At 41.0% G+C, this 72,089-nt stretch overlaps 1 protein-coding gene across 6 annotated transcripts; it reads right to left on the reverse strand.

Moving 5' to 3' along the window:
* Positions 1–4,323: 4,323 nt before the first annotated feature.
* hhip (hedgehog interacting protein) lies at positions 4,324–41,971 on the reverse strand. 6 transcript variants are annotated; one of them, XM_085276565.1, is made up of 13 exons: positions 41,167–41,971; positions 37,388–37,580; positions 32,683–32,827; positions 29,789–29,990; positions 22,586–22,737; positions 20,008–20,181; positions 19,746–19,889; positions 18,301–18,419; positions 16,997–17,120; positions 16,097–16,242; positions 14,786–14,867; positions 6,816–6,964; positions 4,324–6,634 (listed from the first exon to the last, which is right to left on the reverse strand). In XM_085276565.1, the coding sequence occupies exons 1-13, from the start codon at positions 41,434–41,436 to the stop codon at positions 6,438–6,440; spliced, it is 2,097 nt and encodes a 698-aa protein (XP_085132691.1). In that variant the 5' UTR covers positions 41,437–41,971; the 3' UTR covers positions 4,324–6,437. The 6 variants fall into 6 exon arrangements, with proteins under 6 accessions (XP_085132691.1, XP_085132693.1, XP_085132696.1 ...); XM_085276567.1 differs by lacking the exon at positions 41,167–41,971 and adding an exon at positions 40,564–40,640; XM_085276570.1 differs by lacking the exon at positions 41,167–41,971 and adding an exon at positions 40,532–40,634.
* Between the last annotated feature and the right edge of the window lie 30,118 nt (positions 41,972–72,089).

A 72,089-nucleotide genomic window follows, 5' to 3' on the forward strand; every position in this document is an offset into this window, starting at 1 on the left:
GACTTGAGGTCGTGTGGACAAAGTCCCATGTGACTGCAAAATCCTTGAACTCTCGAGAGCTGTATTGTGGGCCGTTATCTGAGATAAGCGTCTCTGGTATACCATGTCTGGCGAATATGGCCTTGAGCTTTTTGATGACGGACCCTGCAGTGGTAGAGAATAGCCTTTCGACCTCAAAGTAGCGGCTGTAGTAGTCCACAACTACCAAGTAGTCCTGTCCACGCCATGTGAAGAGATCTGAGGCCACTGCCTGCCATGGCCTCTCAGGGATCTGGTGTGGGATGAGAGGTTCTTTGGGATTCGCCGCGCGCCTCTCCTGACATATGGAACAGTTTTCCACCGTGGCAGCTATGTCCTTGCCCATGCCTGGCCAGAAGAGGGCGTCCCTTGCTCTCTGCTTACTCCTCTCAATCCCCATGTGCCCAGTGTGGATTCTCTCCAGCATGTTGTTTCTTAGGGCTGTTGGCACTATAATTTTGTCACCTTTGAAGATGATGCCATGGGAGTGTGAAATTTCATCTCTGAAAGTCCAGAAGTCCAAAAGGGTTTTGGGGCATTTTTTTCTGTCCTCAGGCCAGCCATCCTGCACAGTTTGCTTCAGCAGGGTGAGCTGCGGGTCGCATCCTGTTGCAGCCTGTATCTCTGAGAGTTTTTTGTCACTTACTGGGAGGCTGTTTATCACCGAGTGGATCTGGTCCTCCATGCCTTCACTCAGCGTGCTGTCTTGGTCGGGCAATGGTTTCCTGGACAGTGTGTCGGCCACAGGTATGTCTTTTCCGGGCCGTATCTCTGCAGCTGTAACAGCATGCGCTGCAGACGAGCAGGGGCTACAGAGATTGGTTTCTTCAGTATGTGCTCCAACGGCTTGTGGTCCGACTCTACGATGAGTCTCCTGCCGTATATGTACGTGTGGAAACGCTTGCATCCAAACAGCACTGCAAAGAGCTCTTTTCGATCTGTGCATAGTTGACTTCTGTTAGGGTCAGTGTCTTTGAAGCATATCCTATTGGATGTCCGTCCTGCATTAACACAGCTCCCAAACCATACTTTGATGCATCTACCTGTAGCCGTAGCTCCTTGGTCGTGTCGTAGTATGCCAGTATGGGGCCTGGTTCTCTGGTTATGAGATCTTTCATTTGCTGGAAGACTCTGTCGTGGGTCTGATCCCAGATGAACTCTGAGTCTTGTTTGAGCAGCTGACGCAGCGGTGCGTTCACCTCTGATAGTCGTGGTGCGAATCTGGACAGGTAGTTCGCCATTCCAAGGATTGTCTCAAGCTCATTCTTATTCTCAGGAGGTGGCATGTCCTTTATGGCCTGCAGTTTCTTTGGGTCTGGCTGGATGCCCTCCCGGGTGAGTTTGTGTCCAAAGTAGCTCACTTCTGTGGCGCCTATGACACATTTCTCTGGATTGAGACGTACTCCTCGCTCCCGTGTGCGCTCAAGCATGGCACGGAGGTTCTCGTCGTGTTCCTCCTTTGTCCTGCCAAACACGAGGATGTCATCCACGATGGCTGCCACTCCATTGAGCCCTTCATACGTCTCATCGATTTTCCTTTGGAAAATGTCCTGTGCTGATATTATCCCAAAAGGAAGGCGCAGAAAACGGTACCTGCCAAAGGTCGTGTTGAAGGTGGTGAGGAGCGATGACTTGGTGGTTAGTTGGATGGCCCAATAGCCTGAGCGAGCATCCATGACACTGAAGTACTGTGCTCCTGCCAGCTTTGGTGTGATGTCATCCAATGTTGGAAGCGGGTAATGAGGTCTTTTGATGGCTTTGTTTAATTCGCGAGGATCGAGGCATACTCTGAGCTTCCCAGTACGCTTCTCTGCGACCACCAGTCCGTTTACCCATTCTGTGGGTTCTTTTACTTTGATGATTATGCCGTTTTTCTCCATGTCATCCAACTCCCGTTTCAGTCGTTCCCGCAGTGTGAAAGGGATCCTCCGGGGGGGGGGCACACAACGGGCATGGCGTCTGGGTCAATGTGTAAGTCGCATTCTCCTGGGAATTTCCCTATGCCCTCGAACACATCGGCAAACTCCTCCATGACATTTGTGATCTGTACTGACATGACCAGCTTGACTAGGTTTAGATCCAGGCATGCTCTCAACCCTAGGATGAGGGGTGCTGCAGTGTCTACTATGTCAAATGTCAGCATCTTGTGAATGCCTTTCCACCTGCACTTCAACTGGCATGTGCCCTTGATGTTGAGTTTTTCTCCTCCATAGCCAGATAGTGTGCGTGTGGGCGGTGCCAAGCTAACCTGCTTAAAACACTTCTTAAACAATCGGGCAGGGATGACGTTAGCAGTGGCTCCTGTGTCAAGCTTAAAACTCACGGTGTGATGCAGTGAGCCTACTTCTACGTCGGCGTAAGCCTGTTCATCGGCCTCCCCTTCGTTGCACTTTGTTATGGAATCTATGAATAGCTCCGCTTCATCGCTTGGAGTGTCAGGGTTAATAGAGTACACTGGGTTGGGTTGGTGTGGTGCTTGTGAACGGCATGCTTTGGCAAAGTGGTTCATTTTATTGCACTTTTTGCACCTCTTCCCTTTTGCAGGACACTCCTCCTTCTGGCTGTGTGCACGTGCACATCTTCCACACACTTTTCCCATCTTATTATAATGAGGTGCCCTCCTATCTTTTTGCTGCGTACTCTGGCGCTTAGCGGATACTGCATGCGCGGGCGCTGCTCCCTGCAGGCTCGTGTGTGGGTCAACCATGGCTTTCAATTGCTCTCGTGCGATCTCATAGGAGCGTGCAATGTCTATGGCTTTTTCTAGAGTCAAATCTGACCCTTGGCTCAGCAGCTTTTCTCTGACTTGTGGTAAACTGGTTGCAAAGACAATCCTGTCTCGGACCATTTCATCACTGTTAACGTAGCCACACTGCTTGACGAGTAACTTTAACTCGGTCACAAAGTGTTCAAATGACTCCCCTTCACCTTGGAGTCTTTCATTAAACTTGTATCTGGCGAAAATGGTGTTCGTTTTCGGCATGAGGTACTGTTCAAACCTGTCGAGATATGTGGTCAGCTTTTTAGCTTCTTCATCAGACAGCTGCCATGTGTTATAAATGTCCCTGCCTCTTTCTCCTACCCACAGAAGAAGATAGCTGCACTGGGTCTCCTCGGGCTTGCCGCTTAGCGGGCCGCTAAACATTAGCTTCACATGTTGCACGAACCTCCGCCAGGCATCGGGAAGATTGGCTGAATCCCAGTCCATCCGTGGTGCAGGAACTCCCGACGAATCCATTTCGCTCTGTCGGTGGGCGTTTAGTTCGATTTACTCTGACACCATGTAATATTCTGTCTCAAACTTATGAATAACGTGTTCATAATCTGCTTCGTGAGCCACCATTATCTTTATTGCCGCTCGTCCATTTCAACATCAAACACACCCACTTTCGTGACAGCAAACACTCCCCGTTGCCACTACGGTGGACCACAAGGGACAGTAAGCACGGAGTGCAAACATTATCAGCAATACAACAATCATTTCTGCTACACTGGCAGGGCTAGGGGCCAGGACTCTACTCTTCGGGTTTTTGGGGGATGTTGCTAACTCCAGGTCCGATAACGGGCACCACACCCGCAGTAGATGTGCCCGGTGTGAGGTCTCGCAGCAAGCTATCAAATACGGCACATTTCTCGGCTTTTAACAAAATGCTATACGTCGCCAGGTTCGTCGAGTTACCTTCTTTGCACAGTATCACCTTATAGCACTTGTTGCAGGCTGCTGAGTTTGCATCTTTTGCTGTGAAGTACAGCCAGAGTTTGACCGCCTCGCCTTGGGCGTTTTTAATCTGTAGCTCTGCTCTAAAAGAACGTACGTACCTGGGCCCGCCTACTATCCTTGGAAACGTAAAATGATTGGCTAGAATCTAAAGTGTATGACATCTCAGGAAAAAAAAGCACAGAAATAAAGCACCAAAATGTGCGCTGCTTTTCGGTCTGGTTACTACCATTTTATATCAGAACCGATACCGGTACCCATCCCTAGTCATCTGTGAAGGTTGCTCCTTTTTCACCAAGCTCTGATTGAATAGGGAACCCTTTAATGGCTGTACCACTCCTTCATAAGTCATTCATGAAATGTTTTCACTCCTAATAGTTACATTTATAGTTATGTTGCTCCAAGTTGGTCAATTTTAACTGTTAAAAATTTTTTATGTTATAGTACACACTATGAACTGATTAGAAAATTTATATAAGAAAATCATTTTAAAAATAGATACTTTTTTAAAAACATCTTAAACAAGAGAGACAAATATTTCAGACATGCTATACATTTTAATAGACATATTGATATTTCTGAAGAGAAACCAAGTTATCCCTACTTTTATTTACAATACAGGAATACAAAATTGTCACATACAGTACAATGGTAAAAACAACATAGAGAATTTAAATAATTATTTTATTTGTGTAACTACTTAAATAATGAAAATGGTTATTCTATTCACACCACGCCGTCTCAGCAGCTACAATGCAACTTTCACATTAAGTGCTAAAAAATTATAATTTTCCATTTTACAGCATGAATTCCTTTTTGATGTTTTAAGACCAGGTACAGTTGTTTTATTTCAGCAAACACAAGGAAAGCAGGAGATGAACAATAAGCACATCATTTATGGCCACTAAACTTCAATTGACTAAACTTTAATTGAAAATCAAGTTATTGAAACTAGATTTTCAAAATAAAAGCTGTGGATAAAGTACAAGGATAAATATTTTCCTTAAAAACTTAAAACAACAGCTGTCAGTTCTGGGAAGACTGGCTTTACGGGTAGTGAAGAAGAAAAGTAAAAAAATTAAATGTTCTTATTAGGATGAGTCTTGGGTTTGAAAGAATGCATCTATATGCATCTATAATAACAAACACATTCTTAAAATTTCTTGCCTTACTCTGGAAATGCTCACAAGAGAATTTGCACTTTCTTCCTCAGGTTAATGCCAGCCCTGTCTCTGAGCTCCTTCCACACTGACTTGGTGGCCTGTCGAGATCTTTGATCATCTTACTACAGAAGCACAATTCTGACGGTCTTGCTGTGGGGGTGGGGGTGGGTGGGTTTTAGATGAGCTTCACCAACTCCTCCGAATGACTATTTGCAGGCACAGACATGCGTTACTTGTACTCTGGGCAAAAAAAGAAAACATCCTCGCGTGTCTTTTATAAAAGCTGCATATGTATAAGTACAACATGAAATGACATGAACTGACGAGCTTAGTGTAAAATTGCTTTCTATAAACACCATATTCTCCCATATATTATTACGCTTAAAAAAATAAACCCTCCTCTATGATAACAATAGTAATGCTATAGATTTTTTTGTAGATTTTTTCTTGTATTACTAAGTAGGTAAGCTCTATTGGAAATATACATCAGCGCGTTTCATCCCTTCCCTTTATAGTTTTGACTTCAGCTTTCTGCTTCAGTGTGTGACGCAATGAAAAGAGTTTGTTAAACCATACCTGTGACAGTGTGCTGTGTGAACGTGTGGAGCTGAAACTACTCTCATTGCGCTTTTAATAAATGTTGAAATTAATTTTGAATAAAAAAGTGAATGAAAGGAAAACGATACAGTGCATGGGATTCGAACACTCCGTTCAAATTGCATGAAACTGGCGCTGACAAAGTACAATGTTCTCAACTCGCTCATTCCTACGTCTGTGTGTAGATCCTCTCTGTACACTGATAGCAAATGAGTGATACGTTCTTTATACTGTAAATTGCTGTTTATGACTATGTACCCACAAACTGAACACAACATAAATGAGTCAACACAGCCTTCCTCTTGTTAGTGCTTTTGGAATAGTAAAGCAAAAAGCACTGCAGGCTCTATGAGACGCATGCCTCGTGCTCACAGTCTGAGTGCGTAGACATTTATTTCTTTGCTAGGTTTTCAACGGACCGTGAACACAAACTGCATCTTGAGCCACCCAATTCTGAATCCTTAATGAACTCCTGAATAATCAACTGTCTCCACTGAAATGCCTCAAACTCCATTTTTCGTAAGGCAGCATAAAAGTCTCGGGGTTTTAACAGTCCGCTCCGGCAGAGTTCCTGTTCCTGTGGAGCCAGTGAAGGCGTTTTTAGAGCAGCAGAGGAAATGTCTTAGTGGAACTCATCAATCAGCTGTCTGCAGGGCTCTCTGAAATGTGAACACGGCTTGGATGCCAGGCCTGGTGTTCAGGAACAAGTAGCTTATAGGTAAGGAGAGGAAAAGCTTGGTATGGTGATGTGGTTTAAAAGCAGTCTGATGGGGTCCTGCATGTGTGTGTGTGTGTGTGTGTGTGTGTGCTTGCCCGTGAGAATGTGAGGGGAAATTAAGGGGCCACATTTAGCAAACCTCTTTAAGAGTCTTTTGAGGGCGAAAGGTAGATGTGTGTAGACTTGAGGATGGATGATGGGGAGCGGCCCCCTCCGCACACCACTATACGACGTACTTGGTCAGGTCTAAGAGGTACGAGGTCATGTCGATGATGTGGTCCACTATCCCGCCATTCTCCTGGTCGTTGGGCATACCCCGCTCGCTCTTCTCACACTGGTTTCCGGAGTAGCCACTCTTACACAGGCACTTGTTGGGCTCCACGCAGACTCCTCCATTGCGGCAGGCTGGTTCACATTTGGCTACAGTCACAGGGTATGAGAGAGTGAAAACACTTTAAACTTTGTTTTATTCAGACGTACTCTGATTTCTGATTAGGGAAACTATGGCAGATATTACTGAACATCTTTTCCACATCTGAAGTGAAAGAACACGTCGATGTTGGTCCATGTTATACGCTGAGGGCGACAGATGCACTCTTACCGACTCGGCAAAATTGTCCTTCCCAGCTGGGGTTGCAGCAGCATTTGCCGGTGGGAGTACAGCGGCCGTTCTTACAGTGTCTGGAACAAGCTGTCATCAGCAGCTCCGGTGGCTCCACCTGATGCTGGCACTCCTTAGGGGTGTAAGGCCTGCAGCAATTGTTAAAAAAACAGAAGAAGACAAAGTAAGTATTCAGCAGACAGAAGCCTCTCAATATGGTGATTAAGCCACAGCGACACAGCGACAATTTATTATAACCAAATAAATAATACAAGACATTTCAAGTTAATAACCGGAGAACATATTTCAACTCTTAATAATAATAATAACACAGAATCAGAATTGTGTTGATTTATGAAGGGAAAATGTGGTTTAAAGGCATGTAGCTTTGGTATAATTCACTGTTTGGATGACTGCATGTCAAGAGATGTGCTATATGTTGTTTAAATTCTACCTATTAATCAGCATCTGCCTCAAATGAATGAACTGCTGTTGTGTCCAAAACAGAAATCAGTCATTCAGCGTCCACGGGTCGTTTAATTGGGCTTACACAAGTCTGTTTAGAGGTTTGAGCCTCGCCCACAAACACATTTAGTTGCCAGATCACAACAGTTTCTACAAAGTTTCACGCAACCTTTAAAAAAAAAAGTCCTGTTAAACAAAAAGCTGAGACTAAACAAAAACAAAACACTCATCCAACTCACACTGGCTGAGCTACACAGTAACACTATACCATGATTTAGGATGGGACTGTAGGAAATGTGTTCTATTTAAGCATCTAACACTTGACTGTGATGTATTGTGGTAGCTATTTATTTACCGCAAAGCTATTTTTGAATGGTACAACAAGACAAATCTGCCATCGCACGCTGCGTCCGTGATCTCAGATTTTCGAGCCTATCAGGTTTTGTTGATATGTAACTTAAGTGGGAAAGCACTTTTGAAGTGAGGGACTTTAAGATGTAAACTTTTAACTTGCCAAGTTAAAAATTTATGTATTTGCTCCTGAAGGAGGCGTGTGTTTCTTTTTCCAGTGACATGCTGTTAAAGTGACGGCGGCTCTTTTTCTACGTATTACCAATTAATAGCAAGTTAATATTTAAGCGTGTAGTTGGGACATGAGCCGCTTCATGTGTGGTTGTTTTTATTTTGAATTCTTATTCGAAGAACGAAACGACATACGGGGTTAAAGCATGGCTCCCACAGATATGAACACGGTTTGGAAAATGCACACAGACACAAACAGAAACATCTCCACACCATATGTGCCAAGTTTGAACACCAGAGAAGCATATTATTCCATATTAAGACAAACATCCAGACACGCACATCAGCAAATGGGCTGAAACACAATTATTTCATATCACGCTCCACAAATCTGGAAATAATACAGTGAGTGCGTAATCAAGTTCGAATGTGAAGCGTCTGTTGGTGCCCACACACACACACACACACACACACACACACACACACACACACACACACACACACACACATTTGCTAGTGTGTACATTTGTGAAAAGGAGAGAGAGGAAGAAAAATAGATGTGTAAACATTCTGCTACAAAACATTGTTGGACATTAAGGCGTGTGCGCATATGTCTGACACACAGGCAGGGTAACTGGACTCTTGTGGACCGGTGCTGGTATGAGAGGCGTGAGCAGTGAGGTCACTGAATGTGTATGTATGTAATTCTCACTCCACGATAGGACGGGCCTCATCAATCATGGCAGGGGAGCAAATAGTCAATCAGCAGGAGAAGCCAAAACTAGATTGAAGACATACAACCAGCAATTTGTATATTAAAGCTCAAATCAGCTATTTTTAGAATACATATTACTTCCATCTGGGTAGCTGTTCCTATGGTAGTCACGTTTTACGTTACAATAACATCTCAGAACTTATCAGAGTCTTACGATTGTGTTCTTTCCTGTTTTACCTGTCTCTAAGAGCGAAGGCTGCCCGCAAATGGCATCAATAAGCTTTTCCTCCATTTCTGAGTGTCGGAGGTGTCATAAGAGTTGCTCTGACAGGTTTTGGTAATGCGGTGTAAATGCCAACCTGGATTTGCATGTAGTAGCCCCACTGAGCAGGTTCTGTGAGTAATGAAGCTCCTCAAAGTGTTTACTTTGTGTTTGTTGTGGAAGCACCACTAGATACTCATTCTATTCTGCTTTGGTGAGGTGCTGATCACCTGTTCCAGCAGTCGGTACTTCGGTATAAATTATTTTCATTTTACTTGCTGTACAGATTTAAATGAAAGATGCAGTTTTATTACAAAAAATACTAACAACTGGGGGATAAATACACTTGATTTTGTGCATACTAATTATATATTTGAAGAATTTCACAAATATATGTTAAATAAAGAAAATCTTAAATGCTGATTTCCTGATTTGAAAAGTGTGCTGCAGGTGTTCTGACAGACACACTGCCTGTGTGTATGTGTTAAAGTTGCTTTAAATTTTGAGGATGGAGTGTCGGTGGGGGTTGATTCCCATGCTCCCATCAGCACCCAACTCCATACTCCATCTCTGCTGGCTTTTGTTGCTGCAGGCTGCATGTAGTTAAAAAAAAAAAAAAAAGAGCAAAAGAGGGGAGAAAACAGAAAGAGAAGGAGAGGGAGAAAGAGTAAGAGTCCCTAGAGAATTGGGGGGGCTGGTCTGTAGCTAACACTGTTAATAGCAGGCAGGGGTCAGCAGTGCTACTAAACAGCCTGTACGACTGCCAGGGTGGCTGTGAAAACAGCACCTGCTGGTAGCACCACTTGACAAAGGCAGCTGGGTCAACAGCCACTGTGGGAATTTATCAACTTTGGGAGGGGTGGCGTATGTGTGAGAGTAAGGGAGTGGGAGAAGGCGATAGTGCTTCCACAAGAGTTACAAGTGGAGAGACAGAAAGAGAACAACTAAAGTCAGAGAGTGGTATGAGACACTGATCATGCCATAACTGAACATAAAACAGAGCAAAAAGTGACAAAGCACGCAAGCACAGCTGCAAAGATAACATACAGAACAGGGCAGATGAATGCAGGATCAGGTTCTTTCTTTGTGTCCTCTCTTCTTCCCTTACGTCAGTTAAACATTAACAGTGACCATCCTTCAAATCTTCCATGTCGAAGGAGTGCGAATGCTCTGCCTCAAACTTGTTATCAGTGTGTATCTGTGTTTAGCTTGTTAGCTCGCAGGGTCTGTTTGATTGACACGAGGTGTATGTGAGAAAAGGGCTATGGAGTGGTGTACACTGTGCACTCTAACAATGGCCTAATCAAACGGCCCAGTGTGGTCTCTTTTGCTGTTTTGTCATCCAACTCCATTGTTTGGGGGCTCCTTTTGTAGCTTCTTTCCTTGTTTTAATTGTGTAAGAAATTTACTGTGTATTGTAGGAGCCAGGGCTATTCAGTGGGACTAGCAAGCAGCTTTGTCAAGGGGAGGACCACAGCGGAGATGTAGGAAGATTTAGGAGGGATAGGAAAATAAAGAAAAGACTTTTTTTTTTCCTGTAGCGTGCTGGGAGCTGGCGTACCACACACGCACACAAGCTCGCATGTGTGTGTGTACCCACCACCCACATGGTTTACATCTATGCACACAACACACAGAAAAGCACACATATAGATAAATATATCCACGAAGGAGCACCCGTGGTCTCCTTCCTCAGCACATCTAGTGATTTGTGACTTCCATGTCTAATGCAGTTCATAAAGGAGGTCCCAGGGCCCTATTTGAAGTTCACTGTGTCTTTTTAAGGGCTCTGCTCACTGTAATTCAATCAGTCTAGCTTGCAGCTGACAAAACCCGAACGTGTGAAAAGTCCTTCTCAATACTGCTTTCCCTGTGACGAGCTGCAACATGAAGAATGGCAAATTGCATTTTGTACCAGAAAGCAGCAGGAGATCTGGCTCTATATGTTAATTAAGCTCCTGCCAAGGACTGACCATAGGAGCAAGGTGGGGGTGCAACGTGGGGATTCTGAATTATGATGTGATAAACACGTAACTTTACTGTATGACCCTCAGAACAGGTAAAAGGACATAAAACAGGTTTGTTCCTGGCACAAATATAATGCTTTCACTGTACAAATAATTGTTATTAAATGCAGACTCAGTGGGACAGAAAAGAAGCAAAACCCAGGCCCTGAATACCTGCAGTATGTTCGAGGCACACTCAGGAGTGCAGAACCAGGGTTACTGATGTATGTTAAAGACAAGCAACAAAGGGTAGAAATTACATTTAATCACTTTGCTGTGGAAAGGTGAAACATTAAACATGCTTCCACAGATACCTATTCTTATCTTCTAAACTCTAAGGTCCTCTCATTGATCGTTAAACCACAACCACATCTTACAGTCACCACACTGAGATACGGTCAGTAAAGATATTAATGATAAATATTAATGCACATTTCTATCCCACTGCAACACCAAAAACAAGCCGCGCCTTTCTACATTCTTGCTTTCTCTCGCGTACAACCTCAGTCACACCACACCCATTCGGCATGTTTCAAAATGCATGGTGGCCTATTTATTATTGGAGGGGTACTCCAACTGACAAACAAATACCTAAAAATGAAGTCATTTGGCCAGGACGTGTTTACACAAACACTGCTGAGGGATTTTATGGTTGATGTTTCCTTGTAAGCCTTTACCGCTCCCCTAACGGTTCCTCTTTTTCCCACTCTATGTTCCCAAACACAGAGTTGATTAAAACACAGCGTGAGATGCTATACCGGGCCACAAAAACCACCACACTCTAAAACAAACCTCTGTCTGAATGGGCTTCAGAGTCCAGATGTCCCTGCAGTAGGGAAGAGAAAAGAAGGGAGGACCACCAGACTTGATAACGTGCTGGGGTCAGACACGTTAGCTACCCTATTCATTTCCCCCCCTTTGCCCCCTCTCTCCATCCTCCCTGTAACAAAATCCTAATAACGAAGCCAGAGTGTATTAGGAGTCAGGACTCTAACACCACAGGGTCCACACAAACTAAACAAGTCCAGTTGATGGTGGAAAGAACTGTTCTCTGGGAGAAATGCGTCCAGCAGCCATGCCAGAAAACATAAATACGAAGCAAGCCATCAGGGCCCCCTTTGAAACATCTGTGCTGTAATTAACTGTGCTAATGCCTGGGTGGCACTGCCGTCACCCAGGAATAATAAGATGTGAATATGTTTCTATTGTGTTCTTTCTCCTCAGTATGCTTATGCTACTTTATTTACTTCTCTTAATCACAAGCCACTCATTCACTTGAACCGGTAGGCCTACAGGATCTTATGCTCTCATCTCCCTGCAAAAGCACTGATTAAAAAGATAAAGCACAATCACTGAGTGGGTTTGGCTTGAGACTGTATATGCAGTTGGTTTGAATTACAAAGTCTTCTTATGTTTGAAGTGATTTCTGTACTGCAAATATTACGGATCAAACTTTTTATACATCCCTCTTGTATTTTTGTGGGTCGAATTCATTCCGTTTTCATATTTCCTCATCTTGAGTGACAAATGTTTTTCACATGTACTTGGCTCTCCAAGCAGAGTTTATAGATCTATCACTATCAGAATGATTTCTAATACTGCGATGCATATGGTAAGGATTATGATATGGTGACATGTACTGACATATAAATGATGAAGCTGCACTTGTGCACATGTTCCCTCCAAAGCTAATTAAGCATTAAACTGGAAAAGAAATGGATTTCACCTCCCAAAGGGAAGTAGACGTGTGCTGGAGGGTTCGAATCCACCACCCAGCTGTGGCCTTCTCTGCCTGCGTGTTTGAGCTTCCTCCCACAGTCCAAAGATACGCATGTTAGGTTAATTAGTGCTTCTAGACTGGATGTAGGTGTGAATGGCTGTCTGTCTCTCTGTGTTAGTCCTACAATAGACTGGCGACCTGTCCAAAGTGTACCCCACCTCTTCCCCTATGACAGCCAAGATAGACTCTAATCCCTCTGTGACCCTGAATTCAATAAGTGGAAGAAAATGAATGGATAGTGTATCTACATGGATATTTTGGCTATACAGAGTTTGTCCATATCACCCTGTTAGTGGTTAATATGTTGAAATGTCGCTACTTGACAACAGGTGTCTTTGTCTTTTCCCTCACACTTACCAAAATATCACTGTTGCATATTTAGCATCTAACCAGTAGACAAAAGTTGAATAAAGCAATAGAATCAGTGCTGCTAGCAGTGTTTTTCTAAGCAAACAATTTGAAAGGCTATTTTTTTTTCTCCAGTAACCACTCAGCATCCATTCTGGGAAGCTGTAATGTGCATAAACAATTCTACTTGCAGGAATGTGTGTAAGCAGTGAGGATGACACTGTTCTTCAATGTGATGATCTGTGAGTAACTAAGATCTCATAATATGCTGTTAGGCTCATCTAAATTTCACAACAAAACAATCACAGCATGAAAATAAAGCTGGTGGTTTACTGTAGTTCTTCCATCTGTAATAGGCAGTCCTGATTAGGGGTGTTAACGGATATGACTTTGCTAACAGTGAAGTATTCACCTGCATTAACACTTATTCACACATTAACACATATTGTAAAAAAATATGTGTGTATATATATATATATATATATATATATATATATATATATATATATATATATATATATATATATATATATATATATATATATATATATATATATATATATATACACACACACACACATACATACATACATATATCTCAATACTAAGAAACTAACTGACAATACAAAATTAATACTGATTAGATCATCTTTAGCAATAGTATTGATATCAGCACACACACACACACACACACACACACACACACACACACACACACACACACACACACACACACACACACACACCATAGATAACTGCACAGAACCTAGCTGTTGTCTACAAGCATTATCCATCTACCGGTAAGTATTAACAGTTACCTTATAGCCACACTAGCTGTCTATTATCATTAAGAAAGAGGCTAGCAGCTATGGCTAATATAAAAAAAATGATAACCTTAATGCTTGAGAAAACCTCCTGCCTGTCTGTAATCCTAATACAATGAGTTCATTTACCATGATATCACAAATATTTGTATCTAGAAAGTATTGTGTTTCTTTTGTTTTTGATCAAAAATAAAAAATATGGTGCCAAGTCACGAAAAGTGCAGTGCGACCTCAGCCAACCTTACATGTTTACCTTACTGTATTTTCTTTATGTCTGGCAACCTAAAAATGCTGTCATCATTGATGTTATTCGTTTTATTGTTCTAAGAGGAAGTGTAATTTTTATCAAAATCAAAAATTCAAAAATTGTATCTAGTATTTAGAATATTTTCCTGGGTATAAGGAAAATCAAGTATCGTGACAACCTTAGTACGTACAGCGTTTGCTGCTTCACCTTTCAGATATCATCCTCCTGAATTATTTTTCCAAACTTTAGCTGTGATTATGAATTCATGATATCGGTTAAACAACTTCACACTGTTGAATTATTTGCTTGTATTTTTTAATTTTTTTAACCTCCTTAACTTTTTAAAGCTGCGTTAATATGCCTAAAACAGTTAACGGTAAGAATTGGCTAATAGGCTAATAACATGCTAAGGTAACAATTATAATTGCTGTCTAAAAAAAATCCCAAATTCTCCAATACTTGGGAACGGCTGTCCTGCTTGAATATACTGAAAATAATCTGTGTTGTTGTTGACAGGAATCACAATCAACACTTAAAGCTACTGAAAATGTTGTTCAGACTAACTCGAACGAATAACTCAATTACAACCTTTGGGGAATGAGTTTATAACTAAACTCAACTCAAGAGAGAGCGATTTACCAGTAGTTTTGTCTCTCATTGTCTTGGTTTGCCCTCTTGTGGACGTAATGCAGGATTTTTTAATGAATAGCTGAATGTCCTCCCCACTAAGAAGGAATCACTTAATCACCGAACAACTAACTACATACCAGCACAAATTACCAAGGGACTTCCTGCTTTTACCTTTTCGGGTCCACCAGCTTGTAGAGTTTCCCACTGTGTGACTGCACCATGCTTTTACTACTTGCAAGTATGTAGACTTCACCTGCAAAAGAAGAACAGTTAAGTGGGAATCCCATCAGCATCATCTGCATGAAATACTTCCAATGTCCGAACAACTATTCAGCAGATCCCAGTGCCTAACTAAAGAAGAGACAAGACAAGACAAGGAAACACAAGAAAATGAAAGGGGAGGACATGAGGGGTTTAGGAAAATGAGTGTATCACAGGCTTCTGCATTTCTGCACTTGCCAATGGATTTTAAAAAAGAGTTTAATGAGACAATTGGATACTCATGACTGGGAACCAGGCAGATGATTTAATGAGGAACAAGCCTGCAAGAAAATTCCATAGGGGGACAAATTGTAAACATCTGTCTGTGGGGCCTCTTTTTTGGGACATAGGCCTGGCCCCCGCTGCAATTCTTGCACCACTTGCAAATCCTGATCGAATACAGAAATCTTTAAATATCTCGTCAAACAATAACTCCAAGACCTGGCAACAACTGTGATCAAAGATTTCTGATGGCTGGGCGAACAATTTACATCATGTGTTCATTTTAATCAGAAACATCAGAGCTCACGGTTTACAATTCTTCGAGTGTGTGGTGGGGATCCAACTTATAAAACTGTCTTGTGTCAGTTCATTTCAGGTTACTCTGCATATATTAACTTAATCTTTAACTTGCCCAGAGAAACACTTAACACATGTCATGGTGGCACAGTGAATTAAGGAGGTTTGGAAGATTATGACTATCCTACAAAAATGACAACTAACTAAGATGTTTGGACTACTTAATGAGAGGCGTGTTGGCTTTATCATCCATCCATCCAGTCGCATCTTTATCAGGGTTGTGGGGGGCCTATCTCAGCTAACATAGGGCGAGAGGCAGGGTACACCCTTGACAGGTCACCAGTCTGATGCAGGGCTAACACATGCACACTCCACACAGAAAGGCCTTGGCCAGACAGTGGTGTTGTGAGGCAACAGTGCTAACCATCACGCCACCATGCTGCCTGTTTTCAGATTTTCAGTGGTGTTTTATGCTGTGGTTATGTGTGTTATGTATGTATGTGCTGTACACACAGACATACACACACAGAGTCAACAAGCCTTCAAGGAGTCATGGATTAAAACCCTTGCTTCAGAAAATATGTCATAACATAGGTCAGGTGTAAATCTAAAGAAAGATCAGTGCAAGAGAGAAAAGAAACAAAGATAAAAGATCTCAGAAGCAATTACATTTTTAGCTTTTTTATTAATTGCCATACTAACCCAGTTCATCCTCTCCAAAACCCAAGATGTGTCCAACAAGCATAGTGCCACAGGAGTCAGCTGAGCCCAGGCACAGAGCTTTTTCCTGCCACTCTTCACCACTTGCTGATGTGGAAGATGTAGACTTCTGAAGGATGCGAAGGTTACTAAAGTGAAAAGTAAAAATACTCATGGTAAGTGACTGCAGACTGGATGATACTGTAAAAGGTTTAGTACTACATTTGTGCACAGGGGAGAAAGCAAAAGAAATCAACTGTAGTAGCATGGTACAGCATGGTTCATGACCCATATTCTTTTTCTACACCATGTCCCACATGGTGTTAGTTAGGAAGTCAGCCTTTAGTTTCAAAACAAACATCATGCCGGAGCCTTCACTTTGCCACAACAAAATGCTCCCAAATTGTAATAAGGCACAGAATTAACTGATCACACATTGTTTTAAACACGGTGCCAGCTTGCGATAATTGGACGGATTGGGGAGGGGACACACTTTACCCCCTTTGTTTACTCAACTGTCAGTGTTTGACATCAGCAAAACAGAGAAAACCAGAGAAACCAGAGAAAAGTGTGAACAGCACAGAGAACAATGTGTAATCTCCACTGACACTCAATGGTCCGCGCTGTCATGGTGACATGGGAGTCTATGTTTTCCTCCCATGTGGATGAACTTGGTGTTTACACTGGCACATGCTAATGCAAAGGAAATAGTTTTTAATATTAGAAGAAAAGTCATGTTGATCTTACTAAGTCATAAATCAACTCTGGGAGGATAAAGATGTTAGAATGACTTTGAAATATAGATTTTTGTCATCATGTAAACACAGTTAATTCTTAAAAACATACAGCTACTTAAATAGTCTGTTTAAATATATTAATCAGTCATTTCTTTATTGTACTTACCCATTTTTATCTCCAAAGACATAACTGCCATAAAGTCTCCTAGACTGACAGCCCCTGTAGATGAAACCCCCCACAGGTGGTGCTCCACCACTGGAATGCAGGTCATAGGCAGAGGGCTCATTTTCTATTGGGACAAGGAGACATAGGTCTTATTTAGGCACTTCCAATAGACTCATAGACCTACTGCCATTCATCTGTAACACCATCACAAACTGTCTGCATGCATGTTTTATCCCAGAGACAATCTCTTCTGTCTCACTGATGTTGCAGGGATTGTAATCTACTTAACTGCTTTTCTTGATTCATGCACTGGTGTTGTTTTGTTTGTTTTGGAATCAAAAACATAGACCACGTTCATCAGACATAATTGCTGTGTTGTTTATATGAGACACAAAAAAGGAGGAAAGAGGGAATTCTAGATTTAAATCGGACGTGTTTTATCAAAACTGGAAAAGAATGTATTGATCTTTTATTCAAAAGCGTGATGGTGAGGCAATGTGGCACATTTACTGGATTACGATTTCTTGGCAAGGAAAAATATGAATGGAGGTTTGCCGCCCTTAAAAATTTATGATCCGAGACGGGGTGTGCTCATTTCCCAACCGTAATCACTTTGGAGTTTGGGTAACTGGCTAAATCGGGCATCAGGCCAAGAGAGAGGTGGTCTGTGGCAAGAAGTGACATTTTCAAATGGAGTGAGAGATCAAAGTTAAGGATTAACTTAGCGCAAGGATAACCTGCCTCATATATTTTGGAACAAAGAGCTGTAATTTTCTTTTTGTGGAAAAAGGAAGGATAAGCAGTGTAAAGTGCTGCTGTTATTGATTATTTTCTAAATGTGAGAAGAGCTAGATTCCTCTCAGCTGTGTTTTCAACAGCGCCAAACCATCATCTAGACAGTTATTATTGTTGACAGCTTTAAATCTTACTTGTGGACACCATCTTACATTCCACTGGCAAATCTACACACCACAAATGGGGAATATTTCTGGATCACATCATTTTTACATTTAACCTTCACTGTTTCTGCACTCAACCTGGTGTGTTTCTGAATCTGTTGCCAAAACACTGTTCTTACAAAATGAAAGACATTCATAAAAACACATGTCACTTTCAGGGAAATAAATGTGAAAGGTTATCCAGGATGTTAATGTATTTTCACTTCTTTCTCAGGATGTAATGCAATCAAACAAAACTCCAGCAAAGACTGTGCACAACTGGGTATATTAAAACTCCTTCCAAACATGCGAAAAAGGTAAATATTGTGAACATTTTTGGAAATTCTCATGGAAATTGTAACTCACCATAATCGCCCCCCTTAGTAATTTCCAGTATTCTTCCTGCTGTTGTGTTTCTGCCACTGGCATCTGTACAGAGGATTACAAGACTCCCATTGTCTGACTGAAGTCGATCTACTGCACACCTACAGAGCACAGCGTGCCAGGAATGAATATAACATAACTAGAAGTAATATCCAAACACCAAACAAATAAAAGGTGGCAATACAACACAAGCACAAAAAGGTAATTTGCATGCAGTTGACTATTTCTTTATTGTAACGATGCATCTTGGTAAGAACTTTTATACCGTTGGAAAGCGTGTTTATTTCCCATTAAAGCTAGTGCTACATTTGAGCACCAGAGTTGAGCATGTGCTGAACAGCTTGTTCTGCTATTGAGTTTTGTTTCGAACTTCTAGTAGCCTAGTTGCTGACAATCAGGTGCCTGACTGGCTAGTGTTTAGCAGCATCTTGAGATGAGCACGGACCGTGGTACACCGGTCAGTTGGTGTATGCCCCAGGCCATGTTTGACTGATCTTTATAGGGCTGTCCCATAGGGCTACTTCCAGCTGATGTTAAGCAAAAACCAAGCTGCTGCATTATTTGGAGGGAGGCCTACTGCCACCTCCAAAGTGAAGTTCCATAAATTGGGCAATGCCAGAGACAGGCTACAAGGTAGGCGTCTCCGTCAGGTTGTTTCCTCACTCTCAGCACTGGTGAATCATAGGCAGTCTTCTACAAAACTACAGTCAAGGTTTGCAAGATGACACGGCCAACAGCTTTCTACCAAGACAACCCTGAACAGTCTGCATACAGCTAGTCTCCAGTCTCACAGGGCTGCCATGACTGCCTTCCACTGCTGGCATCAGCAACATGTGCACAGGAACCTGAACATGTGGAGGAACGTGACATTTAGCAGTAAGTCCAGGTTGATGCCATCACACAGGAGTGTGACCAAGCTGGTGACCAGCTGTTGTGGCTGTGTATAGTTCTATATAGCATCAAATGACAACAGCAGTCACCTCAACATACTTTATACTGACATACTATATACTAAGGTAGAGACCCTACAATAATACAGAGAAAATCCCACCAATCAAATGAGACCTTTTGATCAAGCTCTTGGGAACAGTGGGAAGGAAAAACACTGTTTTAAAAAGGAAGAAGTTTTCATGGGTGCAGATCATATATCAAACTCTGTTGTTCAACCTGTAAATGGATTTTACTTGTGTCACCATATAAGAGGAAATAAACAGGCTTTCCAACTGCATAAGATTTATTGCCGGGAAGCATTGTTAACAACAGAGAAACAATCGACCCAACACAAAATGCCTTACTGTTTGTGCTAAGTTCATATTTTCTACAAGAGCAGTAATGAAAATACCCTATAGTATGAGCAGAATTTCTACATTTGAAAATTGCAAATCAGTCATAGCAAGAATCTTTAAAGAGTGCAGTGTTTCACTTACCTGCCTGGATCATGTAATCCATGTGCAAAGATTTCAGGTGGCTGGTTGGTGCTGTTGAAGTAAGGATTGCTCCGTGGTATGGAATATGGAGAAGCACAACTATCTGTGTCTATGTCGACCCTTAGCACAGACCCCGTGAAATCACTGCAAGCAAAAACAAGAACACGCATTCAAAATTGTACACGGTAGGTCACGATTGAAACATGGAGCACAAAGCAGTATATAAACATCAATAAAATGACCCTTGGACTTTTGATCTTACCTCAGTCCATCCATTTCTTCCATATCATCCAAAGTGATCATGCCATCTCCCAGGATGATGTGCAACAGACCATCAGGACTAAAAAGAAGTTGGCCCCCAAGGTGCTTCCTATGCAGCTCCGCCACTTCCATTAGTACTCGGACTGTCCTTGTGTCTACCTGGTTTGGGTTTTTCCTGAGAAAATCATAAAAAATTGCAAATGCAAAAAATATGTTTGCTAAACGGCATTTATAAGGAGTACCCACAACATTTCTATACCTTGATGCTTTTACGCTGTCTTATAAATAAATAAGGGGACTTTTGTCTGCTCCCTTATTTTTAAAGGGGTCTGGGTTCAAATGTATGATATCTGAAAGTGGACAAATGGCCAAAAAGGTCATTCTGACTGATGTAAAAGCCACAGACATATGGTCATATAGTGTTTTAAAATATACAATAAAAGATAATGCTTTTTGTAAATGAATTTTCTGAACTGTTATCTGCTTTTTTCTTCACTAATTTGGTGCAACTTTATATCACACAGACTGTTAATGGGGAGCTGGCAGGTTAAAGGCCATTCAATTCAGCGTTCATGTTTTCACATGTGAAAAGCTCATGGTGATAGTGCATGTATAACATGCACTATCACCATGGATTGTCTGTTTGCTTCAAATAATGACTCTGTTAATGGGTACAATGACACCAAGGCATGGATAAGATATGCTGACATGACACGCGGAACAAAATCCAACATTAAATTACTTTAAATACTTTGTTTTCTGCAGACATTTAGTCTTAATCTAATGTATCGCCAAAGACAGTGGGTGGAGATGTAAAGACAGGGTGCAAAATGTTGCACAATTTCAAGTGAAGTGCAAAATGAGAATTTAGTTTCACAGTATCAGCAACTAATATGGCAAGTTGCGTTGTTTTGGGTAGTCGTGCAATTTTTAAAAAGCCTAAAGTTAAAAAAAAAAAAAAAAGTATTTTAAGCTACCATTAAGTACTTTAACTACCATTTCTCTATAGGACCCTCAAATTAAGGACTATGTGCTGCAGTTACCAAGACTGCATGCCAAGATTATAATTAAGATTAGATCATTAAGTCAAACATACAACTGTGATTATGAAAATGAAAATGTAACACTTAAACATGTTCGTGAGAAAAGATTGTTTTCTTAATCACAGGTCATTGTGAAGGGAGTGTAAGGTACAGACACAGGAAAAGGCAAAACACTGTTATGATAATGAGAGCGTTGCACATCTTATCAAAACACTTTTCTTGGCGATTTGACCAACTTCCTAAATCCTCAAAAGACAAAAATTATCTGTTTTGATTTCTTTGCATGTCTAGAAGAATCCTCAGTGTGCCTTTGAAGGTTTTGTTACCATGGTTTCTTGCAGAAATTGAGGTTAGCAGGTTGGATTTATTAGTGGTATAATCAAAAGATCCACAATTCAGTAATCAGAAACTTCCATATGAGAAAAGTTTGTCCTTTTTATCCGGTTGTTCAGTCTGACGTCACTAGCCGTGTCTGGACCTAAACTCCGCTGCAGGTCCATATATCAAACGATCACTATGGCATTACTGAGAGTTGAAAAACTGTCTAAAGTCTTTCATCTTTAATAAAAATGATCAGCGTTCTGCTCTACTAGGTGTAACTATTGAGTTTAACATCCAGGCATCCATGAAAACGGAATTTATGACATTTAACGGAGTTAGAAGTTAGAAGCTAGCGAGCTAACGAGCTAACTCCCTGCTATCTAAATACAATATAGCATGTCCTGACTGCGGGGTTTTGGAAACAAATTAAAACGTACAGCTCTGTTATCACTTCCAGCATAAATGAAGACAGAAAACTAAAAAGCAGTGACGTTTGTAGGGTTACTGAAGTTGGGCTAGCTGGTATATAATGATGTGCTACGTGACCGCTAGCGACACAGCTATGTTAGCATAATATAAACAAGCTAACTTTTTTTCCACTCGATAAAAGTTAACGTGAGTGTTCTCGGTGGTCAGGAACAAATGTAATCGCATGGCAGGATGCTGTAAAAGGACCAAACTTCAGCCAGGAGAACAACTGAGATAATCCATCCATAATACGAGGTTAGTCATTCATATACTGCTGCATGGGCTGGGCTGTAGTTACATTCTAAGGTTTTAAAAACTGAGTTTAAATAAATGATTAGCGGTAATAAAAGCCGAGGGAGGTCAACGGTGATCACTGACTGTTTTAGGAGCTTTTTGAGATCAAATAGAAGAAAATACATAACATTAAACATGTTAACAACACAAAAGCCATATTAAACGCAGACTACTTTAGACCCGGAAGTAGGATTCGTCGTGTCATCACTGAACAACCGGATAGTGTTTAGAATTTAAATAAAATTAAAAACAATGGGAAATGGGAATGTTCACCACATTTCATAGGTACAGTACTACAAATCACAGTTGTCTAAAATGAAAACTGTTTTGCATTCATGTGCTAAAGATGTCTTAAAATAAGTTTGCATATCCAGTCTCTATTAACCTCGACCTTTTATGTACCCTTATGGTGTCATTTCAGGCAGTGGTTTGGTGCACTACTTCTCCCATTACCTCGAAACGGTGTATTCAACTACACGGAGAATGTGGTCGTGTGGTCCGATGGCCCAGCGCTCTTGGTTGGTGGTGTAGGAGACGTAGAGCTTGCCATTCTTCTTATAATTGGGGTGGAATGCCAAGCTTAGCAGGCCCCTTTCATCTCCGCCCTGCAGTCAGATGATAAACACAAAAGATCCAGGAGTTAATTATGTCCCTGCTTGGCTTGTGCTTGGCTGTGTGGGGTTGGAATCACCCCCCTTGGTCATCTTCATCATCCCCAACACACAGCCTCTATACATCCATAACCCCCTGCCTGTTTTAGTTCTCCCACTGTCCCCCCCCCCCCCCCCTTTTTTTTTTTTTAAATTTGACGTTCATCTTCCCTTTCACTTCTTTGCTTTTCTCTCACTCTTGCTTCTATTTCACTACACACCTTTAAAACATATACTTTTACCAATCATTAGGAAGCATTTGACTCAGGGTTTAGCAGCATCTCCTCTGCAAATCATAGACTTTGCCAGGTCTTCTGCAGCCTGTTTATGTGCGCCTGTCCCCAGGGTCGGGGGCCCCAGTGACGCCCAGACCCTCCCGGTGGCCTCTATTGTGCGGTGATTTGTGTGTGTAATCTTTGGGGGATATCTGTGAATGCTATGCTGAGTGGCTGAAAGAATTTATTAGCTCACTCACAGTTCATAGAGAGCACAAAAGTGCAGAGTGCTTCAGTCCCTGCTTTTCGCTCCCCATCCCCTCACTCTTCACTGATTTACACAAAATCCATGCAAAATACGAGGCTTGGAAGGTGGTGGTGGTGGTGGTGGTGGTGGGGGGGGCGGGGGGGGGGGGGCGGTAGGGCTAGAGTAGAGTAAAAAAGGAAAAAAAGACAACCTAAACAAGGAAAGAGCTGCCTACTCCCACTGTCTTGGCAACATGTTTAGAAAACATCTAAATTGCTTGTGTAATATGTAAACCTTTGTCTAACCCTGCAGGCAGCTACATCAGTTGTCGCTACCTTGGTGGTCCTCCCGTCATAGTTAGCTGTAGTAATCAGCTATAGCATTTCATTCCCCAGGCAAGGAAAGTCAAGTTGGCTTTTTTTTTATGTTTTACTCTCTCCCTGTATTTCTTCTTGACTACAGAATGAGCAGAATTCTCAGGTGTTAAGAACATTTTTTAAAGTGATCCTTAAGCAAGTATATAACAGCGTTTCATTTACTATCAATAATAGCTTTAAAAAGGTCTGCAGTTACTACAAAAGCACTGATATTGCACTCATATTCCTCAGGTATTCATTCTCAAAACAGTAACAATGAGAAAGAAAATCAGAAAAAATATATACATATAAATATTTGTTTGCACTATAGTGGCACTTTTCTGGATAGGTGTAGTTTATTTAACAGGACAAGAAAAACATAAACTGGTATACTGGATCTAGTAGTTCGGTTCACACTGCACTGGACCCAGTGCAGTCCAAACACAGGCTCCATACACATGTAAAAAGATGACTCTTTGCCAAGGTATTACTCAAAGTACCAATGAGGAAAAACAGAGACCCACAGGATAAGCCACAGGAGGTCTATCAATCTGAATATAAAGTGAAATACTGTGAAGGTTTACAAATAAGTCTCCACCCCAAAAGGCAGGGTTCCTCTGCAAAAATTTATGAGTACTACTAAATGTCAGACCATTGAAGTCAAATAAAAACAAGAGTTATATGGGAGTGGATGCAGCACTCTTTACTTGGAGACACAGTGAGTATCCTGTGTCAAAAAGTTTCTTGATGGGAAGAGAAATTCTCCACCTCACCTTTGGAAATTTTGGATCCATATGTTAGATTGAGAGATGCAGTGACCCACATCCCCAAAATAAACTCACCATAGGGAGTGGGTCAAAAGCTGTGATTCCAAAGAGGCCTAGATCCGGAGCCAAAGGGGGACCACCAAGGTACACAGTGGTAAATGGGCTGAAATATTAGCTCCCTTGCTAATGACTAGCTCCTTCAGCAGCAGGCAGACAGCAGAGCTAGCACCAGAGCCATAAGAAACAAACACTGCATCAGCGAGCCTTTCACTGTAAGCCGGTCCATGGAAATAGCTTGATTAAAAGAAGACAAAGTGCCAAGCTGGGAATCGTGAGCAGTGATCATGTTAAAACTGCTGCCAAAGCTGCAGTAGGTAAGATATTTTTGGCATGGTTCAAAAACTTACAACTATATAAACAACCTCATTTAAAGAATGTACAAACTGCATTTTTGTGCATATTGTTAGGTGTAAAGCCAATTCTGAAGTTTTTAGGGTTCTCTAATGCACCTACATATAAAGATATTCAAGTACATTGACTAGAGTGATACCACGTGTGTAGCTGAATGCAGGAGGAGCTACATGTTTCTGCCATGTTTTTCCATCTATATAAGGGATGATTCTCGTAGTTATAGATGCTGCACCTGTACTTCAAAGCTCCCTGATTGTTGTAGTGACTCTGTCAAATTGTACAAATCACCATGCACATTGTGTCAACTTAAAACACATTTTTTCCATGAATTTCTTTATCTTTTTTATGACTACCATCATTCTTCCAAAGCAAAGTAGGGGGCTTCTGATCTCTCACCAGGTATTATTTCTTCATTTTTCACAAATACCTGTCCCTGCATTTCACTTTTCCCTCAAACACTGTTCTCTGGAGCTCTGGGTTTGGCTCTATGGAACATGTGGCATCATTCCAAATAAACCTGGGAATGTGAGGTGCAGGGATAACAACCAGCTGATATCTCTCAGTGATTATTTTCACAGAATTATGAAGAAAATGTCACAAGAAATGCAGCAATTTCCAATTCTGCAGGGATAGCTGTCACTGAGCATCAGTGACACATGTGTTGGTTCATGCATTATAACCCTGAACCTTTTGATCCTCACTCCACAAAAAGACATTCCATTAGAGTTGATTGGAACAAAAACACCCTCTACACCCTTCACTCAAAGACAACCTGCAGCATGTATGCTCGTACCTCCCTCACAAACAACATACACAGTTTTTTTGCTGTCTCTTTTTTTCTTGTGCAATAAGAATCACACAGTCAAGTTTCCACTGCAATGCCTTCAGCTGGTGATACTTAAATTCTTGGACCATCGAGAAGCCATGCACAAATTCCACTCCAACTAACCAAGAACGAGATATAATCCATCATCAACCACAAAGATGATGATTTTTTTTTAAAGCCAACAATATTTATATGAGCACTGCAGCATTTATGTGCAAAGCTGTTTTTATAGTACTGTGGTGTCCACTTGCATAGCTGTTCAGCTACAGAGAAGGAAGGATTATAGGATCTCGATCAGCGCAGTGGCTACAGAGATACACCTTTGTGCATACTATCACTTGTTTGTAATATGCTGATTGGTTAAAAAGTTTACTTAAACAGGAAAAGGAATAAGCACAAATAGGAAGAAGTGGGAAACAAACCCCAACAAAGATCAAGGATGCATGAATGAGAAATTCATGGCTGCAGTGGACAGTTTAAATTTTCCTTAACACTCGGTTTCACTCCACTACAAACACGTCCTTTATATAGCTCAACTTCTGCCCTCTCCACCATGGGCAAAGCTTAAGGTAGAACTACAACCTGAACAAGAGCAGCCAACACTACATACTGCTTTATTTTACTCCATCATCTCTGATCTTCTGATGCCAAGGACAGCACCAATGCTCTGAATCATTTGGCTGAATAGGGAAATATTTTATGAGAGGCCCACTCACCCACATGCATAGTGATTCATAGGACTACTGTTAGCTCTGGGATGCTGGTCACCCATATCTGTACACTGTTATTATCATGCATTGTACTCTCAAGTAGCATTTCTAAAGTTTTTTAGCACACCGTTTCTGATTGCATCTTCATAGGTTGCTTTGAGAGCAATTCCATACACGTTCAAGGATATTTGTGGTTCCTGACAGGTTTAATAGTGTTCAAATGTATGTTTGTAAAAGCACTATAAAATTTTATGTAATCTTTGTATGCTGCAAGCATTGCTTTCCATAAATCATGAAAAGTACGCAACTGGAAATACACCTGTGGTTCACTGTTACTGGCAAGTAAACAGGCTAACACATAACCATGTTTGCAAAAATAAGCTATATAATCTAAAATAAACTATTAAGTTTGCCGTCTTGATGCATTCTCAATCGAGTGACGAAATGTTTCTCCCACAAAACGCTACACCCAGATGAACACCATCAACTTTTGGAGATATTAAGTTTGCCCCAATAGATACTAATGCTGGGGAATGAAGTTCAAAAGATCAACGATAGCTTGCCAACTCACCAATCAAGGCTATTTTTAGCTCATTTCCAACTGATGCATTAAATAAATATTATTATTATTATTATTATTATGTGATTCATAATAAATTAAATCTGCCTTGCCATAGTTTCATGTCACATCTGGAGGATACTTATAGCAGCTGTTTTGATTTTTAAACTGTAGCGTAATGTGACTTTTTGGTCCACCAAAGTGGGGAGAAAACGGTGATGAGTGAAGGGGAATTAGGTGAGGCATTTTAAACAGAGTGGATGAGTTAGTAGAGCTACAGGTGTAAAAAATTGGAACTGACATTTGAGAAATAAATTCTCAGTGTGTGTGTTTCTCTCTCACCAGTGTGTAATGAGTTTTCTGAATTTAGGCCACACATTGTATTTTAGGGAGTACAGCCCTAATTGGTGCATGTTAACCTCTGCCATCCTTTCCTGGCAGCAATGCTTTGCAATCCAACAGGAGAAAGACAGTATGATTGAACTATGGAGCAAATCGCCCAGCCCTATAGGCTATGTAAAACATAGAGAGGATAAAAATAAATCTTTGTATAATTAACTTAAAACCTATATTCAATTAAAAACAATACAAATGTAACATATTAAAACAATCAAGAATATGCTCATTTGATGCCAGTAACAGATTAAAACAAACAAAAAAAACCCCCAACAAAACAAACTTGGAGCAGCATATGGGGCCATCCTTTTGTCCCAATTTATTGCTTAATATAGTGTCCAGTGTTTCTAATGGTTTACAGGTCTGAACTGCGGGTATGTGAGTTTTTCACCTGGGCTCTGTTATAGTGAATTATTGTTTTAAAATCTGGATGAGGAAAGCTATCATGTAAAAAGGCAAGAGATGTAAACCCAGTATATATTATCTTCACTGATGTGCACCTATGCCACAAACAGTAATATAACCACACACGATCACAGATAATCGCTTTGGAACTGTGCGCTGATAACAAACCCAATGGTCCCTATTCTTTTTAACCTGAAGGATGTGGAATAGATTTAAGAAACAACCCCCAAACCCCGGCAAAAAAAGAAAAAACAACATCAACAGTTACTCAGATTTGACATGCTATATTGTTTCTTTGCAAACAACAAGTCCAAAATAGGGCTTAAATTATTTTAACAATTATAGATTTCTGCAGACAGGATCCCGCTGAGTTACATAATCAACTGAAAGTTTGTGACATGAATATATAAATGGACAGTATGACTTTAAAAGCAAACTGAATTTCTAAGAACACCCACAGCCATGTAGAAGCCCACACCAGAGTGTAGTATTGTTTTTGTGCAGTTCAGCTAAATTGGCACCGAGGGATCCATGGAAGGAGGGGGACAGAAGAGTAAGAGGAAACATAGAACATTACAATCAAAGCATGTGCATGAGGTTGATGATTAACCCGTTATCTGCCTTGTCTCTTGAGAGCATGGGTTCCTCTTTATGTATAAAGGCAGCTCCATCCTGTTGATTCTGCCAGTAAACACCTTAGCCCTCCCTTGGAGTGGATTGCACCGTTATGGCAGCCAACAGTTCAGAATAGGACTCCTGGGGCTTGCAGGGGGATTGAGCCACATCTAATTGTCATAATAGTGACTTTATCCACAACTAGTTTGGAGTAAATTAAGATAAGAGAGCTGAGAAGAGTGGGGTGAGCATCCCAAAGGGTGCAGCTTAATATTCAAATGCTCTGCTCCGTTTGACTCCTTGTAAGCAGAGGACCTTGTCAGTGGAGGAGCAAGAGGCATGCGTGATGGATAAACTTCCTGTCTGGGAGTGTGCCCCCCACAGACATCTAAGCTACCACATCTCCTCATGCAATCTAAACAATTCCTGAACAATTACCAAATTCAAAATCTGTGATTACCCAAGCTCTACGGATATAAAAATAAATCTCAAGAAGATTAAGTGTCTTTGGAAATGATATATCCATAGAGAATTTATAAAAAAAAGAAAGAAGACATTTCAAGAACTAGCAGCGTAGCACGGCACACATACTTTTGAGAATACATCAACTCAAGGACACAGCAAGCCTAACTATTTCCAAAAGAGTGTATCATGTTCAAAAGACATAAACAATAAAATTCATGTGCACTTTTTTTTTTTTATTGCTTTGGCTATGTTTACTTTTCCCACATAGGGCAGATAGCCAAACAAAAGTAGAACATATGTTTACCCTGCCATCCTCCCTCTTCTGGCAAGAGAGATGGTCAGACAGACAAGTTAAATGTTACAGAGGTGCGGCTAGATCCGCCTTTTCAGGTCTACAGGTTTTATTTGTATTAATAACACCCCAATGACTACACTAAGAGTGCAGGACGAGGAAAAAAGATTTCACAGACCTCTAATATGAAGTTATTTGTTTAACTGAACTACAAGCATAAACAAGGTTACAATTTAAACTTAACTGTCATTCCCATTATCACGTGTGGTAGTCATATAAATAAGACCCTATAATATTGGAACCCTTAAAGGAACAATATGGGAGAGATTAAGAAAGCCATTAACCATTCTAATGAGAGGTAGCAGAAATTATCAGTTTGCTTAATGTTTGCACTGTGTACATTTAATTAGCAGGTAATAGCGCAATGCACAATCACAATTAATGAATGACTGCTTGTTTGGTCTAATCATATAATATAATACTAATAGTATGCAAGCAAGACTGCCAAGGGATTTTCCTTGCCTGGAGACATTTCATTACACAGGTGAAAACATTTTGTGTTGGGAAGACATGTGTTGTATTACTTCCTTACTCTAGAAATGTAGCAGAAATATTTTATGTACTCTCAGCCATGTTTCTTTCTTTCTTTCTTTTCCCCTTGTTCTTTACAACTATGATTATCTAGTTCAACATATTACCTCTATAATTCACAGGTAACAGTATGAGGCAAAGTTGGTCCTACCTTCAAGCCGCTCTGCACTATCTTGTGGATGTCCAAGAAAGGCTCCTTAATTAGCTCGAGGTTATGGTTGAGTATCCTGACAATTCCCTCCCTCTCAAGGACAAAGAGCCGCTGGGAACCATCTCCACAGTGCACCACAGCCACCGGCTGCCTTAGACCACTCAACACCTCCTGGGCACAGTAGCAGTTGTGTTTGTGTTTCCTGGGTAACAAGGAAGATACAAAATGTCAATGTTGCCATCAACATGCGTCTTGGGTGATCCGATCATAAACGGACCGTGCTAAGTGCGTCATTTCACACTTGGCATTAGCATACGTATCGAGTGACCACTTTTGACCGGATCTCACTCTCCCACTTTACAGGCAAACAAACAAGTACTCTACATTATTTCCGCTTGCTAAGACCAAATGTTAGAATCCTGCATGGGCTCAAGTTTGCAAACTCAATTCTTCTTGCAACCAGAGAGCAAACGGACTACTAAATTACTGGAACTTACTTGTTACCAACAATTATCTCTAAATTCCAATCCAGAACCACCACCCTGACTGACCAGTTTTGAGCACATGAGCTGAACCATAGCTAAGCAAGGTCAAACACTATAAAGTGTTTTATTTTTCCTTGCACAACAGTATTATTCAAAATAAATGGTTAATGATAGCTGCAGGTAAACAACTCAATTCACTCTGCCAAAGTGCTGTTTTTCACTAGGGAGAGGCAAATCACTAGAGTACTACTAAAAGAACTGATGCCATTTGCTGTGCAGACCACCAGAAATAATGGACTGACTGACTGACTCAATGTGACTGCTTCATGGGTGCATTCAATACTCTACTGTACTATACTATCTCTATACTTAGATTTATTCAGCAGTGAACAAATAATCTAAGACACATTTTAATGCCAGATATGAACAGGAACAGAGAATGACTATGTCAGTAAATCCAGCAATAAGACAGAACAGGAAGACTTTCAGGTAGCAGTACAGATGAAAGATAAAAACAAAATAACCCCCAAAACATACCAGGGTCTTTATAAGATATTTGGCAACCACCTGCCACCTCAACAAGTTCAGTGAATCTTGGCATTGATTCTACAGGAACATTTTTCTCACAAAAAGATATCTTGTCATTTTATCAGAACATAATCTAAAAGAAATGCAAATACCACCAAGAGCTATGGTTCACTGATCCACATCATTTTCATAATCATGACCTATTATGCTCTATAAATGTCTGATCACAGGCCAAAGGTGATCACACTGAACAGATCTGCAGTCACCCTTACCTCTACTGGGACAAACAGACCTGAAAGCAGTGAAACCTCCATAGCTTTACGCCGTAGGCTTCAAATGTTGAGGGTTTTTCCATACATAAACTAAAAGAATAATACACTATATCCGGCAACAGTATACATTACCTGGACAATGATTAAAAACAATTATTGCTGTAGGTATTTAAAAGGTGTCCTAGCTGATAACTACTAAATCCATTTACATGCAAAGCAAAACTAAATCAGCTGCACTGTCATATTTTATTGACTGTCATGATCCTGGGTCTTGGAGCTCTGAGGTTTTTTTTTAAGCTTGGGACTCTTTGTTCTTAGACATTTTATTTGGTTTCTTTGCAAGTTTATGTTCTTAGTTGTCTGATTATAGGTTGAGGGTTTACTCCTGGTTTAACTTTATTTCATTTTATAACCTGTTTACTCTCCTAGTGTGTTTCCCTGTATTTGTTGTGTCTCAGTTCGTGGACTTCATTATTTGATTATTGAACATCACGTCCACCTAATAAAGATAGATTTTCTGTTTAACCTGCCTGCCTCCAGGCATCTGCACTTGAGCACTCTATCTGCAATTCATGACACTCAGAACAATAAAATATTATAAGAAAAATGCCATTGCCCATCTTTATTCAAAACATTGATTTTTCTGGGCAATAATTGTGTGTGTCAGATCTGGTTCTTTGAAAGAAGAAAACCCAGTAAGTTCAACCTCATCCACCTACATTTACCCTCAAATGTGCCAGTGTGAGACGAGGGCAAGAACCCCTGCAGATTTCCAGGCTGTGGACATGACTACTTAGGTTAATCTACATAAGAGAGGTCAATATGAAGTGCTATGGCAAAAATCAGTCTATAATCATCCACACCACCCAGTGACAACATATATGACAATTTTTTTTGCCTATACCATAAAAGTGCACAATTGCCACACTGCATTGTGCAAGGAACACAGGGCATTTAAGCTCTGTGCCTTAAATCACCAAAATGAAGCTCATATTCTCAGTCGATAGCTCGGCTGACTTAATTCTGGCTCTTTCTCCCACTCTTTTAAAGTAATGGAGCCTGTTCACTGTCATTTATGTGCTTACACTTCTCAGAGGATATGAGACAGAAGAGACAATTTAAGCCCTTAACTCAGTAACTGTCGGAAGTTATTTGACGGAAAGTTGGTTGCTGCTGTTCAGGTGCCTAGTCTCTGGCCTTTCTGCCCTAGGGAAAACTGAGATGAAAGGCATCCCCCCCATGGACTAAAGGGCAAAGCTCTCTGTGATGTACAGACCTTTGCAGTGAGGGAGGAAAACAGAATGACGCAGGATAAGCATTTTCATTATGTTAGCAAAGCTGAGCAAAAGCAGTCTGTACAAACTTTAGGATTACAGGAGAAATTGCATGGCATGTCAGTTTGAAAGTATGGACCATGTCAAAATGGACCAGTGAACCCAAAACATGTTCCAAAGCTATGCCTGCTTCTCATAGGTATAGAAAAAAACCCAAGAAGCTAATTTTGTTAGAACACATGGCACTGTCAAAACTTATTTTAAAAATTACTTTAGAGCTTCCATAGTATCACGCAATCAATGCAGTAAAACACTGTAAAAGTCAGACTACATACCTGCTGATTTCTTCTATTTTCTCATCTCCCAAGTAGTTAGAATCCTGATGATGTGATTGCTTTCGTTGAAAATCTGGAAAACACAAACTGGCATCTCTCCTCCCATAGTATTGGCAGAACTCATCCACATCGGCTTGGAACAGTTCTAGAAAACACAACAGATACCGAGATATGGAGTCATACACTCACTAGATACTGCATGGCTTCTTATACTTGGCTCGTCTGGCCTGCTTGCTTTGGTTTGCCTATAATGTATTGTGGCTATTATGCAAGAGAAGATGAGATTGTAAGTGGAGGCAGAAGAAGAGAGATGTGATGAGAAATGATGTGATGTGCTAGTATGTCGGGGAGAGTTGGAGTTTTACTTGACGAGCCAAAACAAATCCTGGCTAGACTGAGCTGAAAAGAACAAGTGAAAGCAAACTGGGCCAAACCAAATGGATCACAGATTAGAAAGGGCTCTACAGTGAACTATACCTCTTCCGGAAAGAAGAATGACTGCATTCTAAATTTTAGTTTACCTTGTCATTATTTTTATTCATGAAATAATGCTCATGCCTTAGTCCTAGTAGAAGAGACTGTCTTTCTATTCAGTTGGTTCAACACCATGCAATAATGAGGTTGCATTTGCTACAGCTGGATGATCCTTTAATTATAACTGCTTTAGATAGTTAAACCCAGTGTGCGCTGTCGATGTACACTAAATGAAAGCTTACTGGAAATGAACAGCAACACATTGCAAGTGGCAGCAAAATTCATCAAGCTTGCTGAGGAAGTACACATCTCAGCCGTTGTACATGAAAAAAATCTGAAATAAACCTAGTACAAGAACTGGCATGATGAGGACTATAATTTTGTCTGTTTGGCACTAAAAATATAATTCTTCAACTGATTCATAGATCATTTGATGGTTGACTAGGTTGTGACATACACAGAAGTGGTCTTAAGAAAGCTATTTCTAGGGGAAAAAAGAAAAAGAAAAAAACCCCACTGCATCCCAACGAAGACTCCACAAAGCTCCACAAGGAGTTCAATCATTTTGAAAAATTGTGAGACACAAAGAAAGCCAAATATATGATTACTAGAATTATTAACTAGGTAAACCCTTGCCAAAAGCATCTGACTCTGTACCAGAAACAATATGTCTCCATCGCAGTGAATTATGGGAACCAAATTAATTTCATGAATCACACATATACCCCCTTGAATATATTCTGAAACACCATAGATACAGAAAAAATAATTTGAAAACAAATGTCAAAAAAGTTACCAAATTACAAAACTCTTCTAAAACTACATTTTTACAACTTTTCCCATCATTATTTCTCAAAATCAACACATTTAACGGTTAACTAATCTGGTGACGCTGGATGGCAGTTTCCAATTTTCAAACTGTGTTCATTCACTTAGCTACAGTAAAAAATGTTATTCCTTCATTTTTCTTGCCAGTCACAGGTATCCTAAAATGTTCTTTGATCAAATAAAAACAAACAAACAAACAAAAAAACCCAACCAAATTACTTGTTTTACTCTTCTGGTCTGGCTGTTTTGCATTACAGAGCTGCACATGGGCATAGCCTGTGAAATGAAAAAGTCCACCTGTTTAATATGGCATGTGACTGAATAAACAAAATTGTTTTCAGGGTGAGAGCTTTTCATCACTTGAATTGCCAAACAAAGACATGATGTTCCGAAATGCTGACTGATTGTATTTCCATAAATTCTGCCCATGAGTTCAAGGTAAAACTGACATCACATCATTCCTTATTTCCCTTTGGCCTGCTAGTTTACCTAAAACGACTTAGTGCCAGAGGAGAGGGTAATCTGCATAAACACAGGAGTCACACAGAGCTGCCCCTCGAGCCAGTGCAGTCACAACATTATTCCCGGCAATAAGCAGAGTGCGCAGTGGGTCTTCGGGGCCCTTAGCGACCTAAAAACAATCTTACCAATATTGTTTCCTTTAGTCAATCCCTCAGAGGACAGAGGAAAGCAAATACACCAGTGGTAAAAACACAAACAGGACTCTCCCTGTCCCTCCTTTCATCTACTCCCTGTGCCCCACACCGCAAGGGTTGACCGCACCAAATACTGGAGGTGATAGGATATCCCCTCAAACATCTAAACATAACATGAAGATCAAACACACGTAGAAACACACACACAGCTCTGACTATACCACCCACACTCTAGTGTCTGCAGTTATCTTAACCATGCTGGTTGGGGACATCGAATGGAGGGTGCGGGGATGAGTGGAGGAGGACATAAGAGAAGTATGGAGAAGGTGGGAGGCCCCCAGGCAGAAGTGAGAGTCAAGGCAGTAAATAGCTTTATGGAGAAAAGGGGTACATGGGCTAATCAAGGACTGGTAGGAAGTTTCATGGGTGCAGAACGACAGTTATGGGTGCAGTAAAGGCTACTGTTTCAATTTAATACCTGTGACTGGTGATTTTGTATTAGCAAAACGGGTGACACTGATAGGCAAGGTTTGTGGTTATGTTCACTTTTGCTGCCTCCCATTACAATATTCAGGTACAATAAAAAAAAGGAATTGCACATTCAAAAATTCCAACTTAATTGTTACCATTTATGCAAATGCCTAAGAAAAGCATTGCTCATATTGTACATCATTCAATCAAATTAATCTGTCTGTAGTTTGGAGATGATTTTCAGGAATCGCCAATACCTCCTTGTATGCTTGACAATGTCTTCTACCTTCATTGCAGGGTGTGCACTAACAAAAGATACTGTAAAAGAGTTAACATTAAAAAAAAAGGCAGGAAACAAATCAAAGGAGAAAAGAAGTGAGAGAACAAGGGAGCGAAGGCAAAGACACACAGAGTGAGAGACAGAACTCTGTCCATATTCCTGGCTCCCCACTGCTAAAGTTATACTTCCATCTGGTTATCTTCCAAGGCAACCTGGGTGGCCCACCCAAAGTACTTGACATCTTGATGCACTTCAGCAGTTTTACATACACACAACCTTTGTAGAAAAATAAATGTGTCATTCGTCACCACATATGCTGATCTGTGGGGGCTGATGGGGGGTGTACAGGGAGGAGCCTACAGTGGGGGGACGGGGTGGGAGTCTTGTCTGGATTCTTCTCTTGAGGTTTTCTGGTTTGACTCTCTGAGCCCATATGTCTATCAGTTCATAAGGAAACAATGTAACTCTGACAATGCCAGACTTCTTCTTCTTTGCCTTTGCTCTGTAGAGTCCGTCTCGCCAACATCAGTTGTAGTTGAATTGTTGTACATGATACTACGGTAGGCCATTAAATGCAGATGAGCAAGGACTCCGATGGAATGTATGTGTTTGATATTTGACTTGAGCTGCAGCGTATCATGTGGGTGGATTGCAGACAAGTGTGTTTGAAACTGTTCTCTGTTTGCAAATCTTAGCAGATCTAATCAGTTTGTGGCGACCGAGACTGGAAGAAGACTTGGCTGTAGGAGAAGAGACAGTCAAGAAGTGTTTGATCTTGTGTGGTGTGCACTCTGAAGGTACCTGTGATCTTCTGAGAAGAAAATGCTTCAGTGATAGAGGCGTCCCATTTAACAGTACATTACACATATAGAAAACTGTTGCATCAATGGCTTTTTTGTTTTTTTGTGTTTCTGCCATCTAATAGTCAGGAACGACAGAGGCCAGTACAGCAACACTTCAGCTATGTTTACAAATCATGTTAACCTACTACCCAAATGAAAACAGTTTAATGGCAGAGCATGAGAGAGTTTTTTTAGTTGACAGTTTATGTCTGAGGAAGGCAAAGCACCCAGCAGTCATGTCTAGACCACAGCTAGGGTGCATATGCATCCCAAATACAGAATCAACTCCAGCAGTTCAGTCTAGCAAGTTGCATCCAGGAACAGGTTATAAAATAGTTCACTTTTCTCCAGTCAGTCAAGTTTTCTGGAACACAGGTCAGGCCGGCTGGATTTTGTCAGTGCATTCATGAAATTTGTTTTCACACCCACCTTTGCATATCTAATATTTTCCATTCACATGTCACGAACTGTCTCAAGTCTGCATATTGTTACTACCTTCAAGGGCTTCAGAAAGTTAATTTATTGCAAATTTCTGCTGATTAAAATAACCCTGCATGATCCCAACAGACCTAACAGAGACGTGAGAACAACAACATCGGCACCTGATGACATAAACACAGCTAGACTCGATACTGTGTCATAAGAAGCACAAAAATCACTCTCCAAATTTGATTACTCAAATGTGCTAGGCCAGCCTGCACACTAATCAGGTGCTGGGTCCGTACAGCCAGAGTGTGGCAAGTGATTTTACTGATGCATTAAGAAACGAGGTAGAAAGCAAGAAAAATGGGTGAGACAAGCAACAGCAAATCGGGGTGAGGTCAGATGAGGTAAGAGCTGAATAAATAAATATCCACAGACCAGACTATTGACGCACCACTTCTTGCATAAGTTCAAAAATCTTCCAGCTGCACATGCATGTGAAAGCTGAGTCTCAATGAGAAGTGTGGCTGGGTTTGATTTTTTTTTTTTAATAAATCAAAATCAACATGTTCGCATCAATTTGAATTTATGAGAATTACAAATGACCAAATATAGCACATGCTTACTTTAACTTAATCTTTTCCACTGTGTATGTTTACTTGGATACCATCAGGTAACCACACTGGCAACATTAAAGTTATAATAATGGCTATTATTATCTGTGTAATTACCTGGTATGTGCCCCCTGCAGGTGTAGTAGAACTCGCGGCAGAAGTTCTGGCAGAGCCGTGGCAGGTCTGGCTCCCTGTGTGGCATCTTATCCATGTCCAAGGAGTGGAACAACACCTGGGCATTGGGGGAGCAGCGAGCACACTTGATCTCCTCCAGGAGACGTCCACATTCTGTATTGTTGGTGGAGAAAATCTGGAGACCACACGCAACAAGGGCATACGCCTGATTAGAACGGCTTGCTGTTTGCTTTTACCTCTCACTTCACACTCACTACGCAAGCAAACATATAGTTTAGGTTTAGCTGGACATTTGGTGATAGCAGCATGATAAATATTACACTATGAAGAAGGGAGAGTTTAGATTGTGAGATTCATTTTCAAATCTTTGTTATAAATTCCTGAATATGACGACACTGAGAATTTAGAAAAACTACGCAAGATGCTTTCAAATGATCTCACTGAGTTCAAATTATATACTTTTATATATTTTTGTATATTTATTTCAGTGTTAGGCTTGTATATATCAGCTCAGTAAATATGTGTATATGATGTCTAACATTATGCTCCCATTTAACTACATGAAATTAGCCAATGTGATATATATAAAGCAAGTACTCACAAGATTTAAAGATAGTTATAAGATATATATGACGTATAATTTGTTCACTACATACATGAAAAGCTTAATGTTAATGCCATGGACTCTGTTAATGTTCTACAGTGGATATGTTTGGGGTGTTTTTATTTAGTTTTAGTTTTTATTTCTTTCAGTTTGAAGTCTTCAACAACTCCACAATTGCATCTGCATCACCCGACTCCACATTTTCAGCAGCAACTAGTGATGTCACTTACCTCCTTGTTCTCCCACTGGAGAATGCATGATCCCATTCATAAAAGTGAATTCTAACAAAGGTCTAAAAGTTGTTTTTGTCTTTTCCTGAAATACTCAACATGCTTAAATTTTCTATACAATTGCAACATTTTTTATTCAGTCGCCTTTTGTACAGACTTGTCAAGCCTACAGTCTGACCTCCCTTTCTGTAAACAGAAATAAACAAAAAGATCATCTCATTCTCTGCCTACTTACCAAGTTCACAAACACTTAAAATCAAATTACGATACCCACGCTTGACAAATTTCAAAGCAAAAAATGAATGAAACCAAATAAGCGCCTCAAAGCCTGACTTGGGGTGATTATGCAAAGGTATACATAGACTTCATCCAAAAGAAATTAGCAGGATTATTTACATAACAAATTAGCTATAATAAAACACAATGTAATCTGTTTTAGGTCAAGTGCTGTTTGCAGGCAGCAGGCTGGTAGTGCTTTGCTCTGTGTGAGGTCCATGTGTAAACACCAATTTAGAGATAGACAGGCACATCATTCCCTCTCTGGTATCAACAAATTAGCAGTCTGTCGAAGTCAATTAGACCAGGGGACCCAAGGCTAACATATGGACACCTTACACTTTACTCTAGTTGCAGAGCGAGTTGAAGCTGCAGAACAGACTTTCTCTTCAGAAGTTGTACAGTGCTGATTTTGCCCATAAGGTGAAATACACTTTCAGACATGCAAATAGGAAATCGCAATTCATAGAAGGCAATGTAATGGACTAAACAAAGACAGAATCATACTGAATGGTATCTTTGTTCTGCAATTTATCTAACCCCTTTCCAAAAGGGAGCTCTGCACTGTATGTACAGTGTGTACCTCTGTCTCGGTATCCTCTACGCTCATGCCCTGTAGTGTTGCGGGCATGCCTGCTCTCCTGCTCTAAATTGCCCATTGATTCTGCGTGCCATAGGCTGGCACAAGGTCCACAGAGAGTAGCATTTGTGTGCTCTCAACCATGCCCTGTGTCCATATGTTACTGGGATGGGCTCCAATGTTGCCATCATCCAAACCAGAACAAGTGAACCTTTGTTTGTTGTCTCTCGCTCAATCTTGGTGAGTACACGCCTCAAAAAAAACAGGGAGAAAACAGCAACAAGGAGGCTCAGCTGTCACACTTTCACAGAGATCAAGAGCAGAGTCACAATCGGGGAAAAAAGTGGAACTACAATGGGGTAAGAAAATTAAATCATGAGTAACTTAACTCCCCTGTCATTTCAGATTTTTACATTGCATTTTTTTATTTATTAAAACTCCCTTCACACCTGCAAAGCTCAGCCTTGTGTGGGAGAACAGCTGCTCCTTCTATGATCGCATCTGCATGACTCAACAGCAAAAATCCACAGAAGAAACACATTAACACATAAAAAAATGAAAATGTAAAATACGATTCAGCTGGAATAAAAAAAATAGAGAAAAAATCTGGACAGTCCTCACACAATCAGGGAGACTGGGATAGGAGAAGGGAGACAAGCACTGAGGTAGGCAACACTAAGCGTTAACAAAACACTTGTCCTCGGGGAATAGGTGTAAGTTTATTGCGGGGGGGGGGGGGGGGGGGATATAGTGAAAGACACGCACCCTCTCAAAGGCATTAACACTTGGACAGGGGCTCATGACTGGGGGGAGAATGATGTTCTCCAGCTTCTCCCATTAGTGAAACCAACAAACACAATGGTGTTGTTGTTATTCTTTTGCCATAATCAGAAAGGGCTCCGTGTGTGGGCAGTGTAGTTGGGAGGAGGAGAAGTCGAGTTCGTCCTATTCAGTTTCGACCCCCCCACCCCTTCTTATTTGCATGACTTGAGCAAATTAAATGATGCAATATGGCTTTTTGTCGCAACACAAAGTGAGATACCACCCAGCCACTGAATGATTCGAGGGGTGGTTTACATGAGAATGGCCCGGTGAGGATCCAAAGGAATCTGCTACAAGTTTGGCCGCATACACTCGCTGTTTTTTTCTCCTTCCTGCATTTCCGAAGAGCGGTTTAATTAACCCCCCCCTCTGAGCTTTGCGCTGCATTACATTTTAACACTTACATTATTACCTCGGTTGGCGCCATAACGGTCAAGAGTGGAAGAGCGCGAGACACTTAAAAGACGTTAGACAAACAAACGTCTGAGCGTTAACTCTGAGAACCAACGGCTGCCAAACAGCCGGCAAGAGGGGAAAAATCCTTATCAGCTTCCAGTTCCAGTAAAAAGGTCGACGGCTGACTTTAAAAAAAAAGGGTACAGCCGAACTCCTACCTTGTCGGGTAAATGGCTCAACAGTTAGTTACCTAGCGCCTCTTTCTGTCACTCTCAGCCGGCGGTTGGAGCTCACTGTGGCCAGCGTAGAAGTAACGTAAATCGGGCGAGTGATTGCCATGGTAACAACGAAGCGGATTGGACACACCGAATTAGAGTTGAACCGTATTATGAGAAGCTGGTAAACATTTTATTGCTGAAAGCAGGATTTTTCTTCACTTTTAAGGCTGCCTCCGATAGAAGCAGATTAAGTTGTTCTCCGAAGATTGTATAAATGCTACAGCGATACTGAAAAGAGGGGGAAATAAATAAATAAAATTAAGCCACGCATATGCTTACAGTTTTATGAATGGGGATTACATCTGAAGCTATTTAAAGGTCGCCTACCACTAAGGCTACAATAGCTTTGCCACAGCAACATAAAAATTAGGACTTCTTCTTGGCAGCATAGCCCAAGGCAACTTCCTCTTGCCATCCTCAAATTCAGCTGTCGGTAGTAAGAAGCAGAATGACAATGCACAAAGGCTGTAAATGCATGTCCTCAGGTGCCTTAGCAATAATAATATATATATATAAAAAAAGCCAGTCCTTTCATTAGAAGAAAATGCTGCGTGTGCGGACGGACTTTAACTTACCCTGGGATCCCTGCGGTGCAGGATCTGATAGGCGGCTCTCCTGGTGGGGCAGCAGGATACGCGAGGATACAGCCTGTGGCAAACTTCTCCTCCGCTGCTGCCGTCAAGCAACAGTTTTCGCTCCCTTTTCTTCAGCCGCTTGGGCAAGCTTCCGTCGTAACATCTTCTTCTCCTGGGGCTCATTTCTCCTCTCTCGCCAAACTTTGCGTCCCCACATTCCCACACGTTGACCGCGATGGCCAGCACAAGCACAAATTGCAAATGCTTCATAGTCTCAAAAGATAATAAAATGCGCTTGCAATAATATTAATTATAATAATAGAAAATAAAACAAAACGCGTCCCTTTAAAAAAAGAGAGAGAGATGTTGACCTGGAGTGCACTATATTTTTATATGTATATATTTCTCCACGCAGGAAAAAAAAAAACAACAGTCAAATTTGTACACGCAGGTGTTCTAAATGTGATTCGTTAGTATGAAAACAGGTGTTTAAAATAAATTAGCCCTACTTTTCCCTTCTGGTTATACAGTATAACTCCGAAAATTAAAATAATATAATAATAACAATATGAAAGCAAAAATAATAACACATTTTATCCTGATGAGCAGAAAAAGCCAAAACCCGCAAAACAGTGGAAGTGGAAAAAATACAAAAAATAAAGCCGTGACGTTCCGTTAAGATGTAATTCCTTTTTGAGCACAGCACGGCAGTTTGGACATGCACAGGTAAAAAAACATATAAGAAAAATAAAAGTTGCCTCTCACTAAAGTCCTCAGAGCGCTCACATGTTTTCCCGTGCTCTTTCCTCCTTCTTTTTAACCAGCGCGCGAGAAGAGGAGCGAGCACAGTGACGTATGACTTCGCGGGAGCGCGCGTGTGGCCACAGTCGCGTCCACGTCGAGGTAAACGGTTACCTGGCAGAGCGGCGGACGGAGACAGGAGGTGGTGGGGGGAGTAAAGTACCGAACGCTCATTCGACGGTAGAGGCGATTAAAACGACTGTTGCTCATTATTCACTGCCTTCCTGTACTTATCACGTCAGTGTAATGACTTATTTTGACAATAGCGAGAGAGAAATGTAATAGACTATTAAACTTCTCCTGAATTCCCTCCCTAAGACGGCGGTCGTTGTTCATAAATATGAAAAACCTTTACAGTTGTACGTCAAGTAAGCATTATTCTTCTGATGTAGTGTGGTGTACCTAAGGTACATTTACTAAAACTGTACCTGCACGGTTCTGGGGAAAGCTAACGCAGGCTTTTAAGAATGGGTAAACTAGCCAGTGACTATTTTAATACGCAGTAATTACTAGCTACGTAAAGACTTGCATATGCTCTTTTAAACTTGTTAAAAACAATCAACCTGTGCCTTTTTATACTACTTTTTTGTCTGCCCCCCCCCCCCATATACAGATTCTCACCGTATTTTAGTTAATGAACAGTCATGTCAAAAATGACTTGCCTCGGTTCTTGAATGGCTTTGCTGTGGCAGCGACTGATATCTCTTAAGAGACTGTAGCATTAGAGAAACGTCACACTGCATATTGTGTCATGGGTTGTTTGACTTCGTTTATGGTCTAAAGGCTTTGCTCTGCAGTACTTTTCTTGTAGGCGGTGGAAAATTGGCTACAATGCGAATCAATCACTAACAATCTGATGCCCAGTGATTTGTTCCTGTACAGTCGTACTTACAGTAAGGCATCTTAATTTGGCTAAAGTCTCCTGATAATACCAAATGTGGGACAAACCCTCTTTCATTCCGCTCTTCAGGAAAGTCACATGATAGCAATCCAAAAGGGACTGTTCAACCCAGAGCAATTACCGGGGAAACATTGGGAAAACCTGAAATCAGTTACATTAGCGGCACCTGTTCTTACTTGGGGGTCTCCAGCACTCACCAAAGCTGCGGCACAGCTTATCTACAGGAATCTGGAGCGGGTGGAATCCAAGAGGGGTTGGTTTGATTGTGGGCAATTATGGAAATGACTCAGTGTGCTATGAAACTGTGGCAGACCCTGCCAGTTCTGACCCCCTACCTTCTACATTCTTCACATTACAGAACTGGAGATTTTTCAGGACCAAAGCGGGGCCGGAGTGCTACTTGCTTAACTCTGGTTTAAGGGCAGATCAGGGCCATAAGAATAGTAGGAATCGTCCACCACCAGCACCACCAGTATCACCACTAACATTAGAGCTCCGAGCAGAAGAGAATATACGTGCATTGTCAAGCAGCGTGAAAACATGTGGGATGCAGCTGTGGAGCAGAAAAGAGTACATCTGCTCGGAGAGATAGACCCAGAGAATCACAGTTAGACAGACCACAATTCTTAGCTGACATAGTGAGGCACAAGCTCAGAGCTGAGGCACATATACATGCATGAGAACAAAAATCAGACGCTGACTCTCTCTTTGCTTGGCCCATTTGGCCCATTCAGATCACATATTCAGAATGCTGACCTAAGTGAAACATCCACATGCAAAGTGCGTGATAATTTCCTGATGTGATACCACCTGCTCCACCCTTTCATTTCTGCGGGGTCAGTGGGGGAAATCATCTTTTCGATCAGCATCTGAACCTCTTTTAAGGATATCCCAAGGGATGGTGGTTAGGTTTGCATGTGACCACATAAGCATCAACAACATGACTCTCATTGCCGCCTCTGCTGTTTCCCCCTAAACTGAAGAAATGCTTACTCTGTTCTCTCAGTCCGTCTGTTATTGCGTTGTTTGTCTCATAGCTCAGCATCGTGATCGTGTGCGTCCACCAACGGAGTAACAACAGGACTCCACTTGTGTATTTTGTTAGTGTTTCCATTCTAGGCAGTCAAAACCGCCACCTCACACCTAACAGTTCATAAGTCTACCTAAAGTTGTCTCTGAGTGTTGTTGGAGGTGGCCAACATTTAACTGCAGGGTCAGCAGGGTTCATCTGCAAAGATGAAAGCACAAATATAATTTTTATTATTACACTGAATAATAATAAAATCTTGAACTTGAACAGAACATAATGTCTTTTCTAAAAATCAGTGGAAAAAAAGAACAAAACAAAACACTGGAATTAGTCAATTTCTATCTCTTGTGTTGTTGGTGTCATTTTTAAATGTCTCTTAATTAGAAATCTTGAAGTACCTCAATGGTAACTGGGTTTCCATGGGCATCAGTACAGCTACAGCACCTCTACAGCTAATACAGCTTTGTGGATGGACTCACAAACAAAGATGGACATAGCTAGAATGACATCACCCATTTGTATCTCCATTTCTGACTATGAAATCTCACACTCATTAGCTACCAACTTGTCAGTCACAAGTCATTATCCAATGAGCATCACCCCAGAAAGCCTTCCTTCCTGAAACTTTAAAAATAAATTTTCATTCAGTATGGTCACAGATTAGTTGCTGAGCCTATAAACTCATTATGAAAGTGCCAACAGAGGTCAAGTCCAGGACTGTTTTTCCACTGATTTCTAATAGGTCCTATTGCAATCAAGGGCATCGCCGCCTAGTGGCTGTTAAAAAGAATGCAGTTTAAAAGCACTGTTCAGGTTTCACCTTTCTTGCAAGCTAGGTCCATCTTTTGTGGTCTTTATGGATAGATCTTTCTGACTTCATATTAAGAAATGCATGTGTGTGCATTTAAACAAAAATTAAGATCAAGGTGCTTTAGATTGGGAGGTAAAGACCCTATAATAGTGCAGAAAACCCCAACAATCAGATGACCTTATGAACAAGCACTTTGGTGACAGTGGGAAGGAAAAACTCACTTCTAATAAGAAAAAAACCTCTGACAGAACCAGGCTCAGGGAGTGGCAGCCATGCGATTATCAGTATTATCTGATTCTAATCTCAACTTTGACAAACATATAAACAAGTTCAGCCAGTCCTGATACTCCCACATGAGGAATAGCTCAGAAACATTATCAATCGTTTTAATAACACTTGGACTATCATTCATGCTTTTATTGCTTCTTGGTTAGACTATTGTAATTGTCTTTCAATAAATATCAATCAGAAGACATTAAACAGCCAGACTTCTTACAAGAGCCAAGAAAAGTTAAGATATTACTCCAGTCTTAATGACTCTATACTGGCTGCCCATTACTTTTTTAAAGGATTTAAATATTTTACTTATTACTTATAAAGCCATTCATTGTCTGGCCCAGATTTTATACCCAAACTGCAGTACTTGCACTAACCATTACACAACCTCTGATCCTAAGGAAGAAACCTGTTAACTGTTCCCACCTCGAACTTAAAAGGCAATCGAGCTTTTCCTGTTAGGACTTCTCAGTTGTGCCTCAAGAAGTTAAGCTTAATTCTTTATAATGCTTCTTCTTTAAAAAAAAAAAAAAAAAAAAAAAAAAAAAAACACTGCTAAAGACTCATTCAAACTTTCTAGCAAACAAGAGTTTGTGAAAAGGAGTATTGTGTATCAAATGCTTTTTTCAGATGGAACAAAATAAAGCTCATGGGAAGGAAAAGGAGGGCAAAAGCAATAAATTGCGAGATGGATTTTTACTAAGCTGTAACCTGAAATTGGAAGGCAGTAGAGGTGATTATTATGCAAATTGTCTAGTGGGGTCTAGAAAGAAGATGACCAAGTAATACAAAATGAGAAAGGTATTGATTTACACATATAAAGGTAAATGTCTTAAATATGTTTTTAAAAGAAACATTAAAAAAATGCTCATAAGATAACACTACTGTGTATATATGGATCGAATGTTGTGTGGGCAGCTGATTGCAGCCATTTTATTATAAAATCCATTTTAATTTGACCTATGTAGTACAATATTATTATTAATTTTTCCAATTTTCCAAGAGGCAGTCTGACTATTTGGAGTGAAAACAATGTTTCCGGCGTAGTTTTGCAGTCATATGGCAACTGTGTTTTGTTTGTGGTGAGAAATGTGTTTGCTTGCTTTAGATCTGGTTGGTTCAAGTAAAAGATCATTTGCTCTGAGTTAAAGGTGCAGTCAGTTGTTTTTGGAAGTTATTTAACATAAGAACAGGATACTGTGCTCATAAATATACATTAATAAGTGTGTAATTACATCTTCTAACAAACTCAGAATTCAACCATTAAAAAGGGTGCACGTTTGTAGAAGCTGTCATGTTGACCCACTGTCTTGTATACAGCTGCTGATATAGACGTCACCATTCTGCCTAATTGTGTTTTATGTTTGTGGCTGGAGACCGGCCAAAGAGGAAGTAGTCGTAGGGGTTTAAGTGCCATGGAGGTAAATTTTTATTTGTGCACATTTTTAAATGTTCTGCATGAATTTAAATGTGACGTAAAAGCATCGTTTACAGGCATCCATATGTGTTGAGTTGCTACTGATGGACCAACTCGTTAGACAGAGCACAACAAAGGACACCTTGTGCATAATTTGGAGACGTGTGCAAGTTTGACAATTTACTAGCGCCAAATCACAATAACAGTTGCTTCAAGGCGTTTTATTTTGCATGATAAAGGCCCTACAAAAATACAAAAAAATAACAATCAGATGACTTCTCATTAAACACTTGGCAAAAGTGGAAAGGAAAAACTCCCTTTTAACAGGAAGAAACCTGCGGCAGAACCAGGCTAAGTGAGGGGCAGACATCTGCCACAACTGACTGGGAGCGAGGGGAGGGAGACAAGACAAAAGACAAAGGGGCAGCATTTGGTAACCCAACCTACTGAGATGCTAAGATGGAATACTATGAGGGTGAATACGATAAACATTTCACCTGCCTAAAATCAGCATTTTAGTATTATTGTGACCAAGAGAGAAAGGAGATTTCAGGAGGGCTCTAACGTCGCTTCACAAAGCCATCACAATTAGACTGTCAGTGCTTCATGTAGATTGAATAATACCCTATCCTATCTGACCACATCAAAAATCCCAGTACAGATATAGCAGTGAACATTTTTAGATTATATCTCTGTTTCAGCCTAAAAGATATTGCCTTTTTGAAAAATACTGCTCCCCTTCTGTCTTATTCATATAACCATAATAAATGTGGCTAGTAAAAGTATGACCATCACAACGTCAGATAATTGGTCTTAGAAAGTCACAGAAACAGTCATCCACCTGCTAAAGATGCAGTTATGGTGAAGTAGTCCTACTTATTTGTATGGATTTCAACAGTTCACACTTTTTAAAACAAAAGGCAACACAAAGCTATTATCTGAATGAAATTACTTAGTTGATTTAACAGTGGTATAAGCCCCAGAATCAAAGCACATACAGCTCATACATACAGTATGCACTGCACAGTGAAATCATTCAGCGCACTCCTACGGCGCTGAAATCACATGACGTTATTTCATTTTTCTCCCCTCCACTGCAAACATGAAATCATTAATGTCAGCTCACTGTTAACAGTCGTCCAGCCATGTGTGTACTTTTCTTTCATGGCATCCATCCCTCACCTTGCAGCACACAGCAGCATTGCGTTACTCTCACACCTTCTTTAATGACCCTGCTTTGGCAATCGCGCGCCTTAAGGCATACAGACCTCGGAAAGTGTTCACAATGTCATTAATAGTTCTGACAACAGCTTAATGAGCCTCTGCCATCTGTTTATGAAAGCTTCAGGGAAAAGCAGGAGAGAAACAAGAAAATCAGATCCAGTAGCCATTCCCAGCTGTGCAAGTGTGCCTGATTTCCACTTGAACAGATCTAAACACATGAGGACATTTTAAGTGTAGTGACTTATGCAGCGTCATCCGTGGTGAGTCAGTGACTGAGCCTGGGCTGTCTGCCCAGTATCAACAGCCTCTAAATCACGGGCTTCAACCATAAGACCACACTACCTCGCCTTTAGCTTCCTCGCCCCTCCTTCCTCTGTACCACCCCGGAGTGTCCTTAGGCCTTGTTTGGCTAAAGTATACACATGGCATGAATAAGTGAAGCCACCCAGGGCTCCCTAGTATGGTGGCACGAGCTGAGAAGATGGAGTGTCCCGTAACTGCTGGAGCTATGCTAAATGCCTGATGCATGTAAATACACACAAATACAGTGACACAGCTCCATGGAAATAAATACAGCAGCTTTGGCTTCCATTGCTCCTTTCAGGAAAAGTAGAAAGCCAATCAGTCATTTCTTTAGACAGATGTCTTTCCAGATGTTTCAACACAGTGACTCTTTAGATTTCCAACTCAGAGAGCTTATGATGAGTCATTCTGTCTTTCACAGGTCTCGAATCTCTCGCTCCAAGTCTTTTTTTTCCCAGTCATAAAGGAGACAGCAGACAATAATTGAAGCAATTATAAAGTTGTTCTGTTAGGATTTGGCTAATTTCTCCTATACTCTGCTTTGAAAGAGACTATTTCCCTTTCCTCCTTTTTCCACTTTCTTTGGTCTTCCCCTCCTCCAAGTAAGAGGTTAATGTGCAGATTGATGACTCTTTATGGTAACTTGTTTGTAAATGTTTCCATCGGGGTTAAACAGATCCCAAAGTAGTACCATGTTAGGCACTACATATGTGTGCAAATTGCAGATTCATTACAGCGAAGAATCACTGTACTGAAAATGAATTTGGTGGGATGGGGGCAGGCAGGCGGCTGGTGGTAAGTGCAGTCTGGTGTGGGCAGCAATGATGGTGGTCCCTGACTGTCGATGCTCTCTCTCTTCTTTCCCTCCCTTTGCTCCCTCATTCCCAGTACCCCGCCGTCCTCAGCCCATCTGTTCCTGCTTGGCCTCTCGAGCTCTCCATCAGGTAGGCCTGAGCCATTGAGTGCTCCTTCAACTCATGGCATCTGAATAAACCAGGCAGAGGAGTGTGTGTGTGTGTTTGAGCATATGCACCTGCACAAGGTCTTTTTTTAATGTACCATCTACAGTGTTTGATAAATAGGGTCCTTCAAAAGTTATTAGCCGACTACTTAAACTGGCCAGCTCTGTCAAGGTGACATCAAAAGCCATGGCGCACATTTTTTTCCTCCCATTCCATTTTGCTCACTAAAAACCCTAAAAAGTGACTGTTTTAACGCTCTTTCAAAGCTAAACAGCGTTTCTCTCTCCAAGCAATTTCTACCAGTGTGAAGAACAACACTGCTAAGTTTACACCCCAAATTCTTGCTTTTGCTTGACGAATGTGGAAAACATCAATTCTCGCTAAACGTGAACATTTTATCTGAGGAGTCAGTCAAACAAAACGAGTAGCAGGCCCACCAACCAGATTAATCAGTTCCACTCTTATTTAGATTAAGCAAATGGAAAGAATTTTACTCCATCATTTGGAAAAGTACTGTAGTTCTCAAGGTGGTCCTCAGCATGGGTGTAATTGGTCTGATAGTGCCCTGTACAGCTTCTCCCAAAATTGGACGTCATATAGTTTTTCCAGGACTTGTAGTCAGTTGTGAAATCTCAGTTTGCACAGTCTCTTTGCGTCTGGCTCATTTTACATCGGAAAAGGAAAAGAGGTGACTGGAACAGAAGGTGTGGAATCAGTTAGAGAGGTTTTTTTGCCTTGCATGCTCCCATTTAAAGGTCACTGTTTGAAAAATGACTTTGTTTTATTGTCTGTGGGAATCGTTGCGAGGTCTGATTTCAGAGTAATATTCCTTTGGCTGGTCCTTTTTCTTCTGTATCAAAAAGTCAAAGTGAAAACTTCCCCTTTGTCTGGGATCTGATTACCAAGCATGAGTCATTTTTTTTATGATGCACCAGTCTCACCTGTCAGGATGCTTTTGTTGTAATCCCTTTCACTTAGTCTGAGGTATGTCTGCTATAAAACACTGCCCAGTTATTACAGTATACATTTTCACATTTCTTGCCTAAATGTAACTCAAACTCTGGTCTCTTTTGTGATTTCGGTTCATACTAGCCATGGAAGGTTTTTGGTTGTAGTTCTGATAGTTTTGAAGTAGGCTAATAGCTTGAAAAAAGTAGAGTACCTGATTTGCTTTTCTTAACTTCACTTGCACTTGAACTCAGTGTGACGCAAATTTGTTTTATTATTCATGTTCAGGTGAATTTCTATCTATCTCGCTTCTGCTAATATTCCTTATGAATCACGTAGCACTTTGATAGCTAGTTGCTTGTGCACAAATGCATGTTAGTCACATGTGTTTTGCTTTCTTGTGGCCTGCCTTTTATTAGCAGCAGAGCGATGGCAGGTTTGAGTCAGTCGCTTTATATCATGAAAATGGGCAAGAGAAAACAACTCAATAGGTCTTTGGAGTTGACGTCATGCCGCAGTGCATTGTGGGATTGCGGCACCATGTCAGAAGGCAACAAATCAAAACAAACACACTGTGTTGGAAGCGGGACTGCCAGAACCATGCTTAAAATCAGCGCAAAAGGGCTGTATCGCGACCGATTGCGCCCAGAAGCCAAGAGATGGTACTTGGAAAAAATAGCGTGCAGTGGACTGGAAACCCAGACAGCCTATCGCCGTTGTCCTATCCCGATATCTTTGCGTACCTTGTCTGTAGAGTCAGCGCATAGGGGAAATCATTTTTGTAATTATAAATCCCTGGAGGCGCACATCTGATTCACAAACGGTTGGGTACAAGATTTGGCCGTTTTTAAGCCTGCACGTTGTGAGTACGTTGACCATATGACCAAGATACAGCCAGAGGTTGCACATAACATTGACTTCTCCTCAGCACCTGCCCCAAAATTTGCTCTAAATGAACGATTCACGATTGATGCCAGCTGTGCGTTGCCATGTAAATAGTTTGCATTTCATGTGTATGTCCTTGCTAAGTACAAGTGAACAGATCTTGAACAAAAAAAATAAACATACTTTTTTCTGTTTTATTGAAACCACTTTACAGAAAGTACAATTATTTACAATGAACTGTACATGCAACACAGCAGTTTTATGAATATTCAACAAGAGCAAGTTTCATTTGGCCCTGGTTTGACAACCACACTGGGGCACATACAGGGAGTGCAGAATTATTAGGCAAATGAGTATTTTGTCCACATCATCCTCTTCATGCATGTTGTCTTACTCCAAGCTGTATAGGCTCGAAAGCCTACTACCAATTAAGCATATTAGGTGATGTGCATCTCTGTAATGAGAAGGGGTGTGGTCTAATGACATCAACACCCTATATCAGGTGTGCATAATTATTAGGCAACTTCCTTTCCTTTGGCAAAATGGGTCAAAAGAAGGACTTGACAGGCTCAGAAAAGTCAAAAATAGTGAGATATCTTGCAGAGGGATGCAGCAGTCTCAAAATTGCAAAGCTTCTGAAGCGTGATCATCGAACAATCAAGCGTTTCATTCAAAATAGTCAACAGGGTCGCAAGAAGCGTGTGGAAAAACCAAGGCGCCAAATAACTGCCCATGACCTGAGAAAAGTCAAGCGTGCAGCTGCCAAGATGTCACTTGCCACCAGTTTGGCCATATTTCAGAGCTGCAACATCACTGGAGTGCCCAAAAGCACAAGGTGTGCAATACTCAGAGACATGGCCAAGGTAAGAAAGGCTGAAAGACGACCACCACTGAACAAGACACACAAGCTGAAACGTCAAGACTGGGCCAACAAATATCTCAAGACTGGTTTTTCTAAGGTTTTATGGACTGATGAAATGAGAGTGAGTCTTGATGGGCCAGATGGATGGGCCCGTGGCTGGATTGGTAAAGGGCAGAGAGCTCCAGTCCGACTCAGCCGCGTATAAAAGAAGAAAAACTCATGACATGGCCACCTTGTTCACCTGATCTGAACCCCATTGAGAACCTGTGGTCCATCATCAAATGTGAGATTTACAAGGAGGGACAACAGTACACCTCTCTGAACAGTGTCTGGGAGGCTGTGGTTGCTGCTGCACGCAATGTTGATGGTGAACAGATCAAAACACTGACAGAATCCATGGATGGCAGGCTTTTGAGGGTCCTTGCAAAGAAAGGTGGCTATATTGGTCGCTGATTTGTTTTTGTTTTGTTTTTGAATGTCAGAAATGTATATTTGTGAATGTGGAGATGTTATATTGGTTTCACTGGTAAAAATAAATAATTGAAATGGGTATATATTTGTTTTTTGTTAAGTTGCCTAATAATTATGCACAGTAATAGTCACCTGCACACACAGATATCCCCCTAAAATAGCTAAAACTAAAAACAAACTAAAAACTACTTCCAAAAACATTCAGCTTTGATATTAATGAGTTTTTTGGGTTCATTGAGAACATGGTTGTTGTTCAATAATACAATTATTCCTCAAAAATACAACTTGCCTAATAATTCTGCACTCCCTGTATTCACCAAAACACAGCACACCTTCACAATCTTATCAAGCAGTGTTGTGTCTTCACCCTCACATGATGTGAGTAATCAGATTGGCATTGTAGTGCGTAGCATTTTGAACTTGTTACGCAAACTACCTATTACTCGCTCAACATGAATTCTCAGGTGGGCAATTGCTCTCGTTTGGGGATGGCAGAGAACTCGATATCCGCTCGTCTGACCGCTGCAATCCAAGCCTGACGTCTTCGTTTAGTATTATCGGATACATGAGATCCCTCCCGTGACATGACGGGAAACGATGAAATAGAGAGCCCATTTTCCAGCTTCTTGCCTTCCCTATGGTGTGATCTACCGTTGCAACCAACAACACAGTACGTACAAACCACAGCTGACGCTTCCGTGTGCTTTGTCTGGCCTACTGTCATGGCGGGAGGGGGCCGCGTGACATCACGCTCCAAAGCCCTATAAAAAAGATTACCAGGAAGAGTCAAGCTTACCTCAGAAATCACAGCATGGGTTTATATGTGTGTTAAATGTAATATGTCATCGATTTTTGAACAAATGGCTTCTTTTTCTTTCTGTTGTTTAATTTATTGTATGCACATTCGGGTATACAGCGCAGTTGGGCAACAGGCTCCAAAGTGAACCACATAAAGTTTTTACTTGCTGTCCAAATGTTTCTTAGTTCTACAAATAGTGTTCAGGTCAACTTTGGAAATTGATTTACTCAACATAATCTGTTTTGGAGTCAGGTTCAGTTCCAGTTGAACTTTGGATTTTATTATTTAGAATAATGCACAACTACTACAGGTAGCAATTGTTCCTCTAACTCCTGTACTGCTGTCAAAGGACTATTTTTCTGGAACTCTTTAACATGACCAGGCCCCGATGGACATACTGTTGGCATGCTTTTGTTGTTTTTGTTTGGTTTTTGTTAGCCACTGTGCATTCATAGACTGTATAGGTGGATAACAGTGACACTGATATCTGCTATTTGACATAAGTGCAAACATAAAGACAGTATTAGAATTTCACTCACTAGAACTGAAGAACAGACTATCTGTTGTGCAATAGAAAACCTCCAAAAAGCACCACAACAACAAACACAATTAAGAATTAAAGTTCAGCAACTCAAAAAAGTGATGCCAAACAAACTACTAGTGGTCAAGATCACACCCTGTCACACAATAATGTCAGCAATATTTGCTTGAGGTGATTACTGGAGAAACTGCAGTTTTTGGTGTTTGAGCACTAGCTTCATTTTCATTTTCTACAAAGTTTTAAGTAGCTGGGCTATCAAATCCACTGTCCAAATAAACTTATTTGGGTGTTTCAGTGTCATTTTGGTTTAAGGTCACGCTTGATATACTGGTAAATTTACCAGTATATCAATGTCTGCCCCTCACTTTCCACTTTTGCCAAGTGCTTGCCCATAAGAAGTCATCTGATTGTTGTTTTTTTTTGGATGGCGCTAATGCGTTAATAAGCTAACCACGCTAACGCATTGATGCCGTGCAGCTCCACGCACGGGGCAATATGCGTTAACTCACTAATGGAGATTTGCTGCGTTAATGCAGTTATGGCGTTAACATCATTTTAACGAGATTGCTGACAGCACTAATATCTATATCTATATATATAGATATAGATATAAATATATATATATTAGGGGTGCAACGATACACAAAATTCACGGTTTGGTTCGGTTCAATACTTCGGTGTCACGGTTTGATATTTTTTCGATACACAAAATGTTCATGCCTTTTTAATTTAATTTAAAATTATAAATATATATTTTAACTCAAAAGTAGTTTTTAAATTTAATGTTGCTAAAACAACAAAATAATTAAAAAAAAATAAATCTATCTGATTGAGAAATCGCTCATCTTTTGAAAAGAGAGTGTATTACAGAGAAATGGCTCTTTCCAAAATAAAAGCTATACTATACCCTTCTTCTGCGGTATATTCTCAGCAGCATATTAAACATATCAGGTCCCCATAAGGAGAATCATGTGCTAATGGCTGTCTAAATGACTCGGGTAAAGTTTGTAGCATGCGTGCTTGTTGTTTTTGTCTGCTTCCACTTGTCTTTGCACTAGGATGATGTTGGCGTAAATGTGGAGTCATATTCATTGTGTTCCCACTAGTGCTGTCAGCGTTAATCTCGTTAAAATGACATTAACACCATAACGCGGCAAATCTCTGTTAATGAGTTACCACGGATCACAAGCTAACTGCGCTAACACACTAGTTCCCACCAGTTGAGCATTGCGTGGCACATCCGACATACTGTTTTACTTTTGTCCATGACACGCTTACCATCAGGGTCATGCTTCACATGAAAACCAAGATAGTTCCAAAGGCCAGATCTGAATGAGGGTGGGGGAGGTTCAATTTGCCATGTTGCAACGAGCTTAGCTTCTGTCTTGCTAGCTTGCGCCGCACTCAGTGGTTCTGCGCTCGACAGTGCAGCCTAGGCGGAGTAGTCGAACGCAGATCCGCTGAGCGCTCAACACAGACAGCATCGTCGGAAGAAAAGTTGATAAAATAGATTAAAAAAATTGTATTGTTCGATACATATGCATACCGAACCGAAAGAACTGTATTGAACGGTTCAATATCGATACAAGTATTGTTGCACCCCTAATATATATATATATATATATATATATGTAAACACATTACTACTGAATTATAGATACAGAAGATTTAATACCCAACAGGTTGTTTCATAGTATCTCATGACATGATGATAGTCACCCAAACTTTAGCTTCTTATTCCTGCACTGTTGTCATCTGCTCTACGCTGCTATTTTCTTTCTGCTATTTTCTTGAAAGCATTTTTATAGTAACTTATTTTGATAACTTGATCAATAATCAGTGGCACTGTGAAGATTCAAAATTACTGACTGTAGCATAAAGAAAGGCATGATCTGTTATTGTTGGTGTTGATCCTACATCATCATAATAATGTCGGTACAGGACCCTAGCAACTAACCAGTCAACTTGACTGAGTATTCAGCTAACATTAGCCAAGAAATTAGCTAATACTAAAACTATCAGTAGCAAACCAACAGGAGTAACCTAAATTTGGCTAAAAGCAAATCTAACTCGATATTTGTTTGTTATTCATCAAACATGCACATGGTGAACACAGTCGTAAGGACACCAGTGCTCAACTGAACGGTCAAATGTACAAATATATATGATTGATTTGATATATATGATATATGATTGTGGGATTTGTATAAAAATAAAATCTTTGTTGGGACTCCTGCTGTTTCGCTAAGCTTTCACTTAATCTTTCAGCTGGGTGAGGAAAGCAAAATCGGAATTTATTTAACATAATGCGGCAATCGGCTAATGGCTCTGTCATGAACGTGCATGTTAACGCGCTGAGTGTGATTGAGCAGTTGTGACCCCGGCCTTAGACTTCTCTCAGCGGGGTTCATTCAGACGAATGGGGTCAGCGCCCTGTCTGCCACTGTATGCACCCTCCCATTCCTCAAAGCTTCACACACAATGTAAAGGTTTGAGGTAAGCTCACATGGTCTGTCAGACAGGCTCATATGCTCTGAAACACATTGAGGTCCTCCAATCAGCACGAGAACATAAAATACTCAAACAGTCGCACTCCTTATACCACTAAGCACTCAAAAACATAAACACTGCTTCATTATCCCCATGCTCCCCTCACAGCCATTTAGAAGCGGACAACAAATTAACAAAAGTCAGTGACCATAAACACACGCAACATGTGTGTAGTTTCTTGTGGGAATGATCATTTTGTAAATAATTTGGGAAACAAAGTATAAATCAGGACAGTGTAAAAACCCGAGTTTATCTTCAGCTAATTGCAAAGATACAGAGCTGAACTTTCTGGGTGCAGTCCCCACCGTGCTACATTCCACTTGCTGATAGCAGCATTGGACCACCAAGGATTTTAAGTATACTTACATGACTTGAAATGTACAAAGACTCTGATAAAATGCTTCCCTCTGCTGCTTATCCATCCTCTCCTTGTCAGAGAAGCAGAGTTGTGCCAGTAAGACGCCATCTCCTAGATGACTAGTCTTAAAGAAGAGCTTTAAATTCTGTGCATTGCTGGGTCTCAAAGACAGTTTTCAGCTGTTTCTATTCATGTGCCCCAAGATACATTTCAGTTACGTTTTCATTAATTATGGATTAAAAATGAGTGCCAGTTTGCAAAAAGCCCCACCAAATTATCCAAAAACTAAATAACACTACGGCAAAGTACGATTCCTCTGTCTAATTTTGGCAAACCAACCCTTGATAAAGTATATTTGGCACAGGTGTTGTACATAATTGTGCACAGCAGTATTATTTCGCAGATTATGTTCAGCACAAGCAGGTGTTTAGCGCCAGTGCTCGCAGATGAACCATTTGTGGTATAATGTTGTAAATGGCTTTATTTTTACTCACTTTTTGGCAGTGGAATGTAAAAAGAGTAAATGGGGTGACTTGCCAACCTCAGGCCACAACTGGAATCAGTATTCCTTATACACAATGTCTTTGATTATAAGGTTGTTATGAGTCTACAGTCCAAGTCATAGAAACCATGTGGCCTGTTTTTTATTAACATGCTAAATGAACTGAGCATTTATGTTCTTGTGGTGCGCTCGGCCCACCAAAAGAGAAGGAACTCGCCGATGCTGTTGAGATAAACCAGCCAGCCAATTAGGGGATGGATTGATCATAAAACATTCAAACAAATTTCAACACTTGTCTTTTTCTTGGGAATGTGATTTTTTTTTTTCTTCCAGTCTTTCACAACCTGTGGCTTGCACGCCGTTTAAGAGACAGAGGCTGCCAAGTATCACCGCGTGCTCCAAATATTTGTGTGGTCATCTGGATAGTACTGTGGAGTCGGATCACATCAGTAATGTTCAAACAACTTGAACCCACTTCATGTTTTACACTGTGCTGTCCAAGTGTTATTGCCTCAGGAGATAAAATGGGAGCAATAATGTAATTAATTTTAATTCAGTTTTATTTATATAGCACCAAATCACAACAACAGTTGCCTGAGGGTGCTTTATTTTGTAAGGTAAAAGCCCTACAGTAATACAGAGAAAACCCAACAATCAGACAACACTCTTCAAGCAAGCACTTGGCGTCAGTGGGAGGGAAAAACTCTCTTTTAACAGGAAATAACCTCTGGCAGAACCAGGCTCAGGGAGGGGTGTCCATCTACTGTGATCGGTTGGGGGTGAGGGGAAGGAGAGCCAGAGATGAGTAATAACCGATGATTAAATGCATAGTGAGTGAAAAAAAGGTGAGTGAAGAAGACACAATCAGTGCATCATGGGAAGCCCTCAGCAGCCCAGGCCTATTGCAGCATAACTAAGGGAGGGTTCATATTCACCGGATCCATCCATAACCATATAGTTTATCCTTTTAATGGACGTCTTTTTATTATCTATTTTCTTCTATTTTAACAAAACACCATCATTCAGTCAATTTGAGTTCCAACTGAGTATAATTGCTTGACAATGAGAAAGTACAGTTATAGTACGTATGTCTCTGGAAATTATGTACAGGTCAGTTTGTGGATCAATACCAAGAGACTGAAATTTTAAGATGTTAGAACGTCAGTTGTGAGTTGGTTGTGAGTTCACTTAAACTCTATTTTTTTCCTTTTCCATTGGACTAAATATGATCGATATTTACCTGCTACAATTCATCCTTTGTTTGAAAAAAAGCACCTTATTTTAAGTCTACTGTCTTCTGATAGGATGCCTATCATAAACAAAGAAATGTGAGTGAAAAGAAAAGTGTTCTTTTGGCATGTCAGCTATAGCTGACATGCCAAAAGAACACTAGTAAAAAGACTGCTAGTAAAAAGACTGCTAGGAAAAAGTACTAGTAAATAATATATAGTAAATAATACTAGTTAATAGTAAATAATACATAGTAATAATTTTACTAGTAAATAATACTAGTAAAAAGACTGCAATATATTGCAGTGTTTTTACTGTTGAAACATGGTTTTGTTGTAGCATCTTTATCTTACAATACTGACACTGAAACTACATTCTCTTTTTATTTCTCACAAAAAGCACCATTAGGACAAATTCAGAATACATTTCTGTTTAAGGCACTTTAAACACATTTCAAGCTAATGATTTTACCGTGGTTTGTTGCTTTCATCCCTACTGTTTACTTCTCTTTGTTAGTGTCTAAACCGTTTTTACATTGTGCTTTGGTATGTCCTAGGAAACGATTTTTAGATCCACACACAGAAATATAGATTTTCACCCTTTCTTTTTTCAGCACATGGCCTTTAAATTGTCTCATTTCAGACTTTGTGCTGACAAGCTTCTGCCTATCTAGCCCACCTTGGATCGCTACCACAGCATCATCTGGTGACCAAAATAGTGTCTGGCGGTACTGACATCCGCAGTCATGGTATACAAACATCTGTCGTTTCACAAATAAAGTTATTGTACACTCCTCGTTGAGTCATCACTGCCGAGACCTCCAGTGTAGACGGAAATGTAACTTGAGAGTGTAATACAAACCTGAGCGCATAAAGCACTGAGGAGAATAGCTGCATTTATTGGAAATGGTGTGGTCTCCAAGATCAACTTCTGCACATCCCTAAATCACCATGCCTGCAGCCTCATTAGTAGGCTGCAGAGGAGGGGAAGCCATATTTTAGCAAATGTTTGCATACCCAAGTGTGACAACTTCACCCGTGGCCAAACAGAGAGGTGTCATATGTTTGTAAGTGTCTTTGTTGAATGCTTAGCAACCAGTGGTTCAGACATTTATGACTCTTGTAGATGCATGACGAAATCACTTTCCATCCTAGCACGCAGTCCCAAAATGTACTGGGTCCCCAATGAAGGCCATAAACCAGAATAGCTGTCACAGCAATAAGTTGTTTTATCTAATTAAATACAACATCAGGTACGTACATAAAAAAAATGCATGATTTTATGCTGCAGATATATGCTTAAATCATGGAACGAGTTTCAATTCAAGTCAATTCTGTGGATTTTATGGTCTGTGGATAAAAGTATTCCTAAAACACTGTTGTGATGGCTCTCGGTCAACAGCTTGATAGCCAAAAAAATCAAAAACCATACCTCAATTCAATTTGGCACTTTCAAGGTCATCTCTGAGTGCACATCTGGAATGCTTCCACTGAAATTTAAGGCTTGTTATTTGCTGTCACCTTCTCTGTTTTGCTGACTTGGTGTAATCTACTTTTGAGCCTGACCGTCTCCCTGAGTTCTGTATGCGAAGTTCAAGTTTTTGTTTTGTTTTATGTACTTACTGTACTCTATTGCCATTAAAAGCAAAACACACATCCCCAACCACTGATTTATAGAGTGGACTATAAATACGTGTTTGAAATGCACATTTTCTTGTTCTGTGGTATCAGAATGACAGTTGCTACAATTTGACATCTCAAGCTAACAAAATATCACACAGCGTTTTAAAGCCAAACACTATATCGACACATGGATACATGATGGAGGCAGTTCAGTATACAGATTATGCCAATGATAATTGTTTAGCAGGTTGTTTGGACTGGCTGTGTATCACAGTGTGGAGTCCTAGCTAAATATTTACTGGGTGCCGCGGAGGTTAGAAGGCATACTTGGCCGAGCTCGTGTCTCTGGTTCACGAGCAAACGAGGGTTAAGATCGCCACCAACTAATGTCGTTAGCAAGCCAGTGATGCTCACTCCTGACCCCTTTACCATTTAGGGGGCCCTGGACTGATATGAGTGTTATTGACCCAGAGGCCAAGCGTGGCATGTTTGGGGTCTGCAGAATATATCCCAAGCTTTAACCTATACAACGAAGCCAATTATAGCTGCGAAAGGCCAAACAATACAATCCATCAGTCAGGTTTCTTGGATAAACAGGAGTGGGCGGCCTATGTCGGGGTGTAAACTCCAAATCCCAGAGAAGCTAAGGGTCAGCAGAGTGGATTTGGTTGTCTAATTGGGGGTTGGTTGGACACTGTGTGAGTGTGTGAAAATGAGCAATATAAAGAGAGTGTAAGAGAGTCCATACCATTGTGTGTTTGTATGTCTTACATATGTGTGTGTGTGTGTGTGTGTGTGTGTGTGTGTGTGTGTGTGTGTGTGTGTGTGTATGCACCACTGCTCAAACACTATGGGTCCAGAGGCACCAATACACCTAATGAATGTGTGTTTGTTCTTCAGACCCCACACACCTCTGTTTATTTGAACATGGGATAGTGTTCCTGAACTGTTTTATCCTCCTTGTGTTTGCCACTTAACACATGCACCGCAGTGCTGGCCTGTGCGGCTGTGTGCACAACATTTTTTTTTAAAAAGAACAAAAAAAAAATCAGTCAGTGTGACAATAATGATAGACAAACAAGCATTATCTTGTAGTTTGTGGACACAGAGTTCGTCTTCGTTATTTTTCATCCTTCATTATGCAGCAGGGTTATAATCTAAACAGCTCCAGCGCAGACCGTGCCAAAGGCAACGGGCCAACGGAAGATTGGCGGTCGGTTTAGTGTCAATGATGTGGTGATGTGGGTCAGGGATAGCAGCAGCAGCGGTCATTGCACAGTGGCTAAGAGCCCAGCCAGACCACCGGGGAGGAGGCCTTCACCTCTTTCCTCTGCCATCAATCACTCCCACAGGCATAAGCAAAGATAGATAGGTTTGATTGTCTAATTGGATGTAAGCAAAGATAGATGCAAGCAAACAAAATAAGACACTGATCGTCACATCTCATCATGATTCATTTTTAATTTCACAGAGCCCAGGGAAATACTGTGTAACTAAATGATATATATGCCTCACTCAAGTTCAGCTAGGCAGGGTGAAAAGATGCATAGTGTGGCAAAATGCATATGTCCAATGGACACATTGACAGGAATCATCTGGTAAAGAAAGAAAAGCCCAGCTTAGACCATTTCAGGAAGTTACAAGACCTATAAACATAAGTTTTGTGTATTAACTTTATATTTATGGACAGACTAAACACACTCAAATAAATCCCTGACATATAATTTTACAGTACAAAATTCACATATTGATGTATATTTACCCCTTTTGTTTCACATTACTGTACAGGTGCTCTTTGGACCAAAACTTGCAGCAATGGTGAGTGTGTCTTTGACCTTTGGAGGGTTTTCCAAAGGTGCAAAAACATGAAAAATAAGCATATATGAAAGGTCAATAAATCTTAATTGCTGTGTTCATTTTAATCAGCTTCACACACTCACTCAGTCTCTCTGCACATGTATGGATAATGTTGCACCTCTTTCAGTTCCCACCAGCACTTATTATTCTCTGCTGGTAGTGTTATAGTATTTACTGGGAGCCATTCCTCCTGAGTCTTTCAGTTGCCTGAAACACTCTACTCCAGCGCAAGGCCTTGTTGCCCACCCAAAGAGGTTATAGGGATTCTCGACAGCCCTCTCTCTCCCTAAGTGGGTGGTCCTCTGGGGTATGGCTGAAGCACAGGTGGAGCATTGTAGGGGTACTCACAAAAATAACCCCCCTCACTCCTCACTAACAACCCCTCCCGCCACCTTTTTTTTTTTTTTTTTTGCCACGCCTGCTCTATGGAAAGGTGGACTAAATTTTGCAGAGCCTTTCATTAGATCATTAAGACACTAATGTTGACATATACAAATTTGTGTGTTAGCCATGGTGGGGAAAACTGAGCAAATTAACCGGTTATGTAGATTATAGCAATTTTTCCTCAGCCAGACTTTTTTGATTTCATAATCTGGTGGCTTGGAAAGTCCCATCGTAGCAATGTATATCACTTTCTGATAGAAAAATATGAGCGGTGAACAATGAACTTGTGTGATGTCAATAAATAAATAAAAAAAACAGCCTTCTCTACTAAAATATTCCCATACTCCGGTTTTGTAAATAATTATAGTTCTGCTGAATCTGTTTTATAAAGTTTACATGGTAGGTTCAGTGCACCCTATCTGTTGTTTGAAACCCTGCAAACCACCAGCAAGATGTTGACATATGGCAGCCCTGGTGTAGTGCACCAGGCATGGATTACTTGGGACCATAATAAACAGGAGCATAGGCAAGGCAAGGCAAGTTTATTTGTATAGCACAATTCAACAACAAGGTGATTCAAAGTGCATAAAGAGGGATCTGTTCAGAGGGGGTGCCCTGTGAAGGTTGACTCTCCTCGGACCTCCTTGTCTTCCTATCACTGTGTCTATGTTCAGCCTTTTTGTAATACTTCTACCTACTATGACGGTAGTGAGGTAGGATGTAATCACACTGGCTCTCATCCAATCAACAGGACTGTGTAACTTGGTTGGTAAGAGGCTGCAAGCCACCTGCTCATATTTAATATACATACAGTGCTGTGCAAAAGTCTTGAGCAACCCCTCTTCTTACATTCTTGTAAGTTTTCAAAGTGGTCTTGAACAATGGTTTTCCAGAGTTCCTGAGGGTCTTTCAGAGGTTTTAATTTTTAGTTCAGTCTTTATATCTGACCATTTTATAAGGGGTTTTTTTTTTGTTGTTTTTTGTTGGTTTTTATTTAACCACCTTACACTGATGTATCAATCATTCGAGCATAAACAAGGCACCTAACTCAAGGGATGAACTAGGAAACAGAAAACTTAGCAAAGAACCAATTTTAAATTATATTTTAAATAGCCTGCCACAAAACACACACTGATTATACTTCTTTTCATCAAATCCATGGGGCTGCATTTAAGCCAGTGGTATTGGAGAGCTTGTCAAAATTGATGGAATTATGAACACAGAAAAATACCATCAGTTTTTAACCCATCGTGTAATACCATGTGGAAGAATGGCAGTAGCTTCATTTTTCAGTGTGACAATGATCCCAAACACACTCCCAATTCAGCAAAATGCAGCATATCACGCAGTTGATACATGAACTTTTATTTGATATATAATAGATATATGTGTGCAGACTTAGAGCAGGTGCTCCCAAAAGCCATACTGCAATGCAAGTGGGCACAAAAAGAGTTGGCTGTGTGCGCCATCCACCTGTACTTTACCATTTATACCGGGTTTAGTAACATACTGATCTGCATGCTCTGTGAACCCCTGCAGAAAGTGTTGTGCAAATAAAAACATAAATGCTTGTTAATGTTTTATTGACCATCTCATTGTGGAAAAGTACTGTAAAGACTGACAACTTTGGCAAAGCATGCAGTAACAGGTATTTCAGACAATGACGGGAATGTTGAAGAATCAGCTAACTCCATGTGAGGCTAAGTATCCATTATCAGAGTTCCTATCCTCTGACGTCTCACATAACTTCCTGGTCAGATCTTTGCGAGGGCCAGATGGTTACATTGGCCACTGGGGATAGCAAGAAGCCCAGAGAGACAGTTTTACAATGTGCAATTACGGGACAGATAAACTGAACGTGCAACAAAGCAAGGCAATTCCAGATCCCTGGCTTCTAGACTTTGATAAGGCAACAAGCTGCATTCCTTGGTCAATTTACTGTCTTCAAAATTGAAATACCAGTACTAATGGACACTCTAACTGTGGCTTGAATGGAAGATTGTTGTCTTAAATGAGACCAGAGCACAGCAGATATACTGTAAAGCATGCTCCACTGATCAAGCACTCAAAGCTTTCTGATTTGTTTTTGGCTTGGTCACATCCCAATTGATGCTAGAGGGGATATAGTTTCTTAACCAATGAGCAGGGCTCCACATATTGCTACACTCTGAGTTCAGCCTGTTTTTTTCCACATTAACATTTCACAGAAAGATCAGGCGCCTGCCCTCTGTGCTTTACCCCGGGGAGTATGAATCCCACACAAACTGACACTGATACAATCTCCAGGTAATGGCTGCCTGACTGCAAGCCAGAGGGAGTCTGAAGATATACTATGTGTGTATGTAAGTGCATGTCTGACATGAGGAGCTACCCAGCACCACTGGTGTGGTCACGAGGCCAAAGTTCACTCAGAAATGTGTGGCCTGGGGTCACGAGGTGCTATGGCCTCCGTTAACGGTGAGGGTAGAGTTTCAACCTCCACCCTCACCCTCACCTCTTTCTCCAGGCTGTTCCAACACTTACATTTCTCACCGTGACACGCATGACGACCCGACCTTTTAGTCAGGTGACAGAAGCTTGATGGAGGTGGATAACAAATCAAGATGACATGGCGTTAGAATACAAAATTACAAGGCAGTAGTTTGGTGGTATAGATTTGTTCATGTGTTTAATTTGCCTTGCAGAAAGTTTTTTTATGTGGTAGGCTGTATGTTGATGTTGCACTGTTGTAAATGTATGGTGCGCATACGCAATGACTAGTGTACATTTGAACAAAAGCCGGTGTTGGCTTCCATACATGTCAGGTTCGACGGTGCCCCGACCGGCGACCTGTGTGTGTGTGTGTGTGTGTGTTTGTTCTCCCGCTCTGTTTTTGTCTCCGTTGTAGTTGTTACGCGGTTGCGTAGCAACGGGAGATGTCCGACCCGGAAGTTCCGCCACTCTGAGTGGTCCCACCTGCAACTGATTCCTCGCCAGCTGCTGCCAATCATCCACCATTGTGACAGAACTATTTAATGGTGTGGCTGAGTGACAGACAGCGCTGGAGTATTCCACCAAGCCGGGTAGTGACTCGAATTCAGCGAGTGTTAGACAAACGTTTGATAGCGGAGGGAGGCTAACCGCATCTGTTTGCCTTTTTTCCAGGCTACGAGTGAGACGGAGATACGAGAGGAGAGACGTCACTGTTTACGAAAGTCGTATGGACACAAGAGGGGAGCACGGAAGGGACTTAGCACTATGGATTACTTTGGATTTGCTTCACTGTAAATAAAGACACTGTTCAATCTTAACGAGTGATCCGCGTCTGGGTTCTCTTACTCATCACTCCCGTAACAATACAATTCATAGCCACAGCTGTGTTATGCCTTACCTTTGAGCTCACATTTTTAAATACTTTACATTTGTACTATATTTTTTGGAATCAACTGCAGTTCTCTTAAAATATATATAAAATTGGGTTAAAATAAGTTAAAAATATTACTTACTTGCTAATGCCTCATTATTTATCAGGTATTATCCGTTACGTAATGTTATACTATCGGAAGAATATTACTTTTTATGTTTGGACTAAACTTTCTAAGTAGCATTTTTCTTTCTTTTCCTTGTATAAGATTAAGAATGTGAGACTTTAAATTGTAGAGAAATAACTGTACAATGTATTATACTACTAAAAAACATTTTAAGCACTTGCAAAGTTGCACATTTAACAGTCCTACAAAAATATCATAATTGACTTGAAGTTCTGTTTGTACGTAACTGACAGCTGTAAGACGTACCTGTTTTTTGATCTCATTTTTGGTCTCCACCAACTATATAGGGAAACATCAGGCTCTTTAAGAACTATATGCACTACTATGTTCCCCTGTTAAGTGTGAACCATTAATGTTAACCATTATTTATATACCTACATGATATATAGTCGTGGAAAAGAAAGTACACCCTTATTCCACACAATAAAAAGTTTGCTGGTGTTTGCCAAGTTCTAAAATCCCATAAATACAGCCTCAGATAAACAACAACACATGTTACACCATGTCGTTATTTATTTAACAAAAACTAAGCCAAAACGCATAACCAGTGTGTGGAGGAATTTTGGCCCCTTTTTCTTTACAACATTGCTTCAGTCCATTGAGGTTTGTGGTCATTTGTTTATGCATAGCTCTCATAAGGTCCGCCCACAGCATTTCAATCAAGTTGAGGTCTGGACTTTTAATTTTCTGAACCATTGCAACACCTTGATTCCTTTCTTTTCAACCATTCTGTTGTAAAGTTGGGATTAGTGTCCTGTTGCATGAGCCACTTTGGGCCAAGCATTAGTTTTTAGACAGATGAGCTCACATTTGACTCTAGAATATGTAGGCATAAAGACAAGTTCATGGTTGACTCAGTGACTGGAAGATACGCAAGTCTTTTGGCTGCAAAAAAACCCCAAATCATCACTCCTCCATCACTATGTTTGACAGTTGGTAGTAGGTGCTTTTAGTCATATGTTGTGTTTGATTTTCACCAAACATGGCACTGTGCATTTTGGCCAAACATCTCCACTATGGCATTTTCTTGTCCCTTGGACACTGTTCTCGAAGTCTTTTCATTTGTTCAGATGCAACTTAGCAAACCTAAGCCATGGTGCCAGGTTCTTTGTAGGGAGAAGAAGCGTGGCAATTCTTCCAAATAAGCCATACTTGTTCAGTCTTTTTCTGTTTAATGAATGTTAACATTTGACATGCTAACTGAGACCCGTAGAGTGTGAAATGTAGCTCTTGGGTTTTTTTTTTTGCAGTGGCTGTAAGCATGACACAGTTCTTTGACCTTTTTTCTGGGACTTCCACTCCTGGGAACATTGGCATCTGTCTTGAATGTTTTCCATTTGCTAATAATCTTTCTCTGCAGAATGAAGGAATTCAAATTGTTTGGAAATGACCTTATAAACCTTCTCAAGCTGATGGGTGCCAAAAGCCTCGAAATTACTGCTGATGTCTTCTCTCCTTGGCATTGTTTTAAAACAGTGTTTCATACCCTCCAGCCCAACAAAGTGCAAAAACTTCTGCCTTTACAGAGGTGATCACACTTGCTCATCAAGAGCATTTAATTAACAGCACCAAAGTACTACTTATCCTTTTAATTCCTATGAAAACAGTATTTGTTTTTACTGTAACTGTTTTTTCACAGTGTGTCATGTATTCATCTGAGGTTGTTTACATAATTTTTGAACCTGCTAAGGACTAGATGATGTACTGATACATAAAACCTTGAACTGAAAGAATAGTACTTTCTTTTTCACATTGCTATATAATCATAGAGGCTTTAAATAAATAATATTTCGTCTTTTGTAACTCGAATAAAGACATCCAGCTATGTTTTCTAATGTAAAATTGCAATGGAAATGTAATAGTGAAGTGTCTGCAAACAGAAGCTCCTCTTCCTCTCTGTTTTACTTGCAATTTGTTCTAGTAATTTATGGTATAAATTGGTGCATCCCACAAAAATGCACCCAGACGGTATGCGATCCTCAGACAGGACAGCGTTTCCTCCTTTAGCGGTCACATCTTGTCTGAAGGATCAGTCTGGCAAGCTCATCCATCCCAGACAGACAGGGAGAGAGGATTTCTCTCCTTTATGATGCTCCTGAGCCCAATGCTGAAAAAAGTTTTTCATTTGTATCCTGACTGATGTTGCTAGCAAATGTTGTTGACATCTTTGGCAGTCTGTTTTTCCACCTTGCTGTATTTTACCTTATGCTTTTCTGTTTTACAAGATTTTTCCCCTATTATTTTTTCTGTTAACTTGTACATTCGTTGACATTATTTTTGGTGTAGTGCTCTATCACTTGTTTTTTGTGCCTCTGCTGTATTCGCTCCTCGCCACTTTCTGTCTCGCTTCGTTCTGTCTCTGTTTCACTGCTGGTGTTTTTCAGAAAAATAACAAGGTCTGGGGCTGTGCGTGTGCATGTGTTTTGCACTGGCTGCATAGGCTGGATGCTCTGGCTGCACTGGGCTGGCTTCTTGTGTGGTCCCCCGGCAAACTTTATGATTTATTCAGCTAAAGGCAGAGGAGCACGACCCCCAGTGACCACAGAGAGAGAGCTGCACGTGGGTTTAATGATTTCACCACAAAAATGTCTGCTATGGCTGGGCCTGCATGGAGCTGTGTTAGGGGAGGGGGACTTGGCTGACCGGCCTGAGTCAATACAAATGCTTACCATTACACTTCTGTTTTCAGGGATTACGAGGAAAGGAGAAGACAGACAGAAATCTACATTCAACTGGTATGTTTCGAACTGTTGTCTTACAACAAATGATGGGTTATGTATGCGTGCTGTCGTTCTTTTATCACGCATTCTGCAAGCTTTCTCCATCCCAGCTTCCCCCCCCCCCCCCCCCCCCCATGTCCTGTAGCCAGTGGGAGATTTCACAGGCATTATTGAAATGTGGACACTGAGGATGATGTAACCAAGCTTTCAGGAACAGAGAGAGGGGCAGAAATAATAGATGGGGGTGGGGGGTGGGGGGCAACGTTGGGGTAGGATGGTGGTTGGGGGGAGGTATTTGGCATATTTCTCTTTGCTGGTGTCCAGGTCTGCTGGCTCAAGACACTGACTGCTGAGGGCTTGGATCTGGATGCTACGCTTGGTGCTGCTTCTCTCTGTGTCTGTTTGGCTACAACTCCCCAGAACAAGATGATGTCATTCACAGGGATTTGTGAACATTCTTGATAAAGAGACAAAATCACGGGGGCGAGCCCAACGTTGCCAGAGTGTGAACAGGTCAAAGAACTATACCACTCCTCTTTATGGGTGGGTCGATTTTTATTGCTTATAAACTTCAAATATTATAAATGCGTGAAGCTGGAAAAATAATAATGAGAGCTGAATAAACTACAGTGATGTCTTAATACTATTCGGCTCCTTGAGTTTCATGTCTGTAATGAACACCTGAAGTCCTCAGTGCCCTCAACCATTTTTATGTTCATTAACACTTTTGCTTCTCCATCATATTATTATCCACAAAAACACTTTGTGATCATTTTTTTGTTATCTTCACAGTGTTTCAACTGGATTTCACCAAGGGGAACAAACCATGCACCACAGCTAAGCTGACTCTGATGTTTTCAATCACCAATAGGAGGAGCTCCGTCACAAAAGCAATTGCAAGGATCAAACTTGACTGAAATCAGTCAAAATTCAAAGCCAAAAATCAAGGTTTTTGCTGTGAAAAAGATGTTTCTGATCTGGCACAGATCAGCATGAAGATACTGTGGAAAAGTGAGATCAACTGCTTTTTGACATGTGAGGCAAAAACAAGCCAAAAGCAGTTGTGTCAAACCTCTTGTCAAATGTAGTTCCAGTATTCAATTCCCTTTTAGTTTTTCTACCTAGACACTAATTTTTCCTGTCTCGTAGTAAGGAACGCAAAGGTAGCTTGCTCGCTTTTTGGAAAGGTGAGCAATACAATCAAAACCAATTAGCTAAAAGAGGCTAAAAAGGTGAATGACACAAAACATCTGGTGAAAATACCTGTGTTTCTGAAAACACCTATTAGTGCAGTTTTTCAGTTCAATTCACTGAATTTATAGAGCATCAAATAACAGCAGCCTGAAGTCTAAAAATTTAAGGGGGTTCAGACAGCGTACCGTAAAAAAATTCACAGAAACTTGTTCAGTTAGCCCTCAGCAACTCAGCAACCTTCTGATGATCTTCTGGCAACCTCTGATTGCTTAAAAAAATATGTAACCCCCAACCAGTTGAGGAGTGTTTGCTGGAGACTGCTGTATACCTCTTTAGCAGTTTCACATAGCGACATCAAGCAACCACTTGCCAACTGGTTGGGGAATGCATATTTTTCCCAGCTAATCTGTGACTGCCAGGGGTGACTGACTGGTCTCTAGGCCTTTGTGACTCAGCCTTTGGTAATAAGTTTCACAGTGAATGCCTGCAAGCACTTGCCAGCTGGTTGGGAAATGCACATTTTTCCCTAGCAAGCAGAGTACAGTTGCCAGGGCGTCACCAACTGGTCTCCGCACCTATCTGACTGGAGCCTTAGTAGGCTCATTTGGTTGGTTAATAAAAAAAAAAAAAGAGAGTGCTTGAATTTATATTTGTAATTGTACTATAAGCTCATAGCGCATTCTGCCACCTGCTGTGTTTCATGGAGTGGTTTATACTTACACAGGTGGCTCAATAAAGGCAGGTGCTGACACACAGCTACAGTGGTTTTTTCTTTGTTTTAAGCTTTCCATGTTGGTGGTGCACCAACGTTAAAGCTTCATTTTAAACCGCTTGACTTTTTTGTTTATACATTCAAACCTCTACTAAGTGCTCCCTGCTATGGACAGAAGCTCTCGCAGGGTAGTATCGCTTACACCACAGCAGGTTCTTGTCTGTGTCTGCAGGACTGTCTCCCAGTTGTCTCTGCGTGAAACAGAGAGTGAAACCATATCAAACTAGTCATCATTACAAGCCCATTCCAAAACCCCAGGAGGGATTACACAACGGTCAGTGCGTAGTGGGTGTGACACAGGCTTCTCCGTCAACCCCAGTGCTCACAGTGAGTAATGAGTCCACCCAGGAGAACCTAAGCACACGCCCAGGGCCCAAGGAAATGTATGTGCTCACCATGTCTGGTATGACAACCCCCCTCCTCGACTAGCCAGGAACAGAAACTCATATCTGCCTCTGTCTTTGATCCCAATAATCCCTCCCACAAAACATATTGTGTGGTTTTTATATGCCGCCCTACATAAGGTAAGAGGCTTATTGCATCTTTTGCCTTTGTGCACATTTGTGCACATAGACAAATGCTTGCTTTGTATGCTTGTCTTCCCTATCTCTCTGTTTTTCTATCGCACACACATTCAGACTATGAGGCCCAGACATAAATCAATATGACTCAAAATGCAAAGAAAACATTGACCCAAAACATACAGCACAGCAATGATGAAGACATTTATTTGCTCAGCGGGGTCTGTGCTGATATGTGAACGAACCATTTTGTTTGCAGAGAAAATGGAGGTGAATCAATTGATGTGCGAGGGGTGTAATTTAATGCCCAGGGGTCTAGTGAGCCAATTATAGTTGAGTGTGGATTTTTTGTGGTATAGCTCCTGGGTTAGCTGCTGAATAGACCTCCATTACTACATGCTGTGGAGAGAACATTTATGGAAGATAGAGAGAAGAGGAGGGAGTTGAACTTTTAATTCACTTCAGTTATAATTGGAAAATCCAGGGGGAAAATGCGGTGCAGATGGCCATCCAGCAATGAGACAGCTCTTGTTCGTCTCGTCTTTTTTTTCTTCTCTCTGGCTCACCTCTTGTCATCCTGGTTTCCTCCTCCCTCCTTCTTGCTTCCTCCTGCTCCGTGGAAGGATTTGGTAATACCAGTTGGTTCCAAGTGTGACACATCCTCTCGTTCCTCGCTCCTTCTCTCCCTTCTAAACCCCCACCTCGGCTGCCCTGCAACCCTGCCCCTCTTTAAGGAGCGTTTGTTTTGGGCCTTGTCACCGCCATGGTCTGTGTGATTCCAGCCACGATGGTGGCGAACCGTCTCTTGCTAATTACCACACTCCAGATGAGTCACAGAGGGAGAGAAACAGAGAAAAGAGCTATTCCGCTATTTTTGGCCCTTGACATCGGCTCCATAAGAGACTTCCCCCCTCTCTCTGCCCCTCTGATCTCTGGACCTCCTCAACAGATGAAACAAGCACATTGAGGAGGGCCTCAGTCACTGGGCCCGCTCCTCTTCATCGGCCTGGTGTTAACAGCTGCCTGTTTTGGTTTGTGTCATACACACAAACATTCATGCGCAGTGTTTGAGTTTGAAGGCCTCTCTTGGCAGGCCCTCCACGTCCTATGACATATGATAAACGTTATTATGGTCTACTTCACATTATTCTGTACACGCTGCCAGAAGAGATCACTGTGTTTTCTTAGAGCGCGGGTCATTTGGCTATTTAGTGTTTGAACAGCTGTAATGAGCACTCAACATTAATAATTTAACTCCGGAGAAAGAGGCCGGCTTTAGATGAAGTCTTTATTAATGGAAAAAGAATTGAGATGGTAACATTTGCTTAGTTGATACTACATCATGTGGTTGAGGTGATTTTAACACCACAATTTAATCTCTAGCAGATGTGACTTTGAGGGGGGGGGATGAGGAAACTCCGCTGAATGTTTGTCATGTCTACATTAAGCTAT

The sequence above is a fragment of the Mchenga conophoros genome, linkage group LG6, assembly GCF_057382185.1.
Source record: "Mchenga conophoros isolate Kocher_MC1m ecotype Shallow Benthic linkage group LG6, M_conophoros_male_GT1.1, whole genome shotgun sequence".
NCBI classification, from domain to species: Eukaryota; Metazoa; Chordata; class Actinopteri; order Cichliformes; family Cichlidae; genus Mchenga; species Mchenga conophoros.

What these genes read in the sequence shown, in the direction of transcription:
- hhip (XM_085276565.1), bottom strand. Translation starts at nt 41,436, where the DNA reads ATGAAGCATTTGCAATTTGTGCTTGTGCTGGCCATCGCGGTCAACGTG. An exon ending in GTTGAATACACCGTTTCGAG is followed by an intron (nt 20,182 to 22,585) that starts GTAATGGGAGAA and finishes TGATTTTCTCAG; the next exon opens with GAAAAACCCAAACCAGGTAG. An exon ending in TTTTGGAGAGGATGAACTGG is followed by an intron (nt 14,868 to 16,096) that starts GTTAGTATGGCA and finishes CTTCTTTTGCAG; the next exon opens with GTGAAGTCTACATACTTGCA.